Raw genomic sequence first — 72089 nt, 5'->3', positions numbered from 1 at the left:
TTCTTGCAGTCCTTTCAATTTACCTTAATTTCTGTAATGGTTTTATCTCGTATTTGTCTTACACTTACGCTTCCATTCCTGACACTGTCCACTCACTGTTAAGCTCTTCTTGCTGTTGGCAGTCACTTCCCTGGACTTCTACACTCTGTGTACTTGTGCTTTGTTTCAGAGAAGCATTGGCTTGGTTGAAATTTTTTTTTTTTTTTCATGGTGAAATTTGGCGACAATTTCCAACTTCTAGACTCTCTTTCTTTTCTTGTAGTACAGTTGTGCAGATTTTCTGCTGTTCTCTTTTTGATTAATAAAGTCATAGAGTATTTCCTCCTGCTTCCCCTCTGCCCCCAAGTATAGCTATTTCCTAAATGCTTATTCAGAGGAAGGGTAACTTGTTGGAATTTCCTTTATTTCCAAGGGTTTTTTGTATGTGAGATCATGTGGTCTTTACTTCTTGCCATCTAATGGTGATAGGTATGTAGTTCTGGGATATTTCTCAATGCAGTGGCTTCCTTTTCCCATGAAGCTACTGAGGCAGACTACTTAATGAAAACATGGATAGTTTGTCTGATTTTTATTTAACCCTATTTCCTGTGCTTCTCAGACTCTAAACTCATCCAGGGCAATTTCAGATCACAGTACATGTACCCTATTTCTTCCCTCACAAAGAAAGATTTTAGGGTTTATGCCATAGGATATATCTTTTACCTGTGAAGAGTGTAGGTTGGTAGTTTGTCTGACAGCAGCCTTGGTGTTTGCTCTCCTCATCCTTTCAGGAACATGCCAGCTTGTTTCCACTTCCTCTTATATGAGGTGGTGAGATTTTTATCTGTGTCCTACATAGCTAATGGAGAATGTAATTATAAAAAATTATTCTTGTTGCCTTTGGATAATTTCAAAAAGAGCAGTGGAGTTTGTCATATTATCATCTTCAAATGGAAATCTCCATAGAAATATTTAAGGTTGTCATGTTTCATAGTTGTTTTTATTTAGTTATATATCAAAGATATAAAAAAGTGGACAAAAGTATAAAGTAGATGAATAATTTAAAAATAGAATAAAATTGACACTATCAAATAAGCTTCAGAAAGACAAGAAAGTGACTAGTACATAACTTCTAATGTGGTTTCTCAATGAATAGATCACTTTCCATCTTTTCATTGCTTTTCTTTATAGGTTTACCATATATGTTATGTTCCAAGACAACATTTTTGAAATTTTACCTGTTTTTTTTTTTACTTTGTATAAATATATATGATATACTTTCCTGTATCTTTTATTTTTAAATGCCTTGTTATACCTTTGAGAATCACCCATGATGACATGTGTATCTGTAGACCATTCTTTTTTATTGCTGCATTGTATTTCTTTGTTTGAATGCACAGCAATGTACCTATTCTATTCTTGATAGGCATTGGATTGCTTCCAGTTTTAACTATTCTGAATAATGCAGATATGAACTTGTCTCCTGTAGCATAAAATGTTTTTGTCCAAGGAATGTACATAGGTATGGAATTATTAAATAAAGATTAGGCTTATCTTCCTATTTGTAAGATAATGCCAGATAATTTTCTAAGGAGATTGTACCAATTTATATTACTATGAATAGTATACAAGAGTTCCTATTTTCCTAAAACTCAGTCAGCCTGTATTCTTACAAATTTATTTATTTATTGCCAATGTATTGGGTAATTGTGATTTTAAGTCACATTTACCTGGACAGTAGGGTTGAGCATTGTTTTCATGAACATGAGTATCTATATTGTACATACTGTATACACACACACACATACATATATTCTATCATTAACATTTCTTTTTCTTTAAAGTACATTTTAATATTTTTCTCCTTTTGTTCTTACTTCTGTGTAAACTTCCCAAATATATTTTTTGCTAACTAATCCACTATAAATTACATGATTTATAAAAATGTTCTTTCAGATTGTAGAGTATAAAGTCACTTTATACTGACTATAATTTATTCTGGTGAAAATGAATTTTTAACTTTAATAATGTCAAATTTAGCCATTTGTTTTCATTTTATAATCTTTTTATTTTAGAAAAAATTTTTAAAGATTTTATTGATTTATTTGACAGGGCAGGGAGGGAGAAGGAGCACAAGTATGCAGAACGGCATGTAGAGGGAGAGGGAGAAGCAGGCTCCCCGCCGAGCAGAGAGCCCAATGTGGGACTCAATCCCAGGACCCTGGGATCATGCCCTGAGCCTAAAGCAGATGCTTGACTGACTGAGCCACCCGTGCTCCCCTATAACATTTATTTCTGCTCTGATCTTTATTACTTCCTTCCTTTTTCTGGGTTTAGGTTTTGTTCTTTTTCTAGGTGTAAGATTAAGTTGTTTATTTGAGATTTTTCTTGCTTCTTGAGGTAGGCCTATATTGCTGTACCTTTCTATCTTAGACTAGCTTTGGCTATATACCAAAGGTTTTGGACCATTGTGTTTTCATTTATATTTGTTTCCGTGTACTTTTTAATTTCTTCTTTTATTTCCTGGTTGACCCAGTCATTGTTTAGTAACCATGTTGTTTAACCTTCATATATTTGTGATCTTTCCAGATTTTTGGGGGGGTTGACTTCTAGTTTTATAGCAGTGTGGCCAGAAAAGATGCATGGTATGATCTTGATCTTGAATTTGTTGAGGCTTGTTTTGTGGACTACTATGTGATCTATTCTGGAAAATGTTCTGTATGCACTTGAAAAGAATATGTTTTAGGGTAGAATGTTCTGAATATGTCTGTTAAATCTTCCTACTCCAGTGTGTCATTCAAAGCCACTGTTTCCTTGTTGATTTTCTGTTTGGATGATGTGTCCATTGATGTATGTGGGGTGTTGAAGTCCCCTACTATTGTATTATTACCGATTAGTTCCTTTATATTATTGCTTATGTATTTGGGTGCTCCTATGTTAGGTGCATCGATATTTACAGTTTTTAAGTCTTCTTGTTGGATTGTCCCCTTTATTATTATTCTTCCTTGCCTCTTGTTACAGTTTTTGTTTTAAAGTCTACTTTACCCAGTATAAGCACTGCTACCTGCTTTCTTCTGACATCCATGTGCATGATGAATGTTTCTTCATCCCCTCACTTTCAATCTGCAGGTGTCTTTCTGTCTGAAATGAATCTCTTCTAGTCAGCATATAGATAGGTCTTGTTTTTTGATCCATTCTGTCACCCTATGTCTTTTGATTGGGGGTGTTTAATCCATTTTCTTTCAAAGTATTTATTAATAGATACATATTTATTGCCATTTTGTTACCTTTTTTGTGGTAGTTTCTATACATTTAATCTTATTCTTTCTTGTTCTCTTTCATGGTTTGCAGGTTTTCTTTCGTGATAAACTTGGATTCCTTTCTCTTTATTCTTTGCATATTTATTACTGGTTTTTGATTTGTGGTTATCATTAGGTTTATATATAACATCTTCTGCATATAGCAGTCCATATTAAGTTGATTGTTGCTTAAGTTTGAACGCATTCTTTAATATTTCTTTTAGGGTTAGTTTAGCAGTCATGAACTCCTTTAGTTTTTGTTTGAGAAACTCCTTATCTCTCCTATTCTGAATGATAGCCCTACTGGACAGAATATTCTTGGCTGTAAATTTTTCCATTCAGCACTTTGCATATATCATGTGACTCTTCTGGCCTGCAAAGTTTCTCCTGAAAAATTTGCCAATAGCCTTATGGGGTTTCCCTTTGTATGTAACTGTTTTCTTGTCTCTTGCTGCTTTTAATTTTTTTTTTTTATTGCTACTTTTGCCATTTTAATTACTGTGTGTTTTCACGTGGACCTCCTTGGGTTGAATTTTTTGAGGGGATCTTTGTGCTTCCTAGATCTTGAAGTCTGTTTCCTTCCCCAGACATGGTAAGTTTTCAGCTATTATTTCTTCAAATAAATTTTTTGCCCCCTTATCTTTCTCTTCTTTTTTTGAGATCCATATAATGCAAATGTTATTATGCTTGATGAAGTCACTGATTTTCCTAAGACTGTTCTTAATTTGCATAATTTTCTTTCCTGTCCTTTGGTCAGCTTGGTTACTTTCCATTTCTCTTTCTTCCAGATCATTAATTTGTTCCTCTGCTTCATCTAACCTGCTATTTAATCCATCAAGTATACTTCTAATTTAATTTATCGTGTTCTTGATCTCTGATTGGTTCTTTCTTATCTCTGCATTAATAGTCTCGCTGATGTCCCTTACACTCTTTTCTCCAGTCCAGTGAGTTTCGTATGATCATTACTTTAAATTTTCTATGAGGCATATTACTTATATCTGTTTTGCTTTGGTTCCTTGCTATGGTGTGGTCCTGTTCCTTCATTTGGGAGCTGTTTCTCTATCTCTTCATTTTGTCTGAATTTCTGTGTTATTTCTCTGTGTTAGAAAAGTCAGCTACTTCTCTTGCTCTTAATGATAATAGCCTTATGAAGAAGCAGTCTTGTAGTGCCCTGCAGTGCATTGTCCCTTGTTCTCTAGGGCCTGGTTCTTCAGGGAGTATCACCTGTGTATGTTGCATGTGCCTTGCTGTTGAGTCTTAGCCTCTCTCTCTTTCAGTCTGATTGTCTGCAGAGTCTCTATTTGCCTATTTTGGGCAGTGTTTTGTCCCCAGCAGGGTTGGGACACATTTGAACAAGATGTGCAGGGGCGCCTGGGTGGCTCAGTCGTTAAGCGCCTGCCTTCGGCTCAGGTCATGATCTCAGCGTCCTGGGATCGAGCCCCACATCGGGCTCTCTGCTCTGCGCGAGGCCTACTTCTCCCTCTCCCACTCCCACCGCTTGTGTTCCTGCTCTTGCTATCTCTCTCTCTCTGTCAAATAAATAAATAAAATCTAAAAAAAAAAAAAAAGATGTGCAGTGGTCTGCTTGTAAAATGAGACCTGCTCACTTCGAGCCTGTCTGGAGATGTGGTCTTGGCAGGGTTTGTGCTGATATTTTGGGCAAGAGGCCTACAACACTGGGACTAAGGCCAGAATGGCTGGGAAGGGTGGATCTGCTGAAATGTCTTGGCATAAGCAAGTTAGGTAGCCAGTGTGGGTGCAATGCTGGTTCCCACAGGTAATTATTGTTTATAGTGGGGATTGAGGGAGGGAAATGGGACCTGCCTGCTCCTCATTCCTGGAGAGGTCTCCCAGTGCTCTCTGTCTGAGACTTGCTCTGAGATGAGCAAATCCCTCTCCCTCCAGTCTGCTCTAGGCAGTTGTCAAGCTGCTGGTAGTGTGCTGTATCTGCATGAGTTGTTTGGGGTGCTATCTCTTTAAGGGCAAGGACTCTGCTTCCTAATGCCCTCAGGTCTCTGCCAGTTTTTAAAATTTCAGGCTTTAAGTCCTGGTGGTTGTAACAGTTCATGAAATTTGGGCCTTCTCACTTTCAAAGGTATATATTACAGATATTCATCCACACAGTATGTGGGCTCCCTGGTGTGAATGTCTGTTTTCTGCCCTTCTCTGTGATACTGGCTCCCTCCCCATCATGGATGACCAATGTCCATTTTGCTTCCATAACACCTCTTCGCCCTTCCTACCTTCTTCAGTGTGGCCTCTTCCCAGCCTTTAGTTGTGGAGTTTCTTCTGCCAGTCTCCAGGTTGTTTTCTGGGTTATTTATGCTGATTTGAATGTTATCTTGTTGTATCTATGGGACAAGGTGAGCTTAGGGTCCTACTACTTTGCCATCTTCCTATCTTACCATATAAAAGTGACTTATTTTTAGATAGAGATATTTTGTATGTTTTATTTTGAGTTTTTATAAAAATTATTTAAATTCAATTTAGTTAACATATAGTGTATTTTTAGTTTCAAGGGTAGAATTTAGTGATTCATCAGTTGCATGTAACACCCAGTGCTCATTATGTCAAGTATACTCCTTAATGCCCATCACGTTATCCCACCCGCCCAACAACCCTCAGTTTATTTTCTATAGTTATGAATCTCTTATGGTTTGTCTTTTTGTTTTTATCTTACTTTATTTTTCCTTCCCTTCCCCTATGTTCATCCATTTTGTTTTTTAAATTCACCATATGAGTGAAATCATCTGGTATTTGTCTTTCTCTGACTGATTTATTTCACCTAGCATAATACCCTCTTGTTTCATCTACATCACTGCAAATGGCAAGATTTCATTCTTTTTGATGGTTGAATAATATTCCATTGTATATATATACCACATATTTTTTATCCATTTATCTGTTGATAGACATCTGGGATTTTTCCATATTTTTGCTATTGTGGAGAGTGCTGCTATAACATTTGGGGTGCATGTGTCCCTTTGAATCACTATTTTTGTATCCTTGGGATAAATCCCTAGTAGTGCAATTTCTAGGTCTTGGGTACTTCTATTTTTAACTTTTTGAAGAACGTTCATACTGTTTTCCAGAGTGGCTGCACCAGTTTGCATTCCCACCAACAGTGTAAGAGGGTTCCACTTTCTCTGCATCGTTGCCAACATACGTTGTTTCCTGACTTGTTAATTTTAGCCATTCTGACCAGTGTGAGGTGGTATCTCATTGTGGTTTTGATTTTATTTCCCTGATGCCAAGTGGTGTTGAGCATTTTTTCTTTTGTCTGTTAGTCATTTGTTTGTCTTCCTTGGAGGAATGTCTGTTCATATCTTCTGCCTATTTCTTGACCAGATTTTTTGTTATTTCGGTGGTGAATTTGATAAGTTCTTTATAAATTTTGGATACTAGCCCTTTATCTGGTAAAACATTTGCAAATATCTTCTCCCATGCCATAGGCTGTATTTTAGTTTTGTTGATTGTTTCCTTTGCTGTGCAAAAAAGCTTTTTATCTTGATGAAGTCCCAATAGTTCACTTTTGCCTTTGTTTCCCTTGCCATTGAGGATGTGTCTAGCAAAAATTTGCTGTGCCCCAGGTTAAAGAGGTTGTTGCCTGTGTTCTCTAGGATTTTGATGGATTCCTGTCTCACATTTAGGTCTTTCATCCATTTTGAATTTATTTTTGTGTATGGTGTAAGAAAGTGGTCTAGTTTTATTCTTCTGCATGTGTGTCCAATTTTCCCAACATCATTTGTTAAAAATACTTTCTTTTTTCTATTGGAGATTCTTTCCTGCTTTGTCAAAGATTACCTGACCATAGAGCTGAAGATCTATTTCTAGGTTCTCTATTGCGTTCCATTGATCTATGTGTCTGTTTTTGTGCCAGTACCTTACTATGTTGATGATTACTACTTGTTAATATAGCTTGAAGTCTGGAATTGTGATGCCTCCAGCTTTGGTTTTCTTTTTCAACATTACTTTGGCTATTTGGGGTCTTTTCTGGTTCCATACAACTTTTAGTATTGTTTGTTCTAGCTCTGCGAAAAATGCTGGTTATTTTGATAGGGATTGCATTGAATGTGTAGTTTGCTTTGGGTTTTATAGACATTATAACAATTATTGTTCTTCCAACCCATGAGCATGGAATGTTTTTCCATTTTTTTTTTTTTTTGGTGTATTCCTCAATTTCTTTCATAAGTGTTCTATAGTTTTCAGAGTATAGATCTTTTACCTGTTTGGCTAAGATTAGTCCTAGGTATCTTATAGTTTTTGTGCAATTGTAAACAGGATCGATAATCTGCTTTCTTTTTCTTCTGCCTCATTGTTAGTGTATAGAAATGCAGCAGACTTTTGTGCATTGATTTTATATCCTATGATGTTGCTGAATTCCTGTATTAATTCTAGCAATTTTTTGGTGGAGTCTTTTGGGTTTTCCACATATAGTATCATGTTGTCTGTGAAGGGTGAAAATTTGACTTCTTTGCTCATTAGAATGCTTTTTATTTCTTTTTGTTGTCTGATTGCTGAGGCTAGGACTTCCAGTACTATGTTGAACAACAGGGGTGAGAGTCCACATATCAGTCATATTCCCAACCTTAGGGGAAAGGTTTCAGTTTTTCCCCATTGAGTATGATATTTGCTGTGTGTCTTTCGTATATGGCTTTTATGATGTTGAGGTATGTTCCCTCTGTCCATACATTGTGGAGGGTTTTTTTCAAGAAAGGATGCTATATTTTGTGAAATGCTTTTTCTTTATCTATTGAGAGGATCATATGTTTCTTATCTTTTCTCTTATTATTGTGTTTTATCATGCTGATTTGTGGATGTTGGACCACCCCTATAGCCCAGGAATAAATCCCACTTGGTTGTGGTGAATAACCCTTTAATGTGTGTTGGATCCAATTACCTACTCTACAGCTGAGAATTTTTGCATCCATGTTCATCAGGGATATTGGTCTGTAATTCTCTTTAGTGAGGTCTTTGTCTGGTTTTGGGATCAGTGTAATGCTGGCCTCATAGAATGAGTTTGGAAGTTTTCCTTCCATTTCTATTTTTTGGAACAGTTTCAGAAGAATAGGTATTAATTCTTTAAATGTTTGGTAGAATTCCCCTGTGCACCCATATGGCCCTGGACTCTTATTTGTTGGGAGATTTTTGATTACTGCTTTAATTCCTTTACTGTTTCTGGGTCTGTTCTGGTTTTCTATTTCTTCCTGTTTCAGTTTTGGTAGTTATATATTTCTAGGTATTTATCCATTTCTTCCAGATTGCCTAATTTGTTGCCATATAATTGCTTGTAATATTATCTTATAATTGTTTTTATTTCTTTAGTGTTGGTTGTGATCTCACCTCTTTCATGCATGATTTTATTAATTTGGGTCTTTTTCTTTTTGATAGGTCTGGCCAGGGGTTTATCAGTCTTATTAATTCTTTCAAAGAAGCAGCTCCTAGTTCTATTGGTCCGTTCTACTGGTCTTTTGAATTCTATATCATTCATCTCTGTTCTGATCTTTCTTATTTATCTTATCCTCCTGGATTTAGGTGTTATTTGTTTTTCCTTTTCTAGATTTTTTAGGTTTAAGGTTAGGTTGTGTATTTGAGATTTTTCTTGCTTCTTGAGGAAGGCCTGTATTGGTATATACTTCCCTCTTAGGATTGCCTTTGCTGCATCCCAAAATTTTTGAACTGTCATGTTTTCATTTTCATTTGCTTCCATGTATTTTTTAAAAATTTTTCATTAATTTCCTGGTTGACCCATTCATTCTTTAGTAGGATGTTCTTTAACCTCCATGTATTTGTGGTTCTTCCAAATTTTGTCTTGTAGTTGAGTTCAAGTTTTACAACATTTTGGTCTTAAAATATGCATGGTATAATCTCAGTATTTTTGTACTATTTGAGACCTGATTTGTGACCCAATATGTGATCCATTCTGGAGAATGTCCCATGTGCCGTTGAAAAGAATGTGAATTTTGCTGGTTTAGGATGGAATTCTCTGAATATATTTGTTAAGTCCATCTGGTTCAGTGTGTCATTCAAAGTCCTTGTTTCCTTGTTGATTTTCTGCTTAAATGATCTGTCCATTGCTATGAGTGGTGTATTGAAGTCTCCTACTGTTATTATTATCAATGAGTTTTTTTATGCTTGTTATTCATTGATTTATATATTTGGCTACTCCCAAATTAGGGGCATAAATATTTACAATTGTTAGATCTTCTGGTTGAATAGCCCCCTTAATAATTATATAGTATCCGTCTTCATTTTTTATTACAGTCTTTGGTTTAAAATGTAGTTTGTCTGATATAAGGATTGCTATTCCAGCTTGTTTCGATGTCCATTAGCATGGTAAATGGTTCTTCATCCCCTCACTTTCAATCTGGAGGTGTCTTTGGGTCTAAAATTAGTCTCTTGTAAGCAGCATATTGATGGGTCTTGGTTTTTGTTTTTGTTTTTTAAAGTTTGACATTTTTTTTTTTTTTTTAAGATTTTATTTATTTGTCAGAGAGAGAGAGCACAAGTAGGAGGAGTGGCAGGCAGAGAGAGAAGCAGACAGAGGGAGAAGCAGACTCCCCACCAAGCAGGGAGCCCGATGCAGGACTCAATCCCAGGACCCTGGCATCTTGACCTGAGCTGAAGGCAGACGCTTAACCAACTGAGCCACCAGGTATCCCCCCCCTTTTTTTTTTAATCCATTCTGATACCCTGTGTGTTTTGATTGGAGCATTTAGTCCATTTACATTCAGAGTAATCATTGAAAAATATGAATTTCTTGCCATTGTAGTACCTGTTGTGTTGTTACCTATAGATTACCGAAATGTGTTGTTTCTGTAAATTGTCTCTGCTCCTTTCTGGTCTTTGTTACTTTTGGTCTCTCTTTCTGCTCATAGGGTCCCCTTTAATAGTTCTTGCAGGGCTGATTTAGTGGTCACAAATTCTTTTAGTATTTGTTTGTCTTGGAAACTCTTTATTTCTCCTTCTGTTCTGAATGACATCCTTGCTGGATAAGGTATTCTTGGCTACATATTTTTCCCATTTAGCACACTGAATATATCATGCCAGTCCTTTCTGGCCTGCCAGGTCTCTGTGCATAGGTCTGCTGCCAGCCTTATGTGTCTACCCTTGCAGATAAGGACCTCTTACTACTTAAGGACCTGGGCTGCTTAAGGATTTTCTCTTTATATTTGTAATTTTCAAGTTTCACTATAATATGTCAAGCTGTTGACCTATTTTTGTTGATTTTGAGGGGGGTTCTCTGTCCTTCGTCGATTTGAATGCGTTTCCTTCCCCAGGTTAGGGAAATTCTCAGCTATAATTTTTTGAATAAATCTTCCCCCAACTTTTTCCCCTTCTCTTCATCTTCTGGGCCTTTTATACTATGTATATTTTGTTCTATGAAATTGCTAATTTCCCTAAGTCTGCCTTTGTAATCTAGTATTATTCTTTCCTTCTTCTTTTCATCTTCCTTATTTTCCATAATTTTATCTTCTGTATCATTGATTTGCTCTTCTGCTTTGTTCATCTTTGTTTTTATGGCTTCCATTTGGGATTGCATCTTGGTAATAGCATTTTAAATTTTGGCCTGACTAGATTTTAGTTCTTTTATCTCTACAGTAATTGATTCTCTAATGTTTTCTATGCTTTTTTCAATCCCAGCTAGTATCTTTATAATCATTTTTTAAAAATTCTAGTTCAGAAATCTTATATTTGTATGATTAAATCCCTGGCTGTGAGAACTACCTCCTGTTCTTTCTTTTGGGGTGAATTTCTTGGTCTCATCATTTTGTCCAGAAAATGAAAAAAAACAACAAAACAACAATTCAAAAAAACACAACTAGATCCTAGTTGTGTTTTGGTCTGCTTGTTAGATCTCAAATTAGAAATACATGTTATACACACACACACACACACACACACACACATAATAAAATACAATGAAAGGAAACAAAAAATAAATGCATGATGTATATACAAAAGAACAAATTAAAAAATAAAAGAATTAAAAAAATAAGAAAATAAGTGAAAAAATAATAAAAGACTAAAGACTAAAAATACAAAGAATGCTATATACTGTTTTCCCTGAGAGCTGAAGCTTTGCAGCCCTCTATGATAGGTAAATTTTGTGCGAGTGAGTTGTTTTTTCTGCTCTTCTGGGGGAGGGGCCTCTTGCACTGATTCTCAGGTGTGCTTGCCCTAGTGGAAATGTGCCTCCAGTGTGCAGGGAGGCTGGGCTTGGTGTAAGCGGTCTGGGACTCCACTAGGTGGTGCTGTTTTGCTCTCTGAAGGCTTTCAGCACCAATGGGCGGGATGAATATGGCGGCGCTGTGCTCTCTAGCCCCAGAGCTGAAAATTGGTCCCCCCCTCTCTTCACTGAGCCCTCACAGAGGGGCAATCAATCACTCATATCCCTGGTTTCTGTCAGAACTCTGTGTTCACTTGTCCTGTGTCCAAGTGTTTTTATCTCAGGCACGTGACTGAGTTTCAAAACTTCAGATTTTAGGGACTTCTGCATCTCAGGCCTCTTGGTGTTCCTCGGGTGCAGGGGGTGGAGGTGGGGTGCCTCACCAGGGTTCTTCTTTTTGCTGCCCCCAGAAGAGGAAAGTTATCACATGACTGTGTAGCAGTTTGCAGTATATGGCAACAAAGAGCAGAAAGCTGGCACCTAGACTTGCTGTTCTCTCCCAGCTTCCACAGTCTTGTGCCTGGGAACCTCTGCTGCACTTAGGTACCACTCATTCTTCTTGGGACCCTGGGGATCCTCAGACCACGCTGTCACATCTGGGATTCTGCCTTCCTTCACCACCTGAGCACCTTTAAGCCAGGCACATCTCTCACTGGGGCAGATTTCTGAAAGTTACAATTTTCCACTCTGCTCCTTATAATACTTTGTGTTAGCCTCCTTAAGCAGGCTCCCTCTCCTCCTTAAGCAGGCTGCTTAAGCAGCCATATCTTCAGCTATATCACACGGAATTCAAGTCTCCGCACCTCCTACCTTCCAAACGTTGGCCACTTTTCTACTTGTAGACTTGCACCATTTGTTTTCTCAGACCTCCGATTGATTTCTCAGGTGTTCAGAATGATTTGATAACTATCTAGTTGTATTCAAGGGATGAGACAAACTTAGGGTCCATCTACTCCCCTGCCATTTTAACTCCTTCTGCTGTTTTTTATTTTGATTTTAAAAAATCTATTTCATGAATAAACTTTGTTGATCCAGAAAATAGAGGAGTAATTGAAGGAGTAAAGAACTCAAGTAATCAATAGAGACTGAAAGAATTGTATATAGTACATAAAGAGAGAGGTTGAGATTCGATAAAATCAGGTGGCTTATATATTAAAGCAGGGAGAAAGGGTATATGGGTACAAATTTAGGTAGGTAGTTAGATTTGTTGGTGGGAAGGTGAGGTTATTTAGATGTGGTTGGCTCTATATCTTATATGATAAAAGAAGTGAAGTTATCAACCTAGAACAGATAGGGAAAGAATATTCATATTTGAGAGAAGACAAAGAGTGAGCATAATGAAGGATCTGAGGGAATACATCATCATAAAGGCACACTTTGATGGAAAGAAGAGAATCATTGGTTTCAAACATGGGATGGGATGCTTCCCAATGACCTGGGAGAAAAAAGGTAAGGGAACTTACCTTACCAAACTAGAATTTGGGCTGGAGAAATGAAAATGGTGGAAATGGGAAAAATAGAATATTGAGATTATCCTTTAAACTATGTTAATTACTTTACCCACCTTGACGTTACAAACTGCAATTAGATATGCTAGAGTAAAAGTTAGTGTTTGGGGGGGTGCCTTGGTGGCTCAGTTGGTTAAGCATCTGCCTTCAGCTCAGGTCATGATCCCAGAGTCCTGGGATCAAGCCCTGAGTTGGGTTCCCTGCTCAGCGGGGAGCCTGCTTCACCCTCTCCTCCCTGCTCCTGCTCTCTCTCATTATCTCCGTCTTTCTCTCTCCAATAAATAAATAAAATCTTTAAAAAAAAAAGTGGGCAAATAGTGGGGAGGGTGTACTCTGTGATGTTTAACAACACTCTACCATTCTCTGAAGTATTTGAATACATTAAAGATACTTATGACATTTTATTTGTAGTTCACTGATTTTCAAATATTTATTAGATGTTCTCACTTTCTGCTTCTCTTTTATGGGAAAATGCGTACTTAGCTCAGATAGTCCTTAACGTAAGAACCACAGTGTGTGTCCATGGAAAACGAGAGAGGCAACTACAACTAAGAATAAATGGTAGAGATCGAGAGAAGTCAAGGTTTATGTCAGACAAGTGTTCAAAATGCAATGGATTAGTCAATTAGGAAAAGTTAAAAAGGGTAAGTTCAGCCACCTTGTCCCAAAAGAAAGGGAGAGAGTCAGGGTTTAAGAAAAGTCAAAAGATAACCTGAAGAGCAAGATACTTTGGAATTCAGGGTTATTAGCATTGGTGTGATAATGTGGAGATAGGCTTGGAAGTTCTCTTTGGTGTCCTCTACTTGGGAATAAACATGGAAAGGGGTGAAGAACCTGCAGAAGAGAGGATGGCTCCAAGATTAGGAGAAGAGATTAGTATAAAGTGAAACCACTGTTGAAGTAGGTGTCGCAAGATGGTGGTTTTTGAACTGAATACGACCCATTGATGGACTTGCTTGTCCTGAATAGTGTTTAAAATAAACTTAGTTCCAACATCCAAGAACTTTCAGATTCCTTTGTAGCAATACCACACTGGAATTTCTCCATATACAAATAAGTAGCTGGAGCTAAGTAGCTGCTGTTATACTTAGGAATATCGTGCACTGTCTTTCTCCAGTTTTCCATGATCCCTACACAACGAGTTTTTCTCATGTTGAGGGTCTGCTTGGCTCCCATCCCTGCTTTATATAAATGGACAGAAATAGGGAAGGGTTGTCAGTTGCTAGGAGGGAAGGAGACACTGTTTTAGATAAATGGTTCTGAACTAGTGATATATCTGACACTTATTAGTATGGATATGCTAATAATAGTGTTCTGCTTCAATAATAGCGTAACTTCCTACTAACCCCTTCTCCTAGTCTTGGGACCATCCTGTCTTCTGCAAATTCTCCACCTCTTACTATGTTTACTCCAGTTAGAGCACGTCACAGGGAACTTTCAAGCCTATCTCTACATAATTACTCCAACAGAAAGAGAGTATGAAAAGAGGTAAGCAGTTACTGTTTCATGTATTTCCTGTAAAACCCTATATATATATATATATATATATATATATTACAGGGAATATATGAAATATATATATAAAGAAGCTGTAATTATGGCTTGGGTCATAGCATGGATAGGAAAGTTACAATCTACTACATTATAGCTTGCTGTGCATTCATGTCATAAAACAATACAGAGGGTAGGGGAGAATGGTAAAGAAATGGGAGAGGAAGATGCACAGATAATGCTCAGATAATGCACATGACATAAAAATGGTAGCCATACAGTAAGATAACTGATTCATAATGATATTATATCAAGAAGAGCTGTTTGCATTAAAGATGAACATCTGATCTGAGTACAGCTTTATTACTGGAATGCTGTTATTCTCATTGGTCTAGTAAATCCAGTAATTTCTACCAGTTCTACGTTAGCCTTCTAAATGTTTCCTGGAATGGATCCAACAGTGGGTGTGCAAATGCAAAACCTTTTCTGTTTCAGCATTTCCCCAATGAACAAATAAGAGAGAATGATGTAAGTGTTAACTCAAAGTATGTTAAAGAAGTCTCCAAAGTTCAGTGTCTCTTACCATTGCACGTAGTTGGAAGTAGCAGTGCACTGGTTTATAATTGGAGGCTTTTTTTTTTTTAAACTTAATCATCTGAGAAATTTTTTAAACATGATGCAGGATTTCCATAAAAATAGCTCCTTGATATTAATTGTTGTTGGCTCCACTGGACCAAGGACACTAAGCTCTCCTAATATCTTTTGTTATGTGACTTGGTTAGGCCATTTAATCTCTGGATGCCTCGCTTTCCTTGTCTACAAGTAAACGATAATATTTTCTTTAGCAAATAGAATTGCTACTAAAATTCAAGATTATAATGATGTACATAAAAATTCTTAAATAACATAGATTACTCTGTAAATGCGGTTGCTAATTTGCTGTACTTGAATTTTGGTATTGTAAACAAACTATAAATGGCTGAGTAAAATAATGAGAAATACGTTCCAAGTATTTTTTTGAAGGTGAAATTATATACAGTAAAATGTGTAGATCTTAAATGTATAGTCCAATGAATGTTGACAAATGTTCACACTCCTTTAACTAACACCCTGTCAAGATACAGAGCATTATTGCCATGTTAGAAAATTCCCTAAGATCCAGGAAATCCACTCCCATCTATATATCCAAGGGAAATGAAAGCATCTATCCACAAAAATAGCTGTGTAAGATTTTACATAAGCATTATTCTTAATAGCTGAGAACTATAAACAATAAAATGTCCAATAACAGGAAAATATACACAGAAATCATGGCACATTCATGCAATAAAATACCACTTAGTAATAAAAAGGAACTAAACATCAATACATGCAATAACATGAATGAAGCCATTAAACATTGAAAGAAGCCAAATAAATGAAACGATTCCGTATGATTAAGTCTTGAGATTCTAAAAATCAAATGATGATGCTCAACCCTCTACAGCAAAGAGTTTAATAAACAGAAATAAATGTTCTGAATCTCAGAAAGAAAGGGAGGAGGTTGGGGCACCTGGGTGGCTCAGTCGTTAAGCGTCTGCCTTCGGCTCAGGTCATGGTCCCAGGGTCCTGGGATCGAGCCCCGCATCGGGCTCCCTGCTCAGCGGGAAGCCTGCTTCTCCCTCTCCCACTCCCCCTGCTTGTGTTCCCTCTCTCGCTGTATCTCTCTCTGTCAAATAAATAAAATCTTTAAAAAAAAAAAAAAAAAAGAAAGAAAGGGAGGAGGAGGTATTTGAGCACACCTAATTCTGCTTATTTTCTTTTCAAAACATAAGTATCTTCTTCCCTATTTTAATGTGTTTAATTTTATGATTTTGGGTACATTTTTCTGATAAGAATTATTAACATGTTCGAATTATAAGAGATAAGAAAAATTGTGTTAAATATTAAGTGTGTCTTGAAAGCAAATAATTCCTAAACAAAATGAATAATGCAACTCATTCTTCTATGTATTTGAAGTATAAACAATATGTAATAAAAAAAATCTATTATTGAGTGGTTGCCACATGAATTTTGAATACAAATAATTTTATAGGCATTTTGAGTGTATAATATTCACCATAAATATACCAACAAGGGTCTCTTGGGAAAGTCTTCTATAGATAGATAGATAGGTAGATAGATAAACACACACACATATGCATATACATCCTTTTCATTGTGACATAGTACACATTTTGTCAGAATTTACTTGGCCCATTGTCTAGGATTTCTTGGTAATTTTTATGGACTATGATGTGACAGTATATGTGGACACCATTAACACTGTTTACTATTTACTTGATAGATTAATGACTTCCTTGTAACTTCTATGATTCATTTTATGCTGAAAATTCATGAAGGGTCTCTGACAGATGCTAAAACTGATAAGGACATTACTAAAAATGTTGTGAGGGAAGTAAAAAATGATTGTGCTGCCTTTACAGTAAAAAAATGTTATAATTGCACTTGTGCAACTTTTTGAATGGTTTAAAAAGTTGATGATGTTGTATACCTGATAGGGAAATGTGTTGCTCCTTGATCATAAGTTGTGACCAGGTGACTGAGCTCTATCTTGTTTAGTGGAGACCACAGAATCTTCATATTTGAAGGTCTGCAAATGAAGATCACACATTTGAAGTTATGCAAAGGATCATGTAAGAATTCTTGTCTTGGGGAACCTTACATATATTGTGCTGCTGCTTCTGAAGTCAACCTGCTTCTCTCTGTGTTCTCATGCTTTTTTAATTTTTATTTTTATTATATTTTGTTTTTCTTGTTAGACTTAACAGAAGTGAAAGTAAATGTTGATGGTTGTAGCTGACATCACCACTCTTATTTTTCTCTGTGGAGACTTTAAATTAGGAGAAATGTTACATGGATATAAAAGGATTGTTTTGTTATAGAACTTGAATACTATCGAAGGTTTTTATAAAAAAGGACACACATCTTTAATTATTTGTAACTAGGCAGAATTGGTTTTCTGATGAACTATTTATACATAGACACATCCTAAAGTATTCTTATGTGGAGGGGCGCCTGGGTGGCTCAGTTGGTTGAGCGACTGCCTTCGGCTCAGGTCATGATCCTGGAGTCCTGGGATCGAATCCCGCATCGGGCTCCCTGCTCGGCGGGGAGTCTGCTTCTCCCTCTGACCCTCCCCCCTCTCATGTGCTTTCTCTCTCTCATTCTCTCTCTCTCAAATAAATAAATAAAATCTTTTAAAAAAAAAATTTTTTTTTTTAAAAAAAGAATTCTTATGTGGAATTTGTCCTGACAGTGCTTTCCTTTATTTTAGACATGTTTATCTGCACCCCCCAAAACTGAGCTTTCTTTCTTTCTTTTTTTTTTTTTTTTAGAACGGAGCTGTCTAAAGTTGAGTTTCCACTGATGGTAAGCCTATACCTTCAAATAAACCAAAGTAGCATGTTTCTGCCCAGTTTGTCTTCATTGCCCTTCTGTAAAGGTCCAGTATTTTGAGGTCAATAACACATGAAGAAAATATCTTCAGGAACCTCTTCCATTATTTACAGATCTCTTCCACTGATATTTTAGTTATCACTTAATTGTTCATTATCTCATAGATTATTTTAATCTTGCTATTGATATCTGTGTGTCAATTTTCTCTCATTCAGAAATCTTTGTGTTATCGTCCCATGGTGCATTATCATCAAATGGAATGCCTAGAACAGCATTCATCTTTCAGAGATATTTGTTTATGAATTAAACATTTGCTGACACAATGTTTTGTGTATCGTATTTACTCATCTTCTGTGTTTTTATAGGTTTTGCATGATTGTCATAAAAGATTTTGTGTAAGAGTTGAATTTGTATATCATATTTATTTTATTCTCTGTAATCAAGTCCTTCCAACGTTTTGCATTATCACAACACAGTACACTTAGGCAATTCTTATGTTAGTACACTAGAAGTAAACATACTGTTTGCTTCCAACAAATAGTCTGGGGGCTTCAGCCACCCAGAGACTGGGGTATCAAGGATCAATATCTTGAGCATTATTCTGCATGCTGGCAACATAGTAGTGAACAAAATAAGCAAAGTTCCTGTCCTTGTTTTGTTTATAAGAGTAGATAATTTACTATTAACAAATACATAATGTCTATAGAACATAAATAGGGAAAAGAGATAAAGAGTGATCAGACAATAAGTAAGTGCCATTTTAAGTAGCATCAATTGAAAAGATTCTCTGTGAAGATGGTTTTTAGAAAGACCAAGAAGTAAACTAAGTGAGAGAATGGGCTTTGGGGAAATGTGAGAGAACATTTCAGTCAGAGGGAGCAGTTAAGTACAAATGTTAGTGTCTTAACAGAGATGTTTGAGAAATGGAGAGAAGGCCCAGGTCTTGAAATGGAATAGATGAGGTGAGAGTGGGAAAAGTTGGGGTTAGAGATGGAGGCAATGACAAGATCATGTGGCACCTTCTAAGCCATGGTGAGAAGTTAGGATTTTATCCTAAGTGAAGTGAGAAATGATTGAGCAGAGGAATTACATGACTTGACTTCTATTTTTAAAAAATCATTTTGGCTTCTATGGGAAGAACTGAAGGCAAGGAGACAAAAGACAAACCTGGGAGAACAGTTAGGAAGTTATAGCAATAGTTCAAACAAAAGATCATAGTGACTTGGTCTAGGGGATCTAAGGTTTTAGTGGTAGAGGTAAGAAGGCATGATTAGATTTTGGATTTATTTTGAAGACTGAACCAATGAGATATGAGGATGTGTATGTTTATATATGAGAAAACAAATGTTCATAAAAGTTAAATAACCAGAAGCAAAGGAATAAAAAGTACAGCATTAAGAATGTTGGTAATATTCTAGTTCTTTATTTGGGTAGAGGTCTTAGAGATGCTCATTTAAAATTATGCTTTAAAATTTATATCAATGTTAAGTGTGTCTTTTTTATATTTCTTGTATTTCTTATATTTTATATTTTTTATTTTTTTTTAAAGATTTTATTTATTTATTTGAAAGAGAGAGACACAGCGAGAGAGGGAACACAAGCAGGGGGAGTGGGAGAGGGAGAAGCAGGCTTCCCACCGAGCTGGGAGCCCGATGCGGGGCTCGATCCCAGGACCCCGGGATCATGACCTGAGCCGAAGGCAGCTGCTTAACAGCTGAGCTACCCAGGCGCCCCTATTTTATATTTTTTAAAAAAGATTTTATTTATTTGAGAGAAAGAGAGTGAGATAGAGAGCATGAGGGGGGTGGGATCAGAGGGAGAAGCAAACTCCCTGCTGAGCAGGGAGCCTGATGTGGGACTTGATCCTAGGATTCTGGGACCATGACCTGAGCCGAAGGCAGTTGCTTAACCAACTGAGCCACCCAGGCGCCCATTATATTTCTTTTTATATTAAGTGTGTAAATATTAAGTGTGTCTTTTTTATATGTATAAAATAGCCTATAGAACTTAATATTTAAAAAGTTGAGTATCCTCCCCAAGATTTCCAAGCCAGTATGTAGCCCTAGCAAGATGAAGAAAAGTAGAAAATGGAGGGCAAATGAAAATTACTTAGCACATCACACCCTCTTTAGCATCCACTCATCCTTGATTCATTCTGGTAAAAGTTTACATGTCCAATATAAGAGGCATGCAAAGTCACGTTAATTACTATAACATCATGGAATGGTATCAGTTGACTCATACTTTCATCCAAAATTGAAAATGTTAGTTGCCATACAGTGGAAAAAATGAAGGATCATAAAGCAATAAATTAATATAAATCATAGCTGCTGCTACAGTAAACCACTGCTACCATTTCTGTAGCTGGTGATGAGGTACTCCTTCTCAGCAGTCATACCTATACTCTTAACAACACTCCTCCTGTATTGCCTATAACATCTGCCAGCATATCAACTTAATGGTGATTCTTTTTTTTTTTTTTAAAGATTTTATTTATTTATTTGACAGAGAGACACACACAGAGAGAGGGACCACAAGCAGGGGGAGTGGGAGAGGGAGAAGCAGGCTTCCCGCTGAGCAGGGAGCCCGATGCGGGGCTCGATCCCAGGACCCTGGGATCATGACCTGAGCCGAAGGCAGACGCTTAACGACTGAGCCACCCAGGCGCCCCCTTAATGGTGATTCTTACCTTTTGGGGTGACACAGCCCTTCATTCCTAGAGGATCTGAGTCCTTGGTGGTCTTTATTGGGTTGCTGCAGTTTCCCATTTATTGTAACTATTGAACAAAAGAATACTAGTACTAATACTGAATTCCCTGAGATCCAAACAGTATTCCTTGTGTCCATTCCATAGCACCAATACAGTTGGCCCTGGTAATCATGATCAATCACCCTGACTAGTAAAGTGACCCTCTTCTCTGAATGTTTGTTTACCATTATATAAAAACTAAGATAACCAGTAATGGTAGCAGCATCCATATCACTTGAGTCATGATGGTGTTTGGTAATAAGAACATTCTTGCCCTGGGCTTTAGGATCTCTAAATCCATTGAGCTGAAGGTCAGAGAGGCTGGAATCAGTTTCTTCAATTGGGTTAGTTGGAGTGATAAGAAAAGTCAGTCCTGTGTTGTTTTTTTTTTTTTTTGGAACCTAGGCACGTATGGAGAAAGTTAGAACCATATTTTGGCTCCTGTTTTAAAATGTATGCTATATCCTATAAAATAACCGTGTTCTATATGTGCCAGTAGGGTTATCTATATGCCAGTGCCATAGGTGAAAATGTTAGCAGTACATTCCCTTCTTCTATCAGCCTAAAGTGGCAATGAGATAAGTCTTAAGAACACTGAATTCTCTAAACATGAACCCATTGCTTCTTCCTTTTTCTTAATATTGATTCACAGAGCATTAACTAGAGAAGTCAAAGCATATCCAACTTCACTCAACCTTTGTATATGCAACTTCTGGAATTAAATGTGCTATTTGCCCCAAAATGTGTTTTTACCAGTTTAATTAATAGTGCACATGACCTGTGTAATCAGAAATGACATGTAACAGTAGCAAATTTCTTAAATCTATTGCTTTACAACTTAAGTAACTTGGCCCAAGTACATTAGCAGGAAAGCCACAAAGGCAGAGAATTTTAGATCAATTGCTTTAAAAGTCCTTAGTTGTTAAGTAAGTTTGTTTGTCCTTTCCTTTCCTTTCTCCCTACCACCTTCCCTCCCTCCCTCCCTCCTATCCTTCCTTCCTCTCTCCCTCCCTTCCTTCCTCCTCTCTTCCCCTTCTTCTCCTTCTCCTCCTCCTCCTTCTGCTGCTGCTTTTTATTTTTCTAGAAAAGATGGAGGAAAATTAGATCATTCATTTAATTCAGCACAGGAATCTGAATGTTCTAGAGCATATCAATGATCCTTGTGCTCAGTTTCAAGACATTCTAGAAATACAGTTCTTCCATCTCCCTTTTTTTTCTTTTTCTCTTAGAGTGAGAGGAGATCTTAGTGTTAATAATGTAGGTTTTGGCTTCAAAGACGGAGAGCTCTTTCTTTAATAGTCAGATGACCTGAATGAAAGTCCTTACACTTTTCTGTAAATGTCCGTTTGTTGATAACGAGCATTTAAAAAGTGAGAATATTTTCCCTAAGTGATTTGCAGGACCTTACCACAGGCATCAAACATATGAAGAAATGCCAGTGAGAAGTTTAGGAAACCATGCACAGAAAGGTAGGGTGCTATATGAATTGAAGTTGTTCTATCACAAATACTTAATTTAATAGCATGCTGAGGTGGAGAACCATGGGTGTTACTCAGATCTTGTAAACACAAGATAGGTGTCACAAGGACAAAAATAATAACAGAAAATGTTTATAAATCTTCCCTTTAAGGGTTGCAGATAAAATACAGGGCACCAGTTAAATTTTAATTCCAGGTAAACAACAAATATATTTTTAGTATAAATATATCCAAAATATTTCTTTGGGATGTTCTTATACTAAAAAAAAAAAAAAGATTGTTTTTTTTTTTATTTATCTGAAATTCATATTTAACTGGGTTTTCTGTATTTTTATTTGCAAAACCTGGCAACTCTATGTTCCTTCATCCAGGTTCTTCTAGGAAAATTATTTTTATGATATATTGAACCCTAGGGATTTTACTCTTCTGACTGGGGTATTACATAAGAAGAGACTAAATAATTAGTAAAAGAGGATACATTTATTTAAAGTAGAAAGAATGTGAGTATCCTTTCTGAAAAACAAAGTAGATCTGCTAAGCGGGGATTGGAATAAGAATAAGAGAAATGGGGTAGAGATAGAATGAAATGGTGGGTTGAAGTTTTGGCAGAGATATAAGAGAGTTTGGGGAGTATGTGCCAAATTATGAAAGGGGTTTAGAATAGAACTGGGCAAAGACGATTTTTAGGAAGTTTTGCTCTTTGTTATTTAACATAATTTCTATTGTGGTGTTTTATCAACAGGCTTCAGGAAATATATTACTAGTTTTTTTTTTTTTAATTTTATGTATGTAGGTGTGTTTTTTTTTTTTTTTTTTTTTTTGTGGGGGGGTAATATTTTTGTTTTTGTGTTTTTTTTTTTTTTTTTTTAAGTTTTGACATCTAGCCTGGAATCAGGCAACTAAGGGCCCAGTTTAATTTAGGTTACATCAAAGTACAATACACATTGATCATTCTCAGAGCATGGGGACTATCTTGTCAAAGGCCAAAAATGCTTCCATGCAGCTTTCAATAAAATTGGAAAACAACAATTTAATATTGACTGAAGGGCTTGGAGTAGTTTGTGAAGTAAGGAAAAATCTCTTTCTAAATAGGAGCTATAAAACAGACAAGTGTCAATTTCTAAATTTAGGAAGTCATTTCAGTGAAAAATTCTTGTTGGGGGTGTGTTATGTCTAGTTCTTACAGACATACTTGTCAGTTCAATAGTTCTGCTTCAGGGATCCCCATTAATAAGTTCTTGAGTTACAGCCCCATGTCTGACTGCCCTTAATTATAATTGCAAAATGAGCTATATCTAACAATGTCATTTAGTTCCCTATTAGCATTTATATCACTGCAATAGATTTTTGAATTCCTGCCTTTGTGAGGACTCTTAAAGTTTCAAAACAGATTGTAAACTAAGAAATGACCAATAGCAGGGCCATTTTTCAGGCTAGCAGTATAAATCAACATGTCTTTGTGATTTAAACAAAGTAGTATTTGTGAAGACTAAGAATATATTGATTTAATGATAAAAGGCCCAGTTTTAAAAGACAGAGGAAAAAATATCAAGAATAATATAATAAACATTTATTTGCCCACACATCCACAATTTTTAAACAGAGGTTAACATGCTGCTTTAGATAGCTTTTTTTTTTTAAGATTTTATTTATTTATTTGACAGAGAGAGACACAGCGAGAGAGGGAACACAAGCAGGGGGAGTGGGAGAGGGAGAAGCAGGCTTCCCGTGGAGCAGGGAGCCCGATGCAGGGCTCGATCCCAGGACGCTGGGATCATGACCTGAGCCGAAGGCAGACACTTAATGACTGAGCCACCCAGGCGCCCCAAGATAGCTTTTGAGAAAAGATATAAAGTGGATAAATGTATAATGTTGAATTATCTTTGGTTACCATCTCCCCAGGGGCCACAGCCATCAGGATTTTGGTGCATATCCTTCCAGCTTATATTTTACTTCTTTATATAACTGGTAAATTGAAGAGGCATGAATATGTGGGATTTAATCATAAAGCAACTTCATGTGTCTCCCCGTTCCTTTATACTGATGCTCTGGGTGTTTAATCTTCCCAAGTGATAGGTGAAAATTCTGGTAGTTGATGACATTTCTGGCTGCCTTTGGTTAATAAAGAATTAAATGGTTATTTAGAGACACCAAATATTGTCTCAATTTGGTAATATAATTTTCAGGTTCTATGGGATCATTAGAGTCTCATGTAATAGTCAAAATGCTAAACTTCAGTTTTAAACTTTAGTGTTTAAACTCTTCCCCACCTTTGACTTGAGCCAAGTGCATGAGTAAAAGTCTAAGGTTGAGATGGAACACGTATGGTGTCCTTATTTTTGTTCTGCCTTGAATTTCTAGAGGGCTTTCCTTGGCTTCTTAACCCTGTTTCTGAGGCCTTTAGAGTTGAAGGAGGTTGGAAAGGAAGGAGATAGAAAGGGATGACGAAAATTCTGACTTAATGGATAAAGGTCTGTGTCAGTTAAGGTGGCAGGAATAGATGGCACATCCAAAAGGGATGATTGACAAGAGTTTAATGAAGAAAGTGTTTTCAAAGGAAAGGTGAAAAAACGAAAGCAAAAACAAAGCGAAACAAAAACAAAGGAAAGGTGAAACACCCCATAGCTAGTAGGAGTGAAAAGCCACCACCATACCTGAGGTCAACCAGCAACAGTTTGGCCTTAGGTGGAAGAATACAAACACTGCCAACCCACAGCAGGGCTGGGAGGAACCAAGGGAATAAATAAATCAAATTCTCTTTCATTCCCCTCCCCAGTGTCCTGTGGGCAATTTCTACAAGCTAAAGCCAACCAACAGCTGGAAGAAAGGCCTGGTGCACTCCAAATGGGTTAGCCTTCAAGAGTATAGGGCAGGATCAGATCAGGCTAAATCTTTCTCTCATGGGTGCTTTAATGGGGCTTCAGATATTTTCCCTTTGCTTTCCTTCACTCCTGCCTAATTTGTGGGGAACTCCTTGTGCATTTCTCAGATTAGGGAGAATGTATCCTGATTACACCTTGTTGCTGTCTCTTAAATGCCTACCAATTATCTAGCAATATGTCAGCTTTCCAATTCTCAATGTTTATTCTTCCAGAGGTGTCCTGCCTTCCACATGGCCCACATCAAGTCCAAGGGAATCACTCATGCATTCTTGTCTTTCAAAGATGCTGAGAATGCATATCAAAATGGAGTAGCACTTCACCTTTCAGTTCCACCTTTAGATTAGCAGGTCCATGCACTGATCTCCGTTCCTTTATGATTTTCCAGACTAGATTCAGAAACTGATCCCAAACTTTAGGGACACATGTTAGTCTTTTCCAGTGTTGTACTTAAACCCCATGTCTCTTAAAACAAAGTACAGAGGAAATTATCTCATTCTCTCCTGTTCTTGCCTTATGGTTTCCATTTCATTTTTAAAAAATTTGTTATTGTTATGTTAATCACCATACATTACATCATTAGTTTTTGATGTAGTGTTCCATGATTCATTGTTTGTGCATAACACCTAGTGCTCCATGCAGAACGTGCCCTCTTTAATACCCATCACCAGGCTAACCCATCCTCCCACCCCCTCCCCTCCAGAACCCTCAGCTTGTTTTTCAGAGTCCATCGTCTCTCATGGTTCGTCTCCCCCTCCGATTTCCCCCCCATCATTCTTCCCCTCCTGCTATCTTCTTCTTCTTTTAACATATATTGTATTATTTGTTCCAGAGGTACAGATCTGTGATCAGTCTTGCACATTTCATTTTAAAAATTATCTTTGAACACTTAAGACATTCTTTTTTTTTTTTTTTTTAAAGATTTTATTTATTTGACAGAGAGAGACACAGCGAGAGAGGGAACACAAGCAGGGGGAGTGGGAGAGGGAGAAGCAGGCTTCCCGTGGAGCAGGGAGCCCGATGCAGGGCTCAATCCCAGGACCCTGGGATCATGACCTGAGCCGAAGGCAGACACTTAACGACTGAGCCACCCAGGTGCCCCTACTTAAGACATTCTTAATGTAAAGGGTGTGGAGGATATAACTTTAGGTCCTGGAATTCTCTTCTAAATTATAGGTAAACCACATTAGGTACCTAGATATTTTTCTTCTTGGTTTCAAGCTTAGCTCTATATTTTTTTTATATTTTATGTGACATTCCTATATATTTAGTATATATGTGTAGTGGGTGATGTCAGTTTAGTCTGATCTACTGACTGGATATAATTTTAGTTTAAAGGAGATTTTTGTGAGGAATTGGCATTTCCATATCTATGTAATTTGAGCACTTGTAATTTCAGTAATGTAATATAGGTTACATAACATAATTTTTAACTTAATTTAATCCATTACATAATAGCTCCAAAATTTATAAAGATACCACAAATGTATATCAAGAAAAGAACTTTTTATTTGCAAGTAAGCATGGAAGTAGTCAAACACAAAATGTCATATTTCTAGATCTATTATATTCTACCAGCACAATTATATTCTACTATAAATAGGGATTGAGAAAAATAAATTTTTTCCATTACCCAAAACAAAAATTAGAAATAAGGAATGTTATGACAGTTTGAATTTTTTTTTTGATGTAAGAATAATCATTTAGATCTCTCAAGAAATTGATACATGTATTTTATGTATTTGTGGTCTTGTTTTTTCCTGCTTGTCTGATTATGTAGTTTCAAACACATGAAGCATTGGTCTTAAACAGGGAAGTCTGCCAGGAATTTGAAAAGACAGAATATGATACATTGGGAAACTACTTGTTAATCACCATCTAATATTTCAAAATTCAAATTAATCATTAGGTTTTGGGAAAATAAATGTAAAAGCAAGAACTCCATAACTATGGAAGTGCAGTTGAATAGAGAATTTGTTCATTAAGTTATAAATCCAAATAATGCTTTTAAATGCTTTGTTTTATACCACTAACATTAATGCTGAATGAAGGTGGGGTTGCTATCCATTAGACCTGGAAATGAGTGATTACTCTAATTCTGGTCTAAAGCCTGTGGGTAAGATCTTTTAAGTCATTATGCAGGAATAAACCAGATATTCATGGTGTTGAACATAAGGACTTACATCATTTTCCCATCCATGTCTTGATTAACATCTCAGTTTTGGAGAGAGCTTAGTAAAACATCAATGAGAATTAGGTTGTTATAGGCAAGTATTATAATAGCAAACTATTTAGGAGAAATGGAAAAATGGCTTCAATTATTAGATGTGATTTTTTTCTTTGCCTGAAGGTCACATGAGGCTTTACTTTATAAAATAATATTAAGATATAAAAACAACAAACTATTTTTTTCAGAATTTTCTGCTTAATATTTATGGTAATGGTTTTTTGAAATCAAATGCAATGTCTGATAATTAAGATGCCACGTTAGGATGCTACTCAGTTATGTTTGCAAAAGTTAATTCTTTAGTATATATTATTTTTCTGAGACTTCATGAAGGGACAAAAATTTTTTTGGGTGTGTGTGTTTGAGGAAATGGGTGGTGGTACTTAGGATGAAGACAGTAGAACTGTCATGGTGTAGATTTTCTTCTCTCTTATGAAAAAAACCTCTGGATTAGAGGTATATAATTGAGGATTATCAAGCTTAGCTGTTGTTTTGACACCTCCTACTGTATCTTCAAACCACCTTATTTTAGGTTAGTCCACAAAATTACAGCAAAATTAATATTTCTAGATTTACCTTCTGGGTTGCATAATTTACTGAACACTTTCTTAATACTCCTTTTAGTTTACTGTTCATCCTTTTGCAATGAAGTGGAAACACCTCTAACTTTGGTTTCATTGACTCCATACTATCTTCAGGTTTTTCTCACTCTGAATTCTTATTCTTTGTCTTTAACTTTCAATTTCACTATTGACTAAAAACCCAATACAAATCAACAATGAGATATTACTTTTTGTTCTATATAATTTACCACTCTTTTAAAAAGACTACTGCAGAAAAATATGATTATGTTAATAGGTGTGCAGGGAAATAATTTGGTAAGTTTCAACAATATTTGTGATATTTAGCAAACTGGTAATATAGGCAATAATCTTTAATTCAATACAAGCTAAATACAAATCTTATAATTGATAAATCAGTCTAAAAATTATTAATATAGAACAGTACTATCTAATAAAACAATGTAATCTGAATCAATAATTTACATTTTATTTTTAATTAAAACATTTATGATAGCCATGTTTAAAAAGAAAAATGAAGCAGATGAAATTAATGCACTTTTAAATAACTCATGAGTTAAAAACATTACTGGAAAAATGTAAAGTATTTCAAACTAATAATGAGAAAGTAAGATACCAAAATTTGTTGAATGCAGTTAGATCAGTTATTAAAGGAACACTTATAGTCATATATACACTTCACTGTATATATGTCTATCTCAACAGCAATAAAAAATGTAAAAAATAAAGAAGGGTTCTGTTTAAAGTACGAAACTCAAGATGTATGTATGAATGTAGCATGTATGCATCAATAAAAATGTAGAAAGAAAGAGAGAGTCAAGAGATGTAACATCCAAATGTAATGCTCATCCTTGGTTAGATTTCATTTGAAAAGTGGGAGTATATTGTGAAAGTTTGAGTATAGATTGATAATTAGATTCTTTTAAGAAAACATACTTTTTTAATGTATGATATGGGTATATTATAATGCAGGAGGATATAGATGCACATTGAAGTGTCAAGTGTCTGTAATATACTTTAAAATGGCTTTTTTCCTAGAAAAAAATGTCTTAAGAAACATATGTATGTATATTGATATTTATATCAATATGGTGCTGCATGAGATCAGGCTCAGACTTAGTTTCTTGTGTGAGTCAATATGAAATGCAGCTGGACTTGGCATTTGCATGGCTTTTAAAATTTTTTCTCAGACTTTTTAAGTAGGCTGAAAGATTATTTTATTTAAAAGAAAAAATAGCTTCCTCCAAAACTTGCTGAACCAATTCAAGAGAAATTAAAGTCTTTGAAAACAATCTTAGTTTTTCCCTATTGAGGATGATATTAGCTGTGGTTCTTTTATATATGGCCTTTATGATGTTGAGGTATGTTCCATCTTTCCCTTCATTGAGGGTTTTTATCAAGAAAGGATGTTGTATTTTGTCAAATGCTTTTTCTGCATCTGTTGGCAGGATCATATGGTTCTTATCCTTTCTTCTATTAGTATGGTGTATCACATTGGTTGATTTGTGACTATTGAACCACCCCTGCAGCCCAGAAATAAATCCCACTTGATCATGGTGAATAATTCTTTTTTTTTTTTTTTTTATTTATTTGAGACAGAGAGAATGAGAGAGACAGAGAGCACATGAGAGGGGGGAGGGTCAGAGGGAGAAGCAGGCTCCCTGCCGAGCAGGGAGCCCGATGCGGGACTCGATCCCGGGACTCCAGGATCATGACCTGAGCTGAAGGCAGTCGCTTAACCAACTGAGCCACCCAGGCGCCCCTGAATAATTCTTTTAATATACTATTGAACTTGATTTAAAAGTATTTTATTGAGAATATTTGCATCCATTTTATCAAAGATATTGGCCTGTAATTCTCCTTTTTAGTGGAGTCTTTCTCTGGTTTTGGAATCAAGGTAATGCTGGCTTTGTAGAATGAGTTTTGAAGTTTTCCTTCCATTTCTATTTTTTGGAATAGTTTGAGAAGAATAGGTATTAACTCTTCTTTAAATGTCTGGTAGAATTCCCCTGGGAAGCCATCCGGCCCAGGATTTTTGTTTGTTGGGAGATTTTTGATTACTGATTCAATTTCTTTGCTGGTTATGGGTCTGTTCAAATTTTCTATTTCTTCCTGTTTCAGTTTTGGTAATTTGTGAGTTTCTAGGAATTTGTTCATTTCTTCCAGGTTGCCCAGTGTGTTGGCATATAATTTTTCATAGTATTCTCTTATAACTGTTTGTATTTCTGTGGTGTTGGTTGTGATATCTCCTCTGTCATTCATTATTTTATCTATTTGGGTCCTTTCTCTTTTCTTTCTGATAAGTCTGGATAGGGGTTTATCAATTTTATTAATTTGAAAAACCAGCTCTTATTTTTGTTGATCTATTTTTTGTTTGTTTATTTCTATAGAATTTATTTCTGCTCTAATATTTATTATTTCCCTTCTTCTGATCACCTCGGGCTTTGTTTGCTGTGTAAGGTTAGGTTGTGTATTTAACTGAGAGCCTTTCCCCGATTGTCAGGAACAAGACAGGGATGTCCACTCTCACCATTACTATTTAACATAGTACTGAAAGTTTTAACCTCAGCAGACAACAAAAAGGAATAAAAGGCATCCAAATAGACAAGGAAGAAGTCAGACTTTCACTATTTGCAGACGACATGATGCTCTTTGTAGAAAACCCGAAAGACTCCACTAAAAAATTGCTAGAACTCATACACGAATTCAGCAAAGTCATAGGATATAAAATCAGTGTGCAGAAATCTGTTGCATTTCTATACACCAATAACGAAGCAGCAGAAAAACAAGTAAAAAAATCGATCCTATTTGCAATTGCACCAAAAACAGTAAGATACCTAGGAATAAATCTAACTAAAGAGGTAAAAGATCTATAATCTGAAAACTATAGAACAGTTATGAAAGAAATTGAAGAGGACACAAAGAAATGGAAAAGCATTCCATGCTTTTGGATTGGAAGAACAAACATTGTTAAAATGTCTGTACTACCCACAGCAGTCTACACATTCAATGCGACCCCCATCAAAATACCACCAGCATTTTTCACAGAGCTAGAACAAACAATCCTAAAAATTGTATGGAACCAGAAAAGACCCCAAATAGCCAAAGCAATTCTGAAAAAGAAAAAACTGGAGGTATCAAGATTCCAGCTATATTACAAAGCTGTAGTGATTAAGACAGTATGGTACTGGCACAAAAACAGACACATAGATCAATGGAACATAATAGAGTACCCAGAAATGGACCCACATGTCAACTAATATACAAAACAGGAAAAAATACCAATGGAAAAAAGACAGTTTCTTCAACAAATCGTGTGGGGGAAAACTGGACAGTAACATGCAGAAGAATGAAACTGGACCACTTTCTGACACCATACACAAAAATAAATTCAAAATGGATGAAATACCTAAATGTGAGACAGGAAACCATCAAAATCCTAGAGGAGAACACAGGCATAAACTCTGACCTCAGCTGTTGAAACTTCTTACTAGACACATCACCACAGGCAAGGTAAACAAAAGGAGAAATCAACTATTAGGACTTCATCAAGATAAAAAGTTTCTGCATAGCAAAGGAAACAATCAACAAAACTAAAAGGCAACCTATAGAATGGGAGAAGATATTTGCAAACAACATACCTGATAAAGGTTTAGTATCCAAAATCTATAAAAAACTTATCAAACTCAATACCCAAACCACAAGCTAGTTAAGAAGTGGGCAGAAGACGTGAATAGACACTTTTCCAAAAAAGACATCCAGCTGGCTAACAAACACATGAAAAGATGCCCAACATCACTTATCATCAGGAAAATACAAATCAAAATCATGTTGAGATACCATCTCACACTTGTCAGGATGGCTAAAATAACAAAGAAACAACAGGTGTTGGTGAGGATCCTGAGAAAGTAAAACCCTCTTGTACTGTTGGTGGGAATGCAAACTGGTGCAGCCACTCTGGAGAATAGTTTGGAGGTTCCTCAAATGTTAAAAGTAGAATTACCCTATCATCCAGCAATTGCACTACGAGGTATTTACCCAAAGGATACAAAAATACAGATTTGAAGGGATACATGCACCCAGATTTTTTTTTTTTAAGATTTTATTTATTTATTTGAGATGGAGAGTGAGAGCAAGAGCACTAGCTGGGAGACAGAAGGAGAGGGAGAAGCAGGCTCCCTGCTGAGCAGGGAGACTGATGTGGGGCTAGATCCCAGGACCCTGGGATCATGACCTGAGGTGAAGGCAGACGCTTAACTGACTGGGCCACTAAGGCGCCCTGCACCCAGACGTTTATAGCAGCATTTACAATAGCCAAACTATGGAGAAATTCCAAATGTCCATCAACTAATGAATGAATAAAGAAGATTTGGGGTGTGTGTGTGTGTGTGTGTGTGTTTATTCCTGTTTATATATACACAATGGAGTATTAGCCATCAAAAAGAATGAAATCTTGCTATTTGCAATGGCACGGATGGAGCTAAAGTGTATTATGCCAAGTGAAATAAGTCAGTCAGAAATAACCAGTCACTCATATGTGGAATTTAAGAAAGAAAAAAATGAACATACGGAAAGGGGGGGGAAGAAAAAAAGGAGAGAGGGAAACAAGCCATAAGAGACTCTTAATGATAGAGAACAGAGTTGATAGTGGGAGGTGGGTGGGGGTTGCCTAGATGGGTGATGGGTATTAAAGAGGGCACTTGTTATGATGAGCACTGGGTGTTGTATGTAAGTGATGAATCCCTGAATTCTTCTCCAGAAACCAATATTGCACTGCATGTTGACTACCTAAACTTTAAATTAAAAAAACAAATAAATAAACAAAAACAAGGTTACCTCTCTGTTCAAAAGTACTATGAAAACAATCAAGTCATTGTTAGACAAGAATGATCTAAACAGATAGGTTCAGAAATATAAAGACAAGAGTAAAGTTATGACAAGCTGAGGAACACCGGCTTACATCTTACAGAGAACATAAATTCCTAAGATCAAGAATTCAACAGGGGCACCTGGGTGGCTCAGTCGTTAAGTGTCTGCCTTCGGCTCAGGTCATGATCCCAGGGTCCTGGGATCGAGTCTCACATCAGGCTCCCTGCTCCGCGGGAAGCCTGCTTCTCCCTCTACCACTCCCCCTGCTTGTGTTCCTGCTCTCACTATGTCTCTCTCTCTCAAATAAATAAATAAAATCTTTAAAAAAAAAAAAAAGAATTCAACAAAGATCAAACACTAATAACAAGATGAGCCAATGACTTTAATTATAAGAATAACCCAGCTGCTACAGCTTATTAGCTATAACCTATTTGGTTGGTTGGTTTGTTTTTAGTGGTTGCTTTAGAGTATACAACGTATATATTTAACATATCACAATTTATTTTTGTAATAATGTAACAATTCACATACAATTCTGTATCCTTGAAACAATGTATTTCCATTTATTCTAATATATTTTGCTTCTCTATATATTTTGAAACCCAAACTCACAACATATTATCTTATATATATTATTTATTTATTATTTTATATGTATGTTATTATTTTGACTTTAATCAATTTCCTTTTAAAGAAATATAAAAATTAGTAAAGTCTTTTTAAAATTATCCAGATAATTATCATTTCCAGTAATCTACATTTCTTTGCATAAGCTTTTCATTTAATATCATTTTCCTTTATTCTGAAGAAATTTCTTCAGCTCTTTTAATAGTGCAGGTATGCCCGCAGGCACCAAATTCTCTTAGTGTTTGTTTTTCTGACACTTATATTTAAAATATATTTTTACTATATATTGAATTCTAGGTTGACAGGTTGTTGTTTTCTTTTTTTTTTCAGCATTTTAATGATCTCATTGCTTTGTCTTCTGGCCTGTACTGTGTGTGATCATGATATGCCTTAGTGTGTTTTTCTTTGTGATTATCTTGTTTTGATTTCATTTACCTTCTTTGATCTGTTGGGGTACAATTTTCATCAAATTTTAAAACATTTTGGGAATTTTATCAATTTTTCTCCCCTCTTTCTCCTCTGTCATTCTCATTACACATATGTTAGACTTCTTGATATTAGCACCCCAGTCACTGTGGCACTATTTACCTTTTCAGTCTTTTATTTGTGTGGTTCATACGAACAGCTTTTACTTTTATTTTTAGGTTTGGTGATAGTTTCTTTTGTACTGTCCTATCTTCTGTTTAGTCCAGCCAGTGTTTTCAGTGAGTTTTTCAGGTATGTTAATTTTTGACTCTAAAAATTTCATTTGGTTCTATATCATATATTTTGTTTCTTCACTCATTATGTTCATAAGTCCCTGAACATATTTATAGTAAGTATTTAAAATTTCTTCTCAGCTAATCCAATCATTCTGTCATTTAAAAAATTTTTTTTATTATGTTAATCACCATATGTTATATCATCATTCTGTCATTTTTGAATCTGTTTCTATGGACTAATTTTTCTCCATGTTATAGATTTTCCTACTGCTTTTTCACATGTCTAACAATACTTTATTGGATCCTTATCTTTGTAAATATTACATTTTTGAGTGTCTGTATTTTATTGTCTTTTTAAAAGAGAATTGAGTTTTGTTGCAGTTTGCAGGTGTATAACTTGTGGATCAGTTGATTGTTTTAAGGCTTGATTTTAAGAACTCTTATGGCAAGTCTAGATTAGCCTTTACTCCAAGACTGATTTAACTTAGCCTTACTCTTCAGGCATGTCTCTTGTGGGGGTCTATAGTGAATTTCCTGGGTATTCCATAAGGTCTCTTCACTATGGTTTTTTAGAATTTGACTATGTCTTAGTGTAGTGTGAGCTCTAGGAATTGTTCAGTTTATAAATTCCCTGTCTCTGCCTAGCTTCTTGAAGTCTCACCATATATATTGCAATGGACAGGCTCAAGGGGATAATTTTACCAATTTCTGGAGCCATCTCTACTGATCTCCCTTTTTCTCTTATACTTTCCCCATAAATCTCAACTACCTTAGTTTTTCTCCCTACCTCTGATCTGTCTTCTCAGCTCAGTGTGAATAACATTTTCTGCTTGTGTTCCCTGTCTTTTTCTCACAGACTGGAATGGTGTAGAAAATAAGGATGATTTTAAAGCTCACTTTGTTTTCTTTTTCTCAGTAGTCCCAACTCTGTATTAGTCAAATGTCTGAAAAGAGTTATTTAGTATGCATTTATGTCTTTTTATAATTGTTTATGGTATGAAGTCCAAGGCAGTTATTTTTCACAGCAGGAATAGAAGTTCTCCTATATAGGTACATTATTATGAATCTTTATAAAATGTAATTTGGTAGGTGACTGGTGGCATTGTTTTGGGGGTTAATTAAAAAGTAAAGGAGAGACCTTTCCTGAATTAATCATAAGCATCCATGAACTGAGGAGTATATATTACTGAAGTTGATAAATATATCTGAGTTACATAAATGAAGTTAAATTTAAAACAGATGTATCCAGGCAGAACTCACAGTAAACACTGGCTAGACTGTATGGGGTGGTTTCCAAAACCGTGGCAGCAGACTTCATTGTGGGTGGGGGTAATTGGGGAATTGGTGACAGGGTAAAGGTAGGGGCCAGTTTTGGTGATGGGCACAGTTTTGTCGTGGAGGAAAGTTTGGATATGCAAATACTGAACTGGAAGGCCAGTTTCAATAGAGAAACATTGTTCCTCCTATGTGAACATCTACTCTGACGTAATTCCTAGTTGAAGCCCCAGAGGTTCATTTGGCATGATATGGGTATCTTGCCCTAGCCCAATGATGGAAGGTGTCTCTACATGAGACTAAAGGGAGATTAAAGGAAGCTGCAGTGGAGGTCCCATCTAGAGATAACCCCCCAGATAGCCCCACATGGGAGCCTAAGGAGCTGGGCTGGCTTGAGTTGTGGATGCTATCTGTGGATGGATGACAGGCAATGACCACACTAGGTCAGCAGGCTGAGTTGATTATGGATAGGTTCCCTATGCAATGGAAGATCCCCAACTTAAGAGCCCAGAGCAGCTAGAGGTATATGGATTCTTTTGGAGAGCTGGTTGACTTGGGGCACCTTTTTCTGGAGTGTTTGTTCCTAGGATGCAGCTGTGCCCATCATTGCTAAGAGCTACTCTTCACAAAGACCTGGTTATACAAGATTGGGTTTCTATCTTTGTTCTAATCAGTGGCCTGACACTATCCAATGCCTCAAGTTGACTCTCCGGTGTCTGATTTTTCTGGGATGTTCTATAGTACTGTCCTTCAGAAATCTTGAGTGTGTAGAGGAATATGATGAAATAGTCCCTGAAGGGAATCCTGGGGTGTCTGCCCGCCCCATATTGTAGTTTCAGGTTCAGCTTGACTTTCTGACCCCAGATACACTATTTTGCTGGCTCCAGGACAAGGCAAGCCCCATCATTGATACTGTGGTTTTCAGTTAACAGTGGTTAAAATATGACTTTTTGTTTATCAAATGAGCAAAACTTTTTAAAAAGGTATAATAGCTACTTTTTATAAGGATCATTTGACATAATCATCCTCATAAACTTCTTATATAAAAATAAACTGGCTAAAGTTTTATGGAAATAAATTTGTCAGTACAAATCAAGAATATTTAAGATAATCATATTATTTATCAAATATTTCACCGTCAAGGAATCTACCCTAGAGAAACAAACTCTGTCATAGGTGATTTTTCAAACTGTTTATTGTAGCATTATTTATAATAATAAAATTAAGAACAAATTAAATACCACCAGATAATCAAATGATTAAGTTATTTGTGAGAAATTCATTTGAAGTGATCCTGATTAGGATGTAATGTAATACACTTATGTAATAAGAAAAAGCTCATGTCATAATATGGAGTGAAAATATCAGGATACTAATTATATGCAATTTGATTCCAATTTTGTAGAAATGCTTACACATAGACAGTTGTGGAAGGCAATGCACTAAAATATCAGCAGTGGTTACTGTTTGCTGTCATAATGGAGAAAAATCATTATTTTGGTTTTATACCGTTATTTTTCCTTAAATCCTCTATAATGACCATATATTATATGTTATTAAAAATGATGTATTATATGTTGGCTAATTGAACATAAAAAAAGAAAAAAATCCTCTCTATATGTAAAAAAAAATAATAAAATAATTTAAAAAAAATATGGGATGCCTCCGTGGCTCAGTCAATTAAGCATCTGCCTTTGGCTCAGGTCATGATCCCAGAGTCCTGGGATCAAGCCCCACATCAGGCTCTTTGATAGGCGGAGAGTCTGCTTCTCCCTCTGCCTGCCACTCCCCCTGATTGTGCTCACTTGCTTGCTCTCTCTCTGACAAATAAATAAAATCTTAAAAAAAATTTTCATGGGACTTTATGTACTATTCTTGCAATTTCCTGGGAGTCTATAATTATTTCAGAAAAGAAAATATTGTCTTATTTTAAAGATTTTTTTTTTTTTATTTATTTATTTGAGACAGAGAGAATGAGAGAGAGAGAGAGAGCACACATGAGAGGGGGGAGGGTCAGAGAGAGAGGCAGACTCCCTGCTGAGGAGGGAGCCCGATGCGGGACTCGATCCCGGGACTCCAGGATCATGACCTGAGCCGAAGGCAGTCGCTTAACCAACTGAGCCACCCAGGCGCCCCAATATTGTCTTATTTTAAAGTAAATATTATACTCATTTACTTTATACTTAATTCTCAGCTGTGATTGATTCCCCCTGTGTTGTTACAGTAGAAGGCCTGACCATTCCTTTAGACACATAGAAGTAAAGCATTTCTTCCTCTTCAGATCTCAACTATTAGGCAAAAAGGAATCTTTCAAAAATTTATCAGTATCCATTTATTCATTCAGTATATACTTATTGAGTGTTTCCTATATGCCAGACACTGTGCTATGTGCTAGAAAAACAAGGATGAATAAAACAGATGGAATCTTTTCACCCAATGTGTTCTTTGTTTTGTTTTTTTTTTAAGATTTTATTTATTTATTTGGCAGAGAGAGACAGCACAAGCAGGGGGTGAGAGAGGTGAGAGGCAGGCAGAGGGAGAGGGAGAAGCAGGCTCCCTTCTGAGCAGGAGCCCGCCGTGGAGCTCGATCCCAGGACCCTGGGATCATGAGCTGAGCCAAAGGCAGACACTTAACCAACTGAGCCACCCAGGCACCCCTCACCCAATGTGTTTTTACTGTTATAGGGAAATACTAAAAAAGAATATAGCAAGAGGAGATGATCTAATCTGAGGGGTGATTTTTTCCATAAAATATTGAATTCTCAAAGGAGGACCATACAGTGCTCAGCTATGGTGAAAAACATAATTTGATTTGAATAGTACTATTGATACTCACCAGCTATATGAACATGAGTGAAGTTATTTAAATTCTCTGAGCATCAGTTTCATTAACTGCAAATGGGAGATGTAGTACTGACCTCAAAGGATTTTTTTGAATAATATATAACATGTAAGGTGCATTGTACAATGCTCAACATATAATATGAATTCAACAAAAGTTAGCTATCATTAACTTTAACAACTGATTATGAGACTAAGGAAGTATGTAAATAATAATAAAAAAGAGATTGAGACACTATTAATTGTAGCTTTCAACACTGACCACAGTAGTGTATACTGAGAAGAGCATAGTGGTAAGTAGTTCTGAGGTCAGTAAAAACATACGCAGAATGGTAAAGTAAAGATAAAACAATGGAACAAATAACCAAGTATAAAAATATTTTATTAACCTATTGATGTAGAAATAGTGTTAACAAGGAAAAGGAATGAAAACAAGACTGAGAGATAATGAGATCTAATATTATTGAAATATGTATAATGTTCAACTGGGATGTTTTATCAGATGGTTTTCAGTTTCTCTTTTTTACATCTTTACTGTCATTACAGCAAACGTCCCTCTGGAAGGAGATCTACAACCAAAATTGTGTCCTTTTTCAGTCTCTGTCTTATAGAAATATTGTTCTGATTAAAAGGAAAAACTGAAGAATATTGAATAATTGTATTTGCTGGTTTTCATCCACGTAGCCTTCACTCTCTAAGATGTGAAGACGCATAATTTTATGTTGTTGGCATTGCTAGTGAAGAAAGGAAGTGTGAACTCTCATCTAATTGATAACTAAAGAAATCATGCTGGAATATCTGGGGATCATGGTAATCTTTGTGGGACTCAATGGAATACTGTCCCATTGAATAAACTTAAAATAAGAGTATTCACATAGGTGTGTAGTAGAAACCATCTTCTATTACCTTCTAGTACCATGTTAGAAACAGGAAGCATTTGGCGAGTGCTGATTTTGGGCCAGGCTCTATTCTAAGCATGTTGCACATACTAACTCATTCATTCCCACAACAACTTTAAAAAGTGGTTACTAGTATTCTTTCTCATTTTGTAGATAAATAAACTGAAGCAGAAGAGATCAAATAACTTTTCCAAGGTCACCCAGCAGAAGACTTTACACCAAGTCACTACGCTCAAGTCTTGAGGCCTGCTCATTATACCTCTGTTCTCTACTGTCAGGTATTTAAGGAAGCCAAACAAGCAGAAAATGAAATAAATGTAGCATTTTTCCAATTTTAGTAACTATTTATTTATTCATTGTACAAGCAGGAAACTTTGCCCAATTTCATGGAATGTCATGTTTTGGGTGGAATAAAATTTGAGAATTTCTTGTAGAAATTACTCTGCTAAAGACCCAAAAGTTTAAGGTAGACCAGGAAGTAAATAAGTAGATGTGACATTTTCCTTTTCCTTTTCTGTATTCATATGGCAAAATAATAAGGACTAATAATAAAAATAATGATAGCAAAACCAAAAATAGCTATTAATACCCAGAACAATGATCAGCACATAGTAGGTACTCAATAAATATTTATTGAGTCAATGACTAATAATTGAATATTTCTTACATGCCAGAGAAAGCAGATCTTATATGAACAATTTAATATTATTTTTATTACTTTACCAGTGAGGAAATTGAGATATTGAGAGATTAAATGATTTATCTAAAAGTACATTTTAAAATGGTGAAACTAAGATTGAAACATAATTTCTCTTGAGTTCCTACAGAACCTTCTATTTCTAAATTTTCTACAAAGATTTCAGGCCTCTCCTTATATGTTCATATTTTGCAGGCTGGCAAAAAAATCTAGCAGGTACTAATCTAACAAAACTATTTTTAAAACTACTTAGTTTGTTTCATAGAATTTTCTATAATGGCTTTTTATGTTTAGATAATATGTGTAAGCCCTGTAATGTAAGAAGTTCTGCAAAATTTTATCTCATTTAATAGCTTAGTACCCCTATGAGATACACTGAAATGAATTATTCTTCTTCTTAGTTTGATAGGTAAGAAAATTGATAGAAAGATTAGGAGCTCTACTCAAGTTCATTTTTTAAGTTATGGAGATAACTTTATTGAGTTGTGGAGACAACTTTATTAAATTATGGAGACAACTTTAACCCAGCTCTTTTGACTCCAGGCACCTGCACTTTTCACTGCATTCCTCCGCATTCTTGTAATGCTTGTTAGATTAATAGTAGACATTTTGAGAGTGCTTCCTGTTTTACAATAGAACTATCTTAGAGCTCCCTCAAGTAGATCTGGAGACAAGGATATGGTGGACATAGTTTGAGAGAGGGATAAAACTGGTAGGGAAATGCTGTCCAGGAAAAAAAGCACTCATTCCATAGCTTCTGGGAACATTGTCATCTGACAGACCTCAACTGAATCCCTCTCTGGGGCTTACTCAAGGTCACACCACTTTCTTGGGGCAGCCCACATCTGAAAAGTGATGTTTCGGAGAGCCTTTTTCATTAAAGTTCTTTTACACGAATTTTGTCTCAGAATCTCATCTCAGGAAACTGGATATGTAACAGTTGATAGAGTCTGGAAAAGCAGACTCAGAAATGGGATTTTGAGCTGAATGTCTAGCAATGTAGCTGAATGTCACATCACTGGTGGTGGTAGATGCAGCGTGGATAGTCCCTGGAATTGGGATAGTGTGCAATTGTCAGAATTTCTACCAGTGGTGATATGGAATGGTGTACTAGTGAAATGGAATGTAATGATTTGTGTTATATATGAGATGTTTGAGAAGTACAGGGGAAATATAAAGACTATGGAATCAAATGCCTTTGAGGAAATCAGCATGTTGTGGGTTTCTAAAGACTGTCTTGGTGGAGATATTCAGTAGATAATTAGAGCCCAAGAGAGAAGTTGGTTTGGTAAATAGGTTTTTGCAAGGTATCTGCCTATAAAAAGAATTTGAAAAAGGCACTTGTGGTAAAGAGACTTCCAAAGGCAGTGCCCTCTAGAACATAAACCTTAAAAGGTCGCAGGATAAAGAGTACGTTAACAAGATGACAAAAGAATGGTTATAAAAGTGAAGAGAAGAGCCATGGGAGGATAGTGTGGCAAAAGTTAAGGGAGCAGAGATTTTACATGATAAGAAAATGGTCAATAGGATAGGACTAATAACAGGTCAGTTTTTGGTAATTAAGAAGCGATTGCTGATCTCAACAAAAAAGAACCACATATAAACAAAATTATCCTGGGAGGGAGTCAGATTGAAAAAAAATAATGAACATAAACCACACTTTCAATAAGTTTAGTCAGAAAGGAGAAAAAAAAGAAGAAATAGGATAGAGATTTAATGAGGTAGGTAGCATGGTATTTTAGAGAAGAGAGGTCCATGTGGAAAAGAGAAAATGTAGTAACACAACAACGTGTGGATGATTCAAATGTCAGGGGTTTGGAGGATTATCTTGAGGAAAATTTGTGTATCCCATAGACACAAAGGTTGAAATTTCAAACAGTTAATCTTTAAAAAAATAAGTACTAGTGAGAAAGGCTAAACGTATGATATGTCTACACCTCATGAGAATTTTATTTATTTTTTTGTGGTTTCATTTTTTATTATTAACATATATTATTTGTTTCAGGGGTATAGGTCTGCGATTCATCAGTCTTACACAATTCGCGGCACTCACCATAGCACATATCCTCTCCAGTGTCCATCACTGAGCCACCCCATCCCTCTCACCCCCCTCCACTCCAGCAACCCTCAGTTTGTTTCTTGAGATTAAGAGTCTCTTATGGTTTGTCTCCTTCTCTGAAGGATTTTAAAATGAAATTAGTTCCTTAAAAGAAATTTTAGGATAAAATATGAAATACAACACCCAAGAAACCAGTTATCTGAAAATAGTGAAGATGATGCTAGAATCATATTACCAGTTATTTCTTTATATTTCACTAATGATTGTTGATACTTAAAAGAGAAATTAGAGAAAATGTGGTAGTTTATAACTTATATATAAATACTTAATGTGTTTGCAAGAATGGAATGTTTTTGTATTTGCTTTCTTAGAAAACATTTTTTTGGTGTTGTGTTTTGGTAAATGAGGTAATATGTTAGTTTACCTCGACTTCCCTGATAAGGGCCTATATAAATCTTAGGTTTTGTTTGCTAAATTAGGCCTATGTGGCATTCATTTGGCACAGCTGTGATCACTTTAGACCTTTGCAAGCATAGTCACCAGGGAAGAGTTCAGTGTCAATAACGTTATGATTTTGGAGTGCTGTATCTTAGCAGGAAAGGCTTAAAACCTTAGAAGAAAAAAAATGGCTGCAAGGTCAAGCCTTCTCTACTAACAGTCAAGGTTCCTTGCCTGACCTGGTGAAATTACAGACTTAATTGTGTTAAAGTTTCCCTGGAGAAGATGGTTCTCCCATTATAATATTTACTTAGTACACGGAGGAGCAAATCAGTCTTGAAGTCCAGAATGTGACAAAGTTTTCCATCCTTATGTCTCTCTCTCCTCGGGTTCCCTCACATGCACACCTAATCAGGATCTAATTGTGCAGTTGAAGCACATGTGGGAAATTCAAAGGTCGTTATCCTACTTCATAATCAAAGATACAATCTCTACTGATTTCATTACTTGAAATTAGTAAAACTATTTTTATGCACTATAAAAAAATTTTTTCCCATTTTCATGTTGGTTATGGTTTTATGGAAAGACCAAATTCTTAAGGTTATGATGCAGTAAATCCTTTGACCATCTGACTTCAGTGAACATATTCTTAGACTGCCTGTAATTTTTAAATACATTTTTTATTTCTGTTGTTTTAAAGTACCTGCTGTAGTTCACTGTGCTGATATATGTCAAATGGGAACAATTTAACTTTAAATAGCATAAAACATAAGAGAAAAATATTGGATAGCATGTGGTATCAGATTTATATTTTTCTAGATTTATGGTATCATTTTCCAAGAAATCTTCAAGGTCTATATGCAGTATAGGAACATTTGAAAATGCTTATTTATACCTTTAGGGAAGGGGAGAGTTGTTCCAAAGCACACATTGGTATTCAGTTCTTTTACATCACAAAGAGCGTCTTAAATTTGTTTTCAATCAGCAGTTTTGTGATTCTTGTACACCTGCACTGGAGCATAAACTGAAAGATACATTCAAGTCCCAGCACAATTTCATTATTACCCGAGAAACAGAAATAAAAAAATCTCTCTGAAAATTACTGTGAGAATTAAAACATACATTGTGTGTAGAAACCTGCACAATGATTCTCAGTGTTGACTCAATGACAGTTAACTCTATACTCCACTTTTTTATCTTTTATGATTCTTAGTTTCCTCATCTGTTATGAGTGAAGTTTTCGGAAGCCCCTCAGGAAAGTAGATCATATTTCTATTTGAGTCACAAATGCAATGTTAAAAGGAATTGTCATTCCTGCCCCATATTGCCTGATGAAATGTATACAGAGAGGCATCAGAAAATCTTAATTCACTGCAGGATGATTCTCACAGATCCAACTACCTGAAGGAAATCCTGGATTAGTCCTTCACTACCTAAACATTGGATTTAACTGAGGTTCTGTATCATACAGTGCTTTGCTCTCAACTGCTGTCTGCAGTTCTTGCCCTTATTCAAGTCCAAATGAAGCAATCAAAAAAACAAAACAAAAACCAAACAAAAACAAAAACGTTTAGAGCAGAAACTGTGACATGAGATTAGGTAACCTAAGAATTTTAGAAGTGTGTGATATGTTTCCTCACCCCTAAGGTTCTTATACTTCATATGTGAAGAAAACAAATGGACTTCAGGTTCTATCTGTAACAGAATAGTTTTTATCAAATTTTTTTATTATGTTAATCACCATACATTACATCATTAGTTTTTGGTATAGTATTCCATGATTCATTGTTTGCGTATAACACCCAGTGCTCCATGCAGTACGTGCCCTCTTTAATACCCATCACCGGGCTAACCCATCCCCCCACCCCCCTCCCCTCTAGAACCCTCAGTTTGTTTCTCAGAGTCCATCATCTCTCATAGTTCATCTCCCCCTCCAATTCCCCCCCCCTTCATTTTACCCTTCCTACTATCTTTTTTTTTAAACATATAATGTATTATTTGTTTCAGAGGTACAGGTCTGTGATTCAACAGTCTTACACAATTCACAGTGCTCACCATAGCACATACCCTCCCCAATGTCTATCACCCAGCCACCCCATCCCTCCCACCCCCACTCCAGCAACCCTCAATTTGTTTCCTGAGATTAAGAATTCCTCATATCAGTGAGGTCATATGATACATGTCTTTTCTCTGATTAACTTTCCAATTGAGGGAACAGGAGGGATAGTAGTAGGGATAGGATAGTAGTAGGAAGTACAAAAGCTGAAAGAAATAGGTTAAAACAAACAGAACTATTGGAAGGCAGTGGAGAGCAACCAATGCAGGCTGGGATTCAGGGTCTATGATACTTGAGAGAAGTGTTCTTTATCCCAGCTCTTTCTTCTGAGGGCGCTTTCAAACTGTGTTGTTGGGGAAAGGAAATGGGTAGAATTAAACTGGCTGTGAATACAGTTTACTGGTACTTTAGAGGCTAAATCCTGAGCGGGACAATCCAGTGAAGGAGCTCCAAAATCTGCCTGTATACTCCCGTGAATCTTTGGCCAGCTGCTTAGGCTGTGTAGTTCACAGCAATTCACCAAAAAATCCGATAAAACATGACATCTGGGAGGTTGAAAAGCTGAACAAAGATTTTAGCACCTGTGTTGTGCTAAGGAGACAGAGCTTAGAATTGAAGTTATTTCAGAGTAGAGGAGCCTTCATAAACAACCTGGACTTTCGGATGAGACTCTAGAAAAGTCACATCTTAAGAGTAAGGACCCTCCCAAAGGAATGAGCATTATGTTTTGAGAGTAAGGGAAAATCTGGAGAAGACAGCCGTAAGAAAGCCTGGAGCCATGCATCCATAGAATCATACATTATTACTACTAATTTTTACTTATATTACCATCAGTTAGTATTGCTTGTCTGAAATTAATATAAATGGAATCATTTGTATGTTTAATGTCCAGCTCCTTTCACTCAAGATAATAACCACAGGATTCATCCATATTGTTGTATGTATATGTAGTTTCTTTTTATTGCTTTGTAGTATCCCATTATATGAGTATTCCAAAGTTTATTAATCTAATCTGTTGATGGAAATTAGGCTTGTTTCTAGTTTGGGGCCATTAAGAAATATTCTTGTACACACTTGGGGGGACCTTATGTACTTATTTCTCTGATATATATGACTAGAAATGGGATGACTATAGCAGATATTGTCAAGATATTTTCCAAATTGGTGGTAAATGTTTGCAGTTCCAACAGTGAGTTTTGAGAGTTCTAGTTACTCCACATCCTTGCTGACACTGATATTGTCACTCTTTGGAATCTGACTCTTCAGGGAAGTTATGTAATGGTATCAAATTATGGTTTTAATTTATTTTCCCTTTGTAAATTAAGATGTCAAACACATTTTTCTCTTCTTACTGGCCATTTGGATTTTCTCTGATGAAGTCCCCTGTTCAAGACTTTTGTCCATTTTCATTGTTTTTTTTTTAATTCATTTACAGGAATATTTTATATATTCTGATTAGGAGTCTTTTGTTGGATATGTAAATTGCAGTATCTTCTACCATTCTGTGAACTGTCTGCTCAATTAATGGTGTCCTTTTATTGATAAAAAACTCTAATTTTCATAAATTCAAAGGATTATTTATTTTTGAGTAGTTGTTTTGGGTACTGTTTAAGAAATGTTTTGCCTACATTAAAGTTACGATAATATTATTCTATTTTCTGCTAGAAGCTTTATTGTTTGCCTATCATATGTAGGCCTGTGATCCATTTTAAGTAAACTTTTGCATATGGTATAAGCATGTAAGATAGGGATCTATGTTTAGTGTCAATTAGCCTCACTCTGCACTGCCTCACTCAGTTTTCTTGCTACTGGGTAGGTGTGTAAGTTCGGCTCCCAATGGAGCTCTGGTAACACCAGGAGTAGAGGAAACAGAGTATTGACTAGTTCTGACTGACAGCACTTTGTACAGTCTCATTGCAGCTGGGGAGGAGTGGGGCCCAACTTGTAGCTGGACCCCCACTAACAGTAGCTTGGTGGAGTAATTGCAGCATTGCCTACTTCCAGGTGGGACGTGAGGGAATCACCGTCTGCTTCTGGCCTACGTGGGATGAAGATCAGGTCTCCACTCTGCTGATACCACCTTGATCAGGGAATTGGAATGCTGACAGCTTTGGCCAGGTAAGGGAAGGAAGATTAGCTCCTACCCACACCACTGGGGAGGAGAATTGGAAAGCAGCCCTCTGCTTCTGCCAGGCAGGGCTGGGGTTGATTAGATCAGTTCCCTGTGCAGCCCTGTGGAAACCTTGTAGGAGGTGGTGCAGTTTTTCTCCTGGTGTTTGACTGGTGGGTATTGCCAAAAAGAAATCTTGTAAAGCCACATATTTCTGGTCCTTTGCGTAAGTGGAATAGGCTTTTCTTGGATGGGTGTGTGTGCGTGCGTGTGCGAGCGCGCATGTGCATGCGCTTATTACATGTTTTGGGTTGGAGATTTCTGCAGCACCCTGCTGGGATATATGGCAACCAATAAGGAAACCAGGGAACTCACTGCTAGTCCTCTAAAGTCCCAAGATCCCAAGGCAGTTGCCTTCTTTTTTTCACCTTTACGTGTCTTCCTGTGCTTGTTGGTTGTGCTATGTCCAGAGTTTTTAGTTCTGAGAGGCAGAGTCCAGGAGGCAACTTAAACACAAATCTCCCATAGGCAGTTGAGAAGTCTTTTTTATGGCTTTTCTGCTGGCCAAGACCTGTAGTAATTATCTAAAACAAATGAAGATAGTTGAGTTTCTTGTTTTTTTACTGGATCTGGAGAAATTGTCTAATACATTATCAGGATGCTCTTGTTATAGATGGTTTTGTCTGATTAAGGTAATTTCCTTATATTCCTACTTTGCTGAGAGTTTTTAGAATAAATAGGTGTTGAAATGTATTCAGTGATTTTTTTTTTTTTTTTGCTTCCTTGAAAGAACCATATGGCTTTTCTCCTTTATTTTGCTAAGGAGGTGAATTCTATTGATTGCTTTTCAAATCTTAAATCAAACTTGCCTTTTTGGAATAAAGCACAACTTGTAATGATGTGTTATCCTTTTTATATAGTGTTGGGTTTGATATTCTTATATTTCATTCTTTTGTTTTTATGGTTATAAGAGAGGTTATCTTCTTAAACATATTCATTGGATTCTTAATTTTATATGTGGTATTTTTTTTTCAGTTCAAAAAGTTCTATTTTCTTTCAAATTTAACTCCCTTCATATTGCTAATAATTCCCTTTCAAAATTCTCAACTTCTTACATTAAAATATGTGAGTTATATTTTCAGATCTAGGGTCCCTGTTATTTTGTTTGTTTTGTTTGTTGCTTATTTTAGTTTTCGTTCATACAGTCTTACCTCCCATAGGCTTGATCATTTTGATTGTATAACTGACATTACATTTGAAAATTTATAATTTATATATATATTTGAAATAGAAATAATTTGAGGATTAAAGTAATGTTGTAATCCCGCATGGAGGATTTATACTTACTTCTGCTGAGTGTCAGAGTACACCAGCAATCTGAGATTACTTTAACCAAGTCCCAGGAATTAAGGATATTTGAAGTTTTCTTTTTTTAACATCTCTGTGAGAACAATCTGTTTCTATTTTGGATTCACTCTTTTCCTAGGTTGCAGCCCTTTAAGGTCCCACTCCATAGTATTAGAGATACCAATACTTCCATGTTTTTGGAACCGTGGACTCGAAAGATTTTTTTTCCCCTTCCCTGAGATATTATCAGAAGTGCTTCTTAGATTCTTATCATGTTCAATATTGCCAACAGAAAGTCTGTCCCAAGTGCTGGTTTACCTCTTTGGATTTCTATCTGTGATTGGATATGGCACCAGTAAAATAAATATTCTGCATCTTATTAGTGTTCAAGGATATTTATATGTCTTTATATCTATCTGTTATCTATCTGATTGTTCTAGTTATCCTTGGTTGGAAGATTGATCCAAATTATTTGATCTTTTAAATAGAAAATGTGATTTTCTTATTTAGGTTCAAGTGGTTAGTAATTCTTTGAATGCCAAGATTATGTTTTTTTTTTTTTCTTACTTATTTTTTAAATGAACAAATATTACATCTGTAATAAATATTTATTTTAAAATATAAATTGTAAAATATTAGAATGGCAGAGATCATGTTTGAAGTAGGTCATATGAAAAGTCATGGAAGAAACTATAACATGAAAGTCACAGAATTCATAGTAAACATAGGCAATATAAAAAACAGGCCATATTCACCCGTTCCTTGTACACTGCAATGTCCTGGTCTTAGCAGTACTCAATTTAACCCAAGCAATAAAATTTTCAGTGTATCATTGGTGAACTGTGATATACCAAAAGACAGTAGAAAAATCTTGAGCTTCCAGTTGCGATGAGAAAGAATTGGGGATGGTGAATGCTTAACTGGGACAATATGTGATTTAGAAGAGATATGACAACTGTCTTCAAATATTTGAAAATGTATTATGCTGAAGAGAGAGGGAATTTAGCTTAACATGTTAAAAATAGGGAATTAGGGTGCCTGGGTGGCTCAGTTGGTTAAGCGACTGCCTTCGGCTCAGGTCATGATCCTGGAGTCCCTGGATCGAGTCCCACATCGGGCTCCCTGCTCGGCAGGGAGTCTGCTTCTCCCTCTGACCCTCCCCCCTCTCATGTACTCACTCTCTCTCATTCTCTCTCTCTCAAATAAATAAAATCTTTTAAAAAAAAAATAAATAAATAAATAAAATAAAAATAGGGAATTAAATGAAAATAGGAAGGGCTATTTTCCAAATAACAAAAAAATTTACCGATGCTACATATTATAGAGAGCCTTGCAAAACATAATGTTGTTGGCTATTAGAAGTGTTAAATGAAAGGATGGGTGGATACTTCTCAAGCTTCCCTTAAATGGGAGGATCCATCACAAACCTAGAATACTTGGAAAATTTTTGGTTCTAGATAGTTCTGGCAGCAGCATATAGGCTATATTGTAGATATAGTATATATTGTAGCAACATGTAGGATATATAGAGAGGTAAGAATTTAAGATAAAAGAAACTAAGTAATTTAAACACTAAATTATGTGGTACCTGGGCATGACTGTTGACAGTGGGTATGGCAGGGATATGGAAAACAAAAGGATCTCTGCAAAAGAGTTAAATGATTTGGTGGTTTACCAGATATAGAAGATGAAGTAGGAGAGAGTAATCAAAAATACCTTTTTAATATTCCTCAATACTAGGAAAAATGTAGGATTAAGTGGGATGATATATGTGGAAACTCATGTAGATTATAAAAGATTTAAAAATATTTGTTATTTACATAAGTTTTTGTATAAATTATCACTTTCTGATTTCTAAAAGTACTTCTTTTCCTGAGAAGCAGTCATTTGCTCTATAAAATTTTCTACCTCTATAATCTGTCCTGCTGAAAAATTGCAGCAAACCGTGTGTGAATAATAGAAATTTATCATTATTTCTGCCTAATTCAATTTTAACCATTTCCAATTTTAGGGAAGTTCGGGCTCATTATCCATCCTGGAAAGGTAGATTATTGCTGATACGATAGTATTACTATAGTATGGAGTTTAAAAAATGGTATAATACTTCCCATTTCTGGTAAGATAGTTATTTTTTATTATCCTTCTATTATTTGCATAACTCTATACAAGAATCTTGAATTATACCAGGAAACCCAGACATAAAATTCACAATTTATGTGGTTTTCTTTTTGTTATTGTGGTAGGCAGAATAGTAGCTACCCAAAGATATCCACATCTTAATCCTCAGAACCTGTGAATATTTACCTTATATGGCAAAAGGGAATCTGCACATGTGATTAAGTTAGGGCCTGGCTATGGGGAGATTATCTTGGATTATCCAGGCTCAGTCTCTCGTCGTGTGAGTCTTTAAAAGCAGAGAACCTTTCTAGGTTGGAGTCAGAGATACAATTATTGAAGAAAGGTTTTGAAGGTGGAGGAAGGGGGCATGAGTCAAAAAATATGTGTGGTCTCTAAAAGCTGGAATTGGTAAGGGAAGGGATTCTCCTCTGGAGCTTCCGGAATGGAACACAGCACGCCAATATCTGGCTATTAACCCAGTGAGACCTGTGTCAGATTTCTGACCTAAAGAACTATAAAATAATGTTTGCATTGTTTTGAACTTCTAAGTTGGTGGCCATAGCAGCCATAGAAAACTAATACAATCATCCTCTCATGTTTACTATAACCATGGATTACTTATTTTATTAGTTTGATGTGTGGGCAGAAAAAAACACTGGGTCCAGTTACCAGTGACTTAGAGTTGTATTCTTTTTCGTGTAATTAGAAATGTAGAGTTGGTCAACCCAAGGCAGGTGCTACTGCTTAAGGCTGTCATCCAGACTCAGATTCATTTTAGCTTCTTGTTGTCATTCGTAGCAGGTGTTTTTCATTCTTCTTGTGCAGGGTGGCTGCTGCTTCTCTGGATATCTCACTCTTATTTCAAACAGGAAGAAGAGAAAGATATAAGTGAGGAGATAGCAAAATGGTGTCATATGGTATTGCTGCTACAAGTTCATATGGCCACTCTAGTCGCAAGGAAGCTTAGAATTTGAAATTCTTAGCTCAGTACGTTGCTACCCTGAACAAATTTGCGATTCTGTTAAGAACAGGGGAAGGGGGTTAGAACTTAGTATTGTCTTTTATGTCCATGGGTACACATTAATTGATTAGTTAATTAATTAATTAACTTTTATTGGAGTATAATTGACATACAGTATACCTGTTTGTTTAGGTGTACATCCTAGTGGTTCGGTATTTATATGCGTTACAGAATGATCCCAGTCGTAAGTCTAGTTGCCATCTGTCACCTCCAAAGCCATTACAGTATTATTGACTGTAGTCCCTAGGCTGCATTTTATAGCCCCATGACTTACTTATTTTATAACTGGAAGTTTGTCCTCTTAATCTCCTTTACCTAGTTAGCCTGTCTCCCTACACCTCCCCCGTCTGGTGACCAACAGTTTGTTTCCTGTATTCATGAGTCTGTTCTTGTTTTGTTTGTCTGTTTTAGATCATGGATACGTATTTTAGGAAGTGCTGAGCTACTGCTAGAATCAAAAGGGCATTTCTATACTGGGAAAAGTAATGATGACTAAATTGTATAAAGGGTTAGAACACAGTGTTCATGACTTGTAGACACGAATGATAGAGATTAAAATAATTGGCAAAGGGATCTGTGATTAAGAAGATTTCTTCATCAGCCTATTCCTCTCCTCTGGTTGACCTTTATTTTTTCCTTCCATGTATTCTTTTTTTTTTTTTTAAGATTTTATTTATTTATTTGAGAGAGAGAGCGCATGAGCAGGGGGAGAGGCAGATGGAGAGGGAGAGGCAGACTTCCCTGCTGAGCAGGGAGCCCAATTCGGGACTCCATCCCAGGACTCTGAGATCATGACCCGAGCCGAGGGCAGACACTTAACCAACTGAGCCACCCAGGCTCCCCAACCTTCCATGTATTCTTTCAGGCCTTTCATCGTAGAAATATTCCAGAGTTTAAGTTCAGGACTTCTCTTTCTGTTCTTCTTAGAAGTTGTCTATGAAACTCTTCTGATAATTTTGAATATCTATAGTTAATGTTTAGTATATTGCCAGGAGTTAAACTGGCCACAGCTAATCTAAATTCCCTGGGCTGCTTTTCAAAGCCCTTTGCCAAGTTAAGGAAATATCCTTTCACCCTTTCCCCCCATTCTCTAAATAAGAGGTCAGCAAATCTAGGCTTGCAGGCCAAATCCAGCCCATCACCTAGTTTTCTTAATAAAGTTATATTGGGACACTTACTTACATTTTGCCTACTGTGGCTTTTGTGCTACATAGGCAGATTTGAGTAGTTGGAGTAGAGACCTACATCCTGCAGAGCTGAAAATATATACTATCTGGTGCAACAGAAAACAGTTGCCAATGTCTGCCTTAAATTAATCATCATTATTTTATGTTATGGAGTTTTTTTGGGTAGAGGATATATTATAAGTACAGACTGAATCAATCCAATCACTATAAAATGCTTTTTCCTTGTCCTGGGAGTTTATCTCCCATCTCCTTGTGACACTTCAGCCAGGAGCACTGCATCATTTGAGTTTTTGTAGAAACATTTTGGTACTTTAATTTCTCCCTTTTAACCAGCATTAATAGATCAACAGATGAATACCCAGAACTATTAACCTTAAATATCAACTATAAGAAAGGGTAAAAGCAATCTGAGGCAAAGGAGTAGAGGGTGTTACCAGGTGGTTCTGGTTAATAGAAACAAAAATCCAGGCAAGTATCTCGCCTAATCCTGGGATTGCTATAACTCCAGAATTCGTAGTAAATTGTTGAGTCCAGAGTATTCTCCCAATCAAATTAAAGTCATCCTAACAAGATGAAGCATGAAGTTATACATGCCAAAGAACAGAGTGTATGAAGTACTTAGCAGGGGCAAAGAGGTCATTTCTTAGATGCAGTTGAGCTGAATTATGAAGGATGAATGGAATTCATACCAGGGAGACAAAATAAGGAAAGACATGTCAAGGTAAGGGGAAGAAAACATTTAGTACATATTGTGTTGGGCACCTAAATGAATGTTATTTTGTTGTATTCATTTGCTAAGGCTGCCCTACCAAAGTACCACAGACTAGGTGACTTAAACAATAGAAATTTATTTTCTCACAATTCTGGAGATCAAGATGTTGGCAGGGTTAGTTTCTTCTGAAGACAGTCTTATAGATACCAGTCTTTTCACTGTGTCCTCACATGGTCTTCCCACCATATGAACCTGTCCTAATTTCCTTTTCTGATAAGTTCAATAGTAATATTGAAGTAGAGCTCACCCTAAAAACTTCATTTTGACTTCATTACCTCTTTAAAGTAGAGAATACAGTCATATTCTGAGGTATTGGGGATTAGAACTTAAACATATGAATTTTGGGGTGACACATTTAGCCCATAACATAAGTATTCATAGATTCAGAATATGTTGATTCAACTATAGGGTAAAAATGATGCACTGGGGGAATGGTGAGATATGTGACTGTAAAAGTAGCCAAAACCCAGTTTAAATAATTTCATATTAAGAAGCTTGAACTTACTTGCAAATAATGAAGAATCGAAGACTAATTTTAAACAGGGCAATATTATGATCAGAATTGCATTTTAGAAAAATAAGTTTTACAGTACTAGAGAAAGTTGTAAAGTGGGCAACATTAGAAGCAGAAAGACTTGGAGTTTAGGTTTTCCAATAGGCCGTGCCATTGAAAATGGAGATCTGAGCAAAAACAATGTAGCATTACATAGAAGGGAGGGGACAGTTGTCTGGATTACTGTTAACTTTCCTGACCCCTTGAAAATGGAGTGGAGAAATCAGAATAAGCCTGGGTTGTGGGGTTGACTGCAGCTCTTAGTGGAGATAGGAAGGGGAGATGATTTAAATTTGGGAATGTTTTACAGTGAGGTACTTGTGATTAATTTTATGTGTCAAATATACTAGGCTACAGAATGCCCATATATTTGTTAATATATAATGTTAAACATTATTCTGTGTTTGTTGGCAAGGGTGTTTCTGGATGATGTTAGTCTTTTAATTTGTAGACTGAGTAAAGCAAATTGCCTTCCCCAATGTGGGCAGGCTTCATCCAGTCCTCTGAAGGCCTGAATAGAACAAAATGCTGGGCAAGAGAGAATTCACTATCTGCCTGATGGTCTTCCAGGTGGAACAATGGTCTTCCGCCATCAGGCTCATACTAGAATTTAGACCATAAGATTTCCTATTCTCAGTTGCAGTTATGATCAGAATTGCCAACTCCTTATAATAAATCTCTCCTCCCCTGCTTTAGTCTTTATTTTTTAATGGGGTATGAAAAGATTGTAAAGCATTTTCTTCCTTAACTGTGAATGTGGTCTTAAATTTTATAAAGTGTAAATTGATCCTAGGCCAAAATTGAATTTTTTTTGTTACATTAATACACACTTTTTAGATCATTTTATCTTGTATATCAAATCAAAGCCTATGGGTAGACTCTAATCCATGAATTATTGACAGCAGAGCCAATAGTGGGTCCCTTGAGGCTCTTACAGTCTATTTTGTAAAAGTCTAAGTGGGGTTTTTTAATGTGTGATTCAACAGTGTTTTGCTATGCCAAAGAAGTTCAGAGTTGGATTCTACTTAGGAACAACATAAAAGTTTATATAGGTCATAATTATTGAGAGAATAGGGGCGCCTGGGTGGCTCAGTCGGTTAAGCAGCTGCCTTCGGCCCAGGTCACTATCCCAGGATCCTGGGATCGAGTCCCACATCGGGCTCCTTGCTCAGCAGGGAACCTGCTTCTCCCTCTCTCTCCCTCTGCTTGTGCTCTCTCTGTCAAATAAATACTTTAAAAAAAATTATTGAGAGAATGATAGTCTTATCATTTAGTGATATCTGAGTTAGTACTGTTTTGAAGAAATAAACTTTTATTTATTTCTGTTCTCACAAAGCAGGTTTTCTACTTTGATTTTGAAACAATAGTAAACTGTTAGAATTTTGATGTAATTTCTATAGTAGTGAAGGCATCAATATCTTTAATACATAGAGTAAGGAATAGGCCAAAGTAGTGGTAGGTTTTTAGGAGGGTAATGGTTTTGTAATTGAACTTTTACTTCTTATTTTTACAGCTATAAAAATGATCCTTCTCTCCTGTATTGCCCACTTTCATATTGTCACCCTTCACTTACTATACTGATGTCCTTCCTGACTTTGTCCTTTGCACTCTACCACACACAGGAACAAATCCCTGATAATTAACAAAACAACATGATTTTTAAAAGGCTGACCAATAATATCCAGGCTACATATGAGTAAGTACATCATGCAGGATTTCTTTGTATAATAGAACTTATAATTTCTTAATGCTGCTGTGTTAGAGATTATACATGAAAATCATTTTGTAAGCAGAAGTAGAGAATAATACATCAGAAGAGTTAAAAGCACCTGATTCAGTGTCAGACAGACCTGTCTCTGAGCCCCGTCTGGGCCATATATTAGCCATTTGGCCTTGGGCAAGTTGCTTTTAACTGCTTAAGCTATAATATTTTAGTTTATAAAACATAATAAGGAAGTACCCAACTGCTACATTTGTTATGATAATTAAATTTCATAATGCAGATACAGTGCTAGCATATATTAAACATTCAATAAAAGTCAGCCATTCTTATATAGATTGGCACCAAGTACTTTCTCTCCAAGTCACTGATACAAATCCCTTCTTTGTAATGCTGTCTTTAAAATAATTGGTACCTATATGAATGTTAACAAAAATGAAAAAATCAAGCTCTTACCAGGGAACATCCTGACATTTTACTGAATAGATGAACACCACTTGTTATTATTTATTTACTTCATGTTTTTACTAATTGTTTGCAAATATTCTTGCGTCAGATAGTTAAGAAAGAACCTAAATTGATGGGAGCCACCTATGATAATATTTTGTCTATTTTATTGCAGTTTTTAGTAGTAAACCCCTTTTAAAAGTAGACTTATTTTCAGTCTACCTCAATATTATAATAAATTCCGAACTAATGGAGTCCAAGTAGAAATTTTTACCCTATTCTATTTCATGGGTTATTATTGGCACCACCTATTTGGAATGTCAGTTCTGCTTAGTAGTTCTGCTCTTTGATAGCAAAATATGCTTTTCGAAGATGAGACCTATAAAGCTTTTTTATTTTCATTTCCATTTTCCAGGACAACCCAAGCTTTGTCTAGGCTAGAAAAAGCTTAAAAGAATCTAATTCATCCACTGCATCCTTTATAATATAAACCAAATTAATTCCAAGGAAAAGAGTGCCTCTCTCCATTAATTGTGAAGCTACTGGAGTGTTAATAATCTAGTCCTTGTACACTCACCTGCCTCCATTGAGCATTAATTCCATTCTCAGGCTGTATAATATGCTTTCTACACCCAGGGCAGAAGTAAGCTCTTCAAGGGGTCCGAAGGAACCTCTTCAGTGTGGCAGTTAAGAAAGAGCCTCAGATGAATATGGGAACCTGTTATTTCTTGGAATCAAGAAATCCATTGCTGCAAAGGGTTTTCCTATGCATCCCCTTTTCTTGACTCTACTCAAAGAAACTGTTGCTGTCCTTAATAAAGTAATTGAAAGTTCCTAGAGAAAAAGCGTGGTAGTGAGTGACCCACAAAAAGCCTATTTAATGTATGTGACTTGATGAGTTTGGGCATAATCATACATACATGAACCTGTCACCACAATCTGTGCCACAAACATATCCATCACCTGGAACGGTTTCTTCCCACCCTCTTTATAAGAGCACTTAGCAGAGTTTTAAGTATATCATAAAGTATTAATTATAGGCACCATGCTGTGAATAGATCTCTAGGATTTATCCATCGTGTAACTGAAATTTTGTACCCTTTGAGCTTCTCTGCTCTCTAATTTAAATTATTTTGGAATCTCAACTTCTATTCAATATAATAATAATTAACTGAGGACACATCAAGAACAGAGATCTGTGCCAAGTACTCTGAAGTATACTCTGAGTTGAAAAGGGCAAGCTTTTGATTTCCCTTCTACGAACTCAAAAAAACCATGAGCAACCAATAGAGAAGTAAAAAAGTCCATGTAACTACACACAAACAACTTTTCTATTGTCAACTAGCCCCATAATGAAGCTTTAATAAATATCTAATGATGAGCACTTCCTTCCTTACGACATAGTTGCAGATACATGGCCTCACATCTGTGTTATGCTTAACATTGTCTACTCGTTAATGACTGATGTAAAATCTAATTTTTTGTGTCCACAAGGCCTTGTAGTTAACTGAAGACCACCTCAGTATCTCTACAGATTATGAGACACAGAGCTACTTCCTGTCTAGTAAAATCAACTATAAACTATTGCTTGGACATCCGGCTACTTTCCTTCAATTTGTTAGGTGACATACTGGCCTCGATAGCATGATGGCATTAGATGCTTAAAACATTATTTCCTAAAAACAACTTTGATTTGCAATTAAGCACTTGTTGAGGTATAGCGTGATAGCTAAAATGTAAGCAAAGATAATGGTCCTGATGAATTAGAAATGTTGCTAAAGTTACACACTTCGCTGGAATAATGTATTTCTAATAGTTTCTGAGGAAATTCATGTGGAAAATAAAATACACAGTTGAGGGTAAAACATGAGATGAGTGTTGTTAGATTCAGCATGGAGAAAGGTCTGTGTCACCTAGGATTCCCCCTATTGCTGTCGCTTTCTCCACTGGGGTCTTTATCACCACCCTAAGAGTTAACTGAATTGTAGTTTTGCCAACCTCTGCTTAGAATTAAATATTTGTGATTGAACAATTAAATATGGGATTATCTGGCAAAGGATTCTTTTATGCAACCACTTCCAGAAGTAATATGAAAGGGATTTCTTAAAAATAAAAAATCATTCACAATGTATTGTGGGACTGTTGTAATGGTGAAATGACAAACCCTTCATTTGAATTATTAGACAATTTGTATTCCTTCCCCTCCAGTATGTTCCACTTCCCTTATACTTGAACTATGCAGTGGAGCATCATAGTTAGAATCTCTGGAGTCAAGATAGTCAAGATAGTCTCACTTTGGCCACATTCTATCTGTTTTGCCCTGGGCATGTTATCCAATGACTGTATCCCTCAGTTTCCTTGTTTGTGTACAGAGTGAGTAGTTATTACATCTACCTCATATAACTATTGAGAAAGATTTAATGTGATAATGAATATGAACCTCTTTTCACAGTTCTTGACATAGAAAACACTCAATATGTGTGTGTATACACACACACACACACACACACAGTATCTAGACTTGACTTGTTCACTTCCTTTGCAGATCAGCTCTTTCTCCTGATACCCTCATGTTGGTGAATTAAGATCAATATCCTTCTAAGTGCTAAGACTCAAAACCTTAAGCATCATCAATTTTTAAATTTGTATTGAGACAGCTTATCTCTTTTTAGCACATATTATCAGTTGTTGAATTCTAGCAGTTCTTTGCTCCATCATAATGTCTTTTTCTTTTAAAGATTTTACTTATTTATTTATTTGAGAGAGAGAGCAGACACACAGGAGTGGGGCCGGGGGGTGGGGGCGGGCAGAGGAAAGGGAAAAGAAGGGAGCCTGATGCAGGGCTTGATCCCAGGACCTTGGGATCATGACCTAAGCCGAAAGCAGATGCTTAATCAACTGAGCCACCAAGGCACCACTCACCATAATGTCTTTTGAACATCTCCCTTTTATTCCATCTATTCTCACAATCATGCATGACTTCTCATCTAGGTTATTGTGATGTTATCCTCACAAAGGAGGCTCCTACCTCTCTTCACTCTAATCCTTCCTGCATAGAACTTCCAGATTAATCTTTCTAAAGTTTTATTTTGACAGTGATGAATGTTTGTAATAATAAACTGAGTATGATTATTATTCATTTAACAAATATTGATTGATTGATTAAATGTTATAATCCAGGAAATGTTCCTAATCACTAGGAATATAGCAGTAAATAACAGATAAGTCTCTGCCCTCAGGAACCTAAATTCTGGTGAGCATACTAGTTCTAAAATAATAATTTTAAAAATAACAAAACTTAATATAGTTTACAGAATAGTAAACTCCAGTGAATGCTTATCATTAGTAATCATTTGTTATATGCCTAAGAATTTCTAATCATAATGACAGATATTTCATATAGATACCTGTAAATTTTAGACACTTAAAAATTAGGTATGATTTGCATTATACAAATGAGATAAGTGAGGCTCAAATAGATTAAGTAACTTGCTTAGCATCATGCAATTAGTGGGAATCAGATCCATTATGTAACTCTTAAGTCCATCCGATAATAAAACCAAGCAATTTTTATTATAACGTGTGGCCTCTCTTTTATAGCTTAGTAAATGGCTAATTTGTTTAATATTAACCAAGACACCATCAGCCTCCACTCAACTCTTTTTTCTAACTTTATAGTTCTCATATTCTTCCTTTAAGCCATATAGGGTCACTCACTCTTCCAAAAACCATATTGCACTTTCTCCCCTCTATGCAATGTCACCTTGAGTTTCCTAGACCTAACATTCTCTCCCTCTCTTTCCCCCTCACCCTCCCACGTCTCTCTCTCTCTCCCTCCCTCCCTCTCTTCTCTACCTTTCTCTCCAGTATCTAAGATCCAAGAAACTTTCTAGATCCTCTCATTATAACTGAACTGTCCCTAACATAGACACCATTGACTCTTTTGTGCTTTCATATACTAACTTTAAGCTACCTTTTATTACAGAATTTGAATAAATCTTTGATTCTGTTCAGTCAACTAGATTGATTCTTTGATCTTTGCATCACTGTGTAGATAAAATATTTTTAAGAATGCTCTTCATAGTGTATGAATCCAATATATCAAACGAAAATTGGTGGGAAGAAACAAATGATCCCTTAATTTATACTAGGAAGTGGCTGCCAACCACTAAATATTTAGATGGGCCTAGTTGGTGAAAGCTTTAAAATCTATAAAGAATTAATAACAATTATGGCTAAATTATAGTTGGTAAATGCAAAAACACATCAGTTTGATTGACTTAGAGGAAGAGTGATGAAAAAAGTGACTTTATGGATAGTTAAATGACATGTCAGATATTGGCTTGAGTTCAGCTTTTTCCTTTTTTCAGTAGCTTCTTGTCCAGGGTCCAATTATTATGGGATTTTCAATGGCTTCCTTAATAAAGACTACTAGTACTTCAGGATTTATGTTTGGATATTCCTTTGAGATAATTCTGAAGACACAGGGAATATTTAAATTTAAAGGACAATAAAATGCACTTGGCTTTTCATAACCTTGCTCGATGGATTGGAATGTTTTAAAATAATGGGAATTTTTAAAGAGCAATTTTTTTCTAATACAGTGAGGCAGGAAAGCCTTACTTCAGAAACATCAGCTTTACAAAAGATGTCTTGAGGGAGGACCAGATGTATTATCTAGAGGCCTTTCACCTCTTCCTTCAGCCTTGGTGCCTGTCATAGCACCATCAATCCATTTCCAGCATTTTACTTAGCTATGAACTTCTTAGAGTGACAAGAGAGTGATTCATAATATATAGTAAGGCTTCCAGGAAGCTTTGTTACTTTAAGCTACAGGGCAAGTGAATCAGCCTTTTGCTTTCTCGCAGGAACTACTTATCTTCAATCTTTCAATTAAAGGTCAAAAAATGAAAGAAGACACTCTGGTTGTCTATTACCGTGTTTTGTTCCCATTGTCAGTGAATCTGTTCTTTACATAGTTGTCTCTCAACCTCTTCAAGATTTATGCTTTTCTCCCCCTGTTTCTGATTAAAGCTGTGAGAAATTTTCTCAGGAGTTTTGAAAATCTTCATGCATTAACAACAACAACAAAAGATGGAGAATTATAATCATTTTCAAAAAGGGAAAAAAAAAAGTGCCTCCCACACTAAGAGTAATGTTTAAAGCCTTCACCAAAGGAGGTTAAAGGCAAAAATTTATGAGTCAAACTAAAGTATCTTTTTAGGAAGTTAAAATCATGCTTTTTGGTATCTTACTCTGTGTCTACGTAACTGATGAGGAAGCTAAGTAAGTTTATGCAATTAAAAAAATAGTTAACAATTATTAGATGCTTACAATGTGCCAGTCTTGACATGAATTGATGTATTTAATCCTCATGGCAATCCTATGAGATAGCCCTCTTAGTTCTTATACCCTACAGGGGAGGACTCTGAAGCATAATAAATTGCCCAAGGTGAAAGAGCCAGGAAAGGACCAGGCAGAGACTTTATTTTCATGAGCTGTGATTTCCAACCCATGCTCTTAACCACTTTGCATCACCATTCTATAACGTCAGAAACAAATATGGAAAATTCAGACTCCTAGCATTTAGAATGGATTTGGAGTCTGAAATGTTTTAGTGACTCCTCAACTCTTCGTTTTCTCTGTACATACTGAAGTAAGACACTTCCATGAACACATTATTCTTAGTCCTTGAAAAAACAGTGAGGGACTATCAAATACATCCCTTAATCCAAAATCAATTTATACTTATTGATTATCTCTTGACCTATTTGAATGTTCAACAAATACTGTTGGATGGATGGATGAAACTACAATTTATTTAACTAAATTCTCTTATTCTACTTCATTTGTAAGTCACTGTGTTAGATGCTTCTAAATACATTATCTTACCTAAACCTCAAAATGCTTCTAAGAAGTATTGTATCTACCTTGGTCTGAAGATGAGGAGATCACCAATGTTTAATAGAATGAATATAACTTTCTCTAGGTCAACAGATTAAGAGGGATAGAACCGGTGTTTGGAATTCTGATAATCTCTGAGGGCCAAAAAGTTTACCAGTCATACAGGGGTGTAAATCACTTTTCAGTTAAAAAAAAAAATCTCGGGGCGCCTGGGTGGCTCGGTCGTTAAGCGTCTGCCTTCGGCTCGGGTCATGGTCCCAGGGTCCTGGGATTGAGCCCCGCATTGGGCTCCCTGCTCTGCGGGAGGCCTGCTTCTCCCTCTCCCACTCCCCCTGCTTGTGTTCCTCTCTCGCTGTGTCTCTCTCTGTCAAATAAATGAATAAAATCTTTAAAAAAAAAAAAAAGAAAAAAAAATCTCCTTTGCTGAAATATAATTCCCTCATGTTTGGTGTAAAGTGACAGGAGAATTGTTTAAGGGCCAACCTTCCAAATGATAAAGCAAAGCTTCTAGCAAAAATTCATTAATAGACTATATTAAAACACTTGTGGCTGATTTAAAACCATCCAGGAATCATAGTAATAACATGTTAACAGTATTTCAAGTACTTATGTTTCTAGGGACTTTTAACTTCCCAGAATCCTGAACCCTAGCTGTTAACAATTAAAAGTCTGAAGAATGCTATGTTGTACAAATCCTTCTATATCTCAATTTATTCTATGTATAATTAAAAGTTATTTTAACTGCCTTCTGAAAATCATAAGGAATTGCAGAATTCCTAATTAAAGCAAAGATGATTTTTAAAAAGAAAAAAAAATCTAGAACTCAGTGGAGAAAATCATAGGGTCTGAATTTCTATAGCTCTATTTTCAGAGATTATGCTACATATCATGAGGAATCCAGTAAAATGAAATGGACCAAAATCTCTCAACAAAATTCCTCCATGTGTTACTGGGGTCCAAGAGAGATCAATGAAGTCCCAAAGCAAGCCCTATTGATGAATCCTACTAACATGATTATGGCTACTATATTAATATTGCTGGGTACTTAGCTCAAATTCCTCTCCAACTGATACTTTAGCCACAAGCTGCAATAATACATCAGTATATTTGGTGATTTATAAGGCACAAGCCACTTTTTGGTTGTTCAAATACTGAGAATCAAACTTAATGAATTTGCAGAAGTAACCCTATGATATTTCTGGTTCATGTATTACTGTGTAAAATGACATTTACATGAATAAACTTGTAATCTAATCAATAGTTCTGTGGTCAAAATATCAATAGAAGAAGGTGAATCAGACAGAGGGAAACCTTTAAATTTCTAAACTTGTCTTCAAGCTTACTCAAATTTTGGAATTGGAAACTTTATTTGGTACATCTGCTAACCAGAAAACTGGATATGTCAAGTAGTCGGAGTTTGACAGTACCATCCATTAGGGTTTTCTTTTTTCTTTTATTTTTTTAAATTGTATTTTATTGTTGTAAGAATACTTAACATGAAATCTACCCTCTAAACAATTTTTTAGTACAATATATCATTGTTTACTATAGGTACAATGTTGAACAACAGATCTCTAGTGCTTAATCATTTTACTTAACTGAATTTTGATGCATGCCATCTAGTAAGTCCCCATATCCTCTTCCCCCCAGCCCTTGGAAACAACCATTCCCCTCTTTACTTCTATGAATTTGGCTATTTTAGATTCCTCATATAAGTAGAATCATACAGCATTTGTCTTTCTATGATTACCTTATTTCACTTAATGTCCTCAAGTTTCATCTGTGTGTGGTGTATTTCAGAATTTCCTTTTTTTCTAAGGCTGACTAGTATTCCATTGTAGGAATATACCACATTTTCTTCTTTTTGTTCTTATTACTTTATTATTTTTTTAAATTTTTTAAATTTTATAATGTTATGTCAGTCACCATACAATACATCATTAGGTTTTTTTTTTTCATTTAAAAAAATTTTATTTATTTATTTTTTTTTATTCTTATGTTAATCCCCATACATTACATCATTAGTTTTAGATGAAGTGTTCCATGATTAATTGTTTGTGCATAACACCCAGTGCTCCATGTAGAATGTGCCCTCCTCAATACCCACCACCAGGCTAACCCATCCTCCCACCCCCCTCCCCTCTAGAACCCTCAGTTTGTTTTTCAGAGTCCATCGTCTCTCATGGTTCGTCCACCCCTCCGATTTCCCCTGCTTCATTCTTCCTCTCCCACTACCTTCTTCTTCTTTTTTTTTTTTTCTTAACATATATTGCATTATTTGTTTCAGAGGTACAGATCTGAGATTCAACAGTCTTGCACAATTCACAGTGCTTACCAGAGCACATACCCTCCCCAGTGTCTATCACCCAGCCACCCCATCCCTCCCACCCCACCCCCCACTCCAGCAACCCTCAGTTTGTTTCCTGCAATTAAGAATTCCTCATATCAGTGGGATCATATGATACATGTCTTTCTCTGTTTGACTTATTTCACTCAACATAATACCCTCCAGTTCCATCCACGTCGTTGCAAATGGCAAGATCTCATTCCTTTTGATGGCTGCATAAGATTCCATTGTATATATATACCACTTCTTCTTTATCCATTCATCTGTCGATGGACATCTTGGCTCTTTCCACAGTTTGGCTATTGTGGACATTGCTGCTATAAACATCGGGGTACACGTACCCCTTCGGATCCCTACTTTTGTATCTTTGTGGTAAATACCCAGTAGTGTAATTGCTGGATCATATGGTAGCTCTATTTTCAACTTTTTGAGGAACCTCCATACAGTTTTCCAGAGTGGCTGCACCAGCTTGCATTCCCACCAACAGTGTAGGAGGGTTCCCCTTTCTCCGCATCCCCGCCAACATCTGTCGTTTCCTGACTTGTTAATTTTAGCCATTCTGACTGGTGTGAGGTGGTATCTCATTGAGGTTTTGATTTGGCTTTCCCTGATGCCAAGCGATGTTGAGCACTTTTTCATGTGTCTGTTGGCCATTTGGATGTCTTCTTTGGAAAAATGTCTGTTCATGTCTTCTGCCCATTTCTTGATTGGATTCTTTGTTCTTTGGGTGTTGAGTTTGATGAGTTCTTTATAGATTTTGGATACTAGCCCTTTATCTGATATGTCATTTGCAAATATCTTCTCCCATTCTGTCGGTTGTCTTTTGGTTTTGTGGACTGTTTCCTTTGCTTTGCAAAAGCTTTTTATCTTGATGAAGTCCCAATAGTTCATTTTTGCCCTTGCTTCCCTTGCCTTTGGCGATGTTTCTAGGAAGAAGTTGCTTCGGCTGAGGTCAAAGAGGTTGCTGCCTGTGTTCTCCTTTAGGATTTTGATGGACTTCTGTCTCACATTGAGGTCTTTCAACCATTTGGAGTCTATTTTTGTGTGTGGTGTAAGGAAATGGTCCAGTTTCATTCTTCTGCATGTGACTATCCAATTTTCCCAACACCATTTGTAGAAGAGAGTCTTTGTTCCATTGGACATTCTTTCCTGCTTTGTCAAAGATGAGTTGACCATAGAGTTGAGGGTCCATTTCTGGGCTCTCTATTCCGTTCCACTGATCGATGTGTCTGTTTTTGTGCCAGTACCATGCTGTCTTGATGATGACAGCTTTGTAATAGAGCTGGAAGTCCAGAATTGTGATGCCGCCGGCTTTGCTTTTCTTTTTCAACATTCCTCTGGCTATGCGGGGTCTTTTCTGATTCCATACTAATTTTAGGATGATTTGTTCCATTTCTTTGAAAAAAGTGGATGGTATTTTGATGGGAATTGCATTGAATGTGTAGATTGCTCTAGGTAGCATTGACATCTACACAATATTTGTTCCTCCAATCCATGAGCATGGAACGTTTTTCCATTTCTTTGTGTCTGCCCCAATTTCTTTCATGAGTATTTTATAGTTTTCTGAGTACAGATCCTTTGTCTCTTTGGTTAGATTTATTCCTAGGTATCTTATGGTTTTGGGTGCAATTGTAAATGGGATCGACTCCTTAATTTCTCTTTCTTCTGTCTTGTTGTTGGTGTATAGGAATGCCACTGACTTCTGTGCATTGATTTTATATCCTGCCACTTTACTAAATTCCTGTATGAGTTCTAGCAGTTTTGGGGTGGAGTCTTTGGGATTTTCCACATAAAGTATCATATCATCTGCAAAGAGTGAGAGTTTGACTTCTTCCTCGCCAATTTGGATGCCTTTGATTTCTTTTTGTTGTCTGATTGCTGTGGCTAGGACTTCCAATACTATGTTGAATAGCAGTGGTGATAGTGGACATCCCTGCTGCGTTCCTGACCTTAGGGGGAAAGCTCTCAGTTTTTCCCCATTGAGAATGATATTCGCTGTAGGTTTTTCATAGATGGCTTTTATGATATTGAGGTATGTACCCTCTATCCCTATACTCTGAAGAGTTTTGATCAAGAAAGGATGCTGTACTTTGTCAAAAGCTTTTTCTGCATCTATTGAGAGGATCATATGATTCTTGTTCTTTCTTTTGTTAATGTATTGTATCACATTGATTGATTTGCAGATGTTGAACCAACCTTGCAGCCCAGAGATAAATCCCACGTTGTCATGGTGAATAATCCTTTTAATGTACTGTTGGATCCTATTGGCTAGTATTTTGGTGAGAATTTTTGCATCCATGTTCATCAGGGATATTGGTCTGTAATTCTCCTTTTTGATGGAGTCTTTGTCTGGTTTTGGGATCAAGGTAATCCTGGCCTCATAAAATGAGTTTGGAAGTTTTCCTTCCATTTCTATTTTTTGGAACAGTTTCAAAAGAATAGGTATTAATTCTTCTTGAAATGTTTGGTAGAATTCCCCTGGGAAGCCATCTGGCCCTGGGCTTTTGTTTTTTGGGAGGTTTTTGATGACTGCTTCAATTTCCTTAGTGGTTATAGGTCTGTTCAGATTTTCTATTTCATCCTGGTTCAGTTTTGGTAGTTGATACATCTCTAGGAATGCATCCATTTCTTCCAGGTTATCTAATTTGCTGGCATAGAGTTGCTCATAATATGTCCTTATAATTGTTTGTATTTCTTTGGTGTTGGTTGTGATCTCTCCTCTTTCATTCATGATTTTGTTGATTTGGGTCATTTCTCTTCTCTTTTTGATGAGTCTGGCCAGGGGTTTATCAATCTTGTTAATTCTTTCAAAGAAACAGCTCCTAGTTTCATTGATCTGTTCTACTGTTCTTATAGTTTCTATTTCATTGATTTCTGCTCTGATCTTTATTATTTCTCTTCTCCTGCTGGGTTTAGGCTTTATTTGCTGTTCTTTCTCCAGCTCCTTTAGGTGTAGGGTTAGGTTGTGTACTTGAGACCTTTCTTGTTTCTTGAGAAAGGCTTGTATTGCTATATACTTTCCTCTTAGGACTGCCTTTGCTGCATCCCAAAGATTTTGAATAGTTGTGTTTTCATTTTCATTGGTTTCCATGTATTTTTTTAATTCTTCTTTAATTTCCTGGTTGACCCATTCATTCTTCAGTAGGATGCTCTTTAGCCTCCATATATTTGAGTTCTTTCCGACTTTCCTCTTGTGATTGAGTTCTAGTTTCAAAGCATTGTGGTCTGAAAATAGTCAGGGAATGATTCCAATCTTTTGGTACTGGTTGAGACCTGATTTATGACCTAGGATGTGATCTATTCTGGAGAATGTTCCATGGGCACTAGAGAAGAATGTGTATTCCGTTGCTTTGGGGTGGAATGTTCTGAATAGGTCTGTGAAGTCCATTTGGTCCAGTGTGTCATTTAAAGTCTTTATTTCCTTGTTGATCTTTTGCTTAGACGATCTGTCCATTTCAGTGAGGGGGGTGTTAAAGTCCCCCACTATTATTGTATTGTTGTCAATGTGTTTCTTTGCTTTTGTTATTAATTGGCTTATATAATTGGCTGCTCCCATGTTAGGGGCATAGATATTTACAATTGTTAGATCTTCTTGTTGGATAGATCCTTTAAGTATGATATAGTGTCCTTCCTCATCTCTTATTACAGTCTTTGGTTTAAAATCTAATTTGTCTGATATAAGGATTGCCACCCCAGCTTTGTTTTGGTGTCCATTAGCATGGTAAATGGTTTTCCACCCCCTCACTTTCATTCTGGAGGTGTCTTTGGGTCTAAAATGAGTCTCTGGCAGACAGCATATCGATGGGTCTTGTTTTTTAATCCAGTCTGATAGCCTGTATCTTTTGATTGGGGCATGTAGCCCATTTACATTCAGGGTAACTATTGAAAAATAGGAATTTAGTGCCATTGTATTGCCTGTAAGGTGACTGTTACCATATATTGTCTGTGTTCCTTTCTGGTCTATGTTGCTTTTAGGCTCTCTTTGCTTAGAGGACCCCTTTGAAGATTTCCTGTAGGGCTGGTTTTGTTTGCAAATTCCTTTAGTTTTTGTTTGTCCTGGAAGCTTTTTATCTCTCCTTCAATTTTCAATGACAGCCTAGCTGGATAGAGTATTCTTGGCTGCATATTTTTCTCATTTAGTGCTCTGAATATATCCTGCCAGTCCTTTCTGGCCTGCCAGGTCTCTGTGGATAGGTCTGTTGCCAGTCTAATGTTTCTACCCTTGTAGGTTACATCTCTCTTCTCCCGAGCTGCTTTCAGGATTTTCTCTTTGTCTATGAGACTCGTAAGTTTTACTATTAGATGTCGGGGTGTTGACTATTTTTATTGATTTTGAGAGGGGTTCTCTGTGCTTCCTGGATTTTCGTGCCTGTTTCCTTCCCCAAATTAGGGAAGTTCTCTGCTATAATTTGCTCCATTATACCTTCTGCCCCTCTCTCTCTTTCTTCTTCTTCTGGGATCCCAATTATTCTAATGATGTTTCGTCTTAGGGTATCGCTTATCTCTCAAATTCTGCCCTTGTGATCCAGTAGTTGTTTATCTCTCTTTTTCTCAGCTTCTTTATTTTCCATTTCATCTTCTATATTACTGATTCTCTCTTCTGCCTCATTTATTCTAGCAGTTAGTGCCCCCATTTTTGATTGCACCTCATTAATAGCCTTTTTGATTTCTACTTGGTTGGATTTTAGTTCTTTTACTTCTCCAGAAAGGGTTTCTCTAATAACTTCCATATTTTTTTCAAGCCCAGCTAGTATCTTTAAAGTGATGATTCTGAACTCCAGATCTGACATCGTACTAATGTCCGTATTGAGTAGGTCCCTGTCATTTGGTACTACCTCTTTTTCTTTTTGTTGAGGTGATTTTTTCCGTCTTGTCATTTTGTGCAGAGGAGAATAGATTAATGAGAGAACAAAATGCTAGCAGAGTAAAAACGTCCCCAGAAAATATACTCTAAACAAATCAGAAAAGACCTGAAGCAGTGGGAAAAGAAAGGGAAAGAGAGAAAAAAGAGAAAGAAAAAAAAGAAAAAGATAAAGATAAAAACAAAAACAAACAAAACAAAACAACAACAAAAACAAAAAAACAGAATGTGATCAAATATGATCAGGCTGGTATATAGATCAGTGCCACACACTTGATTTGGGGTGTATTTTGGTCCTTTAGAAGAAAGTGCCTCCCAAAATTTTAAAGAAAGAAAAACTTATATATGTACAAAAATAAGGGTTGATATGATGAAGGGATGGAATATGACTGTAAAGATGGAAATTATAAAAAATTTTATAAAAGGAATTGATAAGTTGTTTGAAAAAAGAAAAAAGAGGATTTAAAAAAAGAAAAAAGAAAAAAAAAGGGAGAGGGTGTGATCAGGCAGGGGAATAGAAAACACCATATACTAGAGATTTAGGGTATATTTTAATGTTAGAAGAAACTATCTCAAAATTTTAAACAGAGAACAACTTATATATATAAGCCAAAAATTTGGGTAACTACTATGAAGGGATAGAATATGACTCTAAAAATGAAAAATAAAAATTTTTTTTAAAAAAAAGGGATTGATAAGATGTTGGTTGAAAAAGGGAAAAAGAAAAATTCAAAAAGAAAAAAAGAAAAAAATACAGTTAAAAAAGAATTAACTTTGAAAGACTAAAGAATCATGGTAAAAAGCCATGAATTCTATGTGCAGTATTCCCCTAGCGCTGGAGTTCTGCCGTTCTCATTGATCGGTAAACGTGGTCTTGGCTGGCTCTTCTCGCTGATCTTCTGGGGAGGGGCCTGTTGCCGTGGTTTCCAAATGTCTCTGCCGGAAGCGGAATTGCCCCGCCCTTGCCCCCTCCCAGCTAAGTAATCTGCTCGGGTTTGCTCTCCGGGGCTTTTGTTCCCTGCGAGCTTTCCGTACAGCTTTGGAGGCGGAGAGTGAAAATGGCGGCCTCTCAATCTCTGCCCCGGAGGAGCTGAGAACTCGGGGTCCCGCTTCTCAGTGAGCCCCCAGAGAAAAGCCGTCAGTCACTCCCGTCTCCCCGGTCTTCGGCGCACTCGGTGCTCACCCGGCCTGTGACCGCGCGTTTCTGTCTCTGGCACCCGACCCCAGGTGGAGTCTCCAAACCCAGCAGATCCCTGCAGTGCACTCCCGCGCGGCTCCTCCCCGGGGAGGAAGGTGAGTCTCCCCGGATCTGCCGCTTGTTGGGTCCCTGCTGGAGGAGCAGGGGCCCGATGGTGCCGCGGATCACAGTTTATGGCAACCCCGAGCTGAGAGCCCGCGCCTGGGCTCCGCCTCTGCAGCCGGCTTCCCTCCTCCGTTACCTGGGAGCTCTGCCACACTCAGGCACCCCAGTCTTTCTGTGACCCTGAGGGTCCTGACCACACTGTCCCGGAGGGGTCCACCCCCCGCTTAGCCACCAGAGTGACGTCCCTCAGCGGAGCAGACTTTTAAAAGTTCCGATTCTGTGCTCCGGGGCTCTGTCACTTGCCAGAAGCGGCCAATGGAGGCCCCTCCCCCACCGTCTATCCCCCTGAATATCGCCTCGGATTCACTTCTCCGCATGTCCTACCTTCCAGGAAGTGGTCGCTTTTCTGTTCAGTGAGTTGTTCCTATTCCTTTCTTCGATCTCCTGTTGGGTTTGTAGGTGTTCAGAATGGTTTGGTCCCTATCCAGCTGAATTCCTGACAGGAGATGAAATCCGGGTCTCCTACTCCTCCGCCATCTTGCTCTGCCCCCCAATACATCATTAGTTTTTGATGTGGTGATCCACGATCCATTGTTTTCGTATAACACCCAATGCTCCATGCAGTACGTGCTCTCCTTAATACCCATCAGTGGGCTAACAAAACCCCCTTCCCCCTCCCCTCTAAAACCCTGTTTGTTTCTCAGAGTCCATAGTCTCTCATGGTTCATCTCTCCCTCTGATTTCCTCCCCCTTCATTTTTCCCTTCCTTCTCCTAATGTCCTCCATGCTATTCCTTATGTTCCACAAATAAGTGAAACCATATGATAATTGATTTTCTCTGCCTGACTTATTTCACTTAGCATAATCTCCTCCAGTCCAATCCATGTTGATATAAAAGTTGGGTATTCATCCTTTCTGATGGCTGAGTAATATTCCATTGTATATATGGACCACATCTTATTTATCCATTCGTCTGTTGAAGGGCATCTCAGCTCTTTCCACAGTTGGGCTATTGGGGACATTGCTGCTATGAACATTGGGGCACATATGGCCCTTCTTTTCACTTCATCTGTGTCTTTGGGGTAAATACCCAGTAGTGCAATTGCTGGGTCATAGGGTAGCTCTATTTTTACTTTTTTGAGGCACCTCCACCCTGTTTTCCAAAGTGGCTGTACCAACTTGCATTCCCACCAACAGTGTAAGAGGGTTCCCCTTTCTCCACAACTCTCCAACATTTGTTGTTTCTTTCCCTGTCTATTTTTGCCATTCTAACTGGTGTAAACTGGTATCTCAATGTGATTTTGATGTGAATTTCCCTGATGGCTAATGATGATGAACATTTTTTCAGGGGTCTGTTAGCCATTTGTATGTCTTCTTCGGAGAAGTGTCTGTTCATGTCTTCTGCCCATTTTTTGACTTGATTATTTGTTTTTGGGTGTTGAGTTTGAGAAGTTCTTTATAGATCTTGGATACCAGCCCTTTATCTGTAGTGTCATTTGCAAATACCTTTTCCCATTCCGTGGGTTGCCTCTTTGTTTTGTTGACTGTTTCCTTTGCTGTGCAGAAGCTTTTTATCTCAATGAAGTCCCAAAAGTTCATTTTTGCTTTTGTTTCACTAGCTTTTGGAGATGTATCTTGAAAGAAGTTGCTGTGGCCAGCGTCAAAGAGGTTACTGCCTATGTTCTCCTCTAGGATTTTGATAGATTCCTGTCTCACATTGAGGTCTTTCATCCATTTTGAGTTTATCTTTGTGAATGGTGTTAGAGAATGGTCGAGTTTCATTCTTCTGCATGTGGCTGTCCAATTTTCCCAGTACCATTTATTGAAGAGACTTTTTTCCATTGCATATTTTTTCCTGCTTTGTCAAAGATTCTTTGACCATAGAGTTGAGGGTCCATATCTGGGCTCTCTATTCTGTTCCATTTGTCTATATGTCTGTTATTGTGCCAGTACCATGCTGTGTTGGTGATCACAGCTTTGTAATATAGTTTGAAATCAGGCAACATGATGCCCCCAACTTTGTTTTCTTTTTCAGCATTTCCTTGACGATTCAGGGTCTTTTCTGATTCCATACAATTTTAGGATTGTTTGTTCCAGCACTTTGAAAAATGTCATTGGATTTTTGATCAGGATGGCAT

The sequence above is a fragment of the Neomonachus schauinslandi genome, chromosome 9 (assembly GCF_002201575.2).
Source record: "Neomonachus schauinslandi chromosome 9, ASM220157v2, whole genome shotgun sequence".
Taxonomy (NCBI): domain Eukaryota; kingdom Metazoa; phylum Chordata; class Mammalia; order Carnivora; family Phocidae; genus Neomonachus; species Neomonachus schauinslandi.
Note: the sequence above shows the minus strand (reverse complement) of the source record.